General features: G+C 44.8%; 1 long non-coding RNA gene across 1 annotated transcript; it reads left to right on the top strand.

The window, feature by feature from the left end:
• On the top strand, nucleotides 13,026-67,449 carry LOC102162053. Its single transcript, XR_301295.3, has 7 exons — nucleotides 13,026-14,253; nucleotides 26,984-27,054; nucleotides 29,909-30,051; nucleotides 30,268-30,325; nucleotides 54,025-54,087; nucleotides 65,888-65,957; nucleotides 67,085-67,449. It is a non-coding gene; the product is annotated as an uncharacterized LOC102162053 (long non-coding RNA).

Genomic DNA, 72,089 nt, shown 5'->3' with positions numbered 1-72,089 from the left:
GCCCTGGCATCACTCAGATGTGCCATCACCCAGTCGCACTTACCCTTTTCCCAGAGCCGGGATGCATGGCTAGCACAGGCAAACTCAGGTTCAGGGAGAGTACTCCCTGCTCACTGGGGAAAACTGTGCCATTTGTTCTGAGAATGTGCAGAAACAGCATTTGATTGGGAAGAGGCCTTAGGTCATTTATCTCCCACTTTTAAAATGATGAGATTGATGTGTCTCCCCAGTGGGTTGTCCCCCTTCTATTCAGCAACAATACACTACCTCTTTTCAAAGAGAAATATGCTTCCAATAAGGGGGGAGAGAGACAGGGGGTGGTAGCAAAGGGGATCAAGCAGCTTTCATTGAAGGAATCATTTTTGATTTAAATATTTTGTTCTAATCTCCAACTTCCTTTTTAACTTGGCAGAATGACCAAAAGAAAAACAATGTCCCTCCCTAGCCCAGTTTACAGCCTGCCAGAGCAGAGGATCCGGTTACTTCTTCCAAATTGTATACGTTGGGTTGTTCAATATATTAATTTTTTTTCTTTTTAAATCTATTGCTCATACACTTAGGGTTTTCTTTTAATGGCATGTCAAAGTGGACTTTGGTGAAAAACCACATGAGGAAAAAAAAATAGAATGAAAAATATAGATTGAATTTAACCAGCTATTTAATGCTTTTTTTTTTTTTTTCATTCTTTGAGTGTGTTGTGCAAGGAATTCTCTGCAAGTGATACATCCTGTAACTGTAGGCAGATGTAATCCCCTGGCCGTGACACCGGCGAAGATTTCCCTTCACGTTAGAGACATTTGCAGCCATCTTGTTCCCTCCCACAAAGAGGAAGTGTGCAGGGAGGAGATGTCCTGCGCTGAGTGCTCGCCCTATAATGTTCCACGGTTGTGCTTCCAATTCCCAGGGCACCGCGTGAACCTGGCCTTGGATGGGAAAGCATCCCGGAGGTGATGACCTGGGGTTAGAATCCAGGGAGCACCACAGGCCACATTCTCTCCTCAGAAAGCCCATTCTCCTCCTTGCTGCCAAGTTGCCCTACTCATCGCTTTGAACCTCCCTTAAACTCACCTCCTGAGGACCTCGCTGGGGTGGTCTCTGCCCACATGCAGTCTCTTCTCTTTTTAGTGCTCTCTCGAGTGTGTCCTAAGAGGTCATCCTTTGCATTCTCTTTGTTTGGTCTTTTCTCTTTTTCTCTATCAATATATTAAAAATGTATTTTCCTTTTGGTGGGAAGTACTTTATGCAGTGGCAGATAGAAGACAGATTTTACCTGCTCTCCTCGACCCAAAACAGCTTGAGGCTTGTCCTGTTTGGGAACCCCCAGAAGCATACACTGAGACAGTGGTTTGAGTGCGGGTGGCTCACTGGGAGAGGATCCCCAGAGATCTCAGTGAAGCAGTGGGGAGAGGAGGGACAGAGGGAAAGGAAGTCACTGATGGGCCTCATCAAGCTAGTGGCCACTATGGGCAGCAGGGTTGTGATCCTGCCAAGGAAAGTTTCTCAACCTTGGTCCAACTGACATTTCAAGCTGGAAATACCTGGTTGGGAGGGCTCCCCTGGGGACCATAGGGGGTTCAGCAGCATCCCTGGCCTTTACCTACTAGATGCCAGTAGCCACCCTCCACCCAGCCAGGTGTGATGAGCAAAAATATCTTTGAATCCCTTGGCTGTACACTTGAAACTAACACAACATTGAAAATCTACTATACTCCAATGTAAAATAAAAATTAAAGTAATTAAAAAATTTTTAAATGTCTCTAGGCAGTGCCAAAAATCCCCCTGGGTGGGGGCAAAGGGCCTGTGGTTCTGTGAGGAACCCTGGGGAAGGTGCAGGCGTGGCTGTTGCAAATCTGGCTGAGATGGTGAAGCCTGTGGAGTGTTAGAACAGGGAAGGCACTGGAGAGTCTGCTGGACTCTGCTCCTAGAGGCCAAGGAGTGAGGAGAACCGTGTCACTCAGTATTGCTGGCTGACTGCAGGCAAATCCAGGCCTGAGACGAAGCCAGAGGAAACACTATTTTCTGTGACCCTTTCCTCACTCCCCAAGCTCTCCTCACTGGATGTCCTTTCCCCCTTCACCCCCATAAACTCTTCTCTAACAGAATGTTAGCTAAACCCAAATTCTCCTTCCCTGTCTTATAGACACGCTCAGGTCCTGGAGAGACTTGAGCTAAAGGAAGACCCTGTTCCTTGAGTCTAAGGAAGGAGGCAGTTTCCTAGGGGGATTCTCATTTCTTCCTCAGTTCAGCTCAGCACCACAGGTCTCATTCATGTCTGTTACACACAGCCTTTTTTTTTTTTTTTTTTTTTTTGTCTTTTTAGGGCTGCACTCGCAGCATATGGAAGTTCCCAGGCTAGGGGGTGAATCGGAACTGTAGCCACTGGCCTACACCACAGCCACAGGAGCGAGGAATCCAAGCCACGTCTGCAAACTACTCCACAGATCACAGCAACGCCGGATCCTTAACCCACTGAACGAGGCTGGGGATCAAACCTACATCCTCATGAATACGATGCTGTGTTCTTAAACTGCGTCCTCATCAATACTAGTCAGTTTTGTTTCTGCTGAGTCACAGCAGGAACTCCCTACACACAGCTATTGAGGGTAAAGGACAGTTTTGAACTCAGCTCTCCCTGTATCTAAAGTGTATGGATTTTTTATTTTCCAAGTGGTTTGGGACAGGTGAGAGGAGGCAGAATATTTTTGGAAGAGAAACATTTTTCCGGAGCTTCCAACACATGGATGAATGCTGAAAAATACCAAGTGACGAATCATTTGGGGTCCTGAGAGTGGGGCATTGGGGGTTCAAAGGAGTGTGGAGTGTTAGAACAGTGGCCGCTTTCTCTCTACCAAGACCTCAACAGGTAGGCCAGCATCATGACCTCACCCAATCCTAATCACCTCCCAAATACTCCATCTGCTAAAATCATCACATTGTGGGATAGGGTTTTAATATAAATGTTTTGGAAGGATACAAACATTCAGTCCCTAATAAGAGGCATTTCCTTCCTATACCTGTGGGAATATCCTATGGGTAACTTGAACTCAGCAGGTCCCAAACAGAGCCCACTAATCTCCCTCCAGTTACCCTTAAATCTGTCCCCTTCTTGTAATATCTTTCCACCCGGTGATCCCATCTATGAAGCTTCTCAGGGCAGAAATCTGGGAGGATTTCTAAACTTCTCCCTTTTGCCCTGCACTCCTCCATCCATCTGCCAACAATGCCTCCAGCATCTCCCAGTTCTGCCGCCTCCTTGCTCCCTCCCACCACTGCTTCAGTGTAGGTGGCCTCTGTTACTCATCCCTCCAACACTACGATGGCCTCCACACAGATGTGGCTGGGATCTGGCATTGCTGTGGCTTACAGTAGTTTTAATAGCTTTATTGAGATATGATACATGTTTCCTTATATACAGGTTTCCCCACACTCTTCCTCCGCTCCCAGGGGCCTGCGTGAGCTTGCTCTGGTTTCCCCATCTCCAGGGAGCTATCTCTCAGGGTTCTCCTTGACCTCTGGGACTGTGTTGGTGACAGCTCTCTGCTGTGACCAGCTTTTAGGTACCACTACATCCTTTGTTGTTTTTCCTAAAATTAGCCCACATTACGGTAAAAAAAAAAAAAAAATTGTTTATCACTCTCTCCCAGTTACCCAGCTTGAGTGTGCCATGAAAGAGTTAAGTCCAACCCCAGCAATTTGAACCCACAGTTCTCAGCCACTTACACCATGCTTATCTTCTCAGGATAAAGTGATGTCACATCTCTTTCATCTTCTAACTAAACCTGACCTGAGCCCCCTCCATCTTGGGGTGGTGGAAAGCCCGTGTTCTGTTGGGGGCTCTGCATCCTTCTGCATCGCCCATCTCCAGCAGAAATGATCAACAGGTAGAGGAAGATGAAAGGAGGCTCTGGAGAGACCACCCTGGGGCCCGGTCCTGATTTCTTGCTCCAGTTTCCTTAGCATGTGGCCATGGGGCTGTCACTGGGGAAGCTGGCCTTACATGATCAGGATATGGTCATCTGCTGCCACCATTGCTCCTTGGAGCTGTTTCCTGTCACTGAACGAGTGACAGCCCTCTCAGGCTAAAGACACTGCTGGGTTATGTGTGTGCTGCCTCATTTAATGTTCACAAAATCCTTATGAGGTATGAACTTTTCTTTTCACCAGAAATGAGGAAACTGAGGCCTACTGGCCTGCCTTATATACACAAGAGCTTTCCAGTTTTTAAAACAACATGTTTGCTTTTCAAACCTAAAATTTCTGGTGTTAAGATATTCTTGAGAGCCATCTCTGGGCCTCCTTATCAGTGGCCAGCTCATTTATAGACTCGGCCTTTTCCTTGATGGACTGAATGTGTCCTGTGTTTATCCCTTTCTCTTTCCTCCTCTCTGTTCACATCACAAACCCTCTTCCTTAGCTCTCCTTTCCCCCCAGTTACACTTTGAGAGGTAAAATCCAGAGTGAGTGAGCACGTCTCATTAAAACCCTTTTTCATTTCAAACAGACCATGAGTCTTTCCAGATTCCCTCCTCCCAGCACCTCACTCGCCACTCAGCCCATTTAAGCCCACCACTGACAGATGGACTTCCGCTCTTCCTGAATATCCCTCCCTGGCCAAGAATATTCTATGCATACATTGATGCTGGAACGGGAACATTTGCAAAGCTTTAATGTTCTGAGTCTCATATCCGCGGGAGTAATTTTTCTCAGAGTTGTAGCTGGACAGATCCTCGCCGATGGGTGTAACTTCTAAAGATGGTAGAATTTGAGAGCTGGGCAGTCTCTCGGGGCTCTCCAGGCAGGTCCACTAGAGACGGATGAAGAATCTGAGGCTGTAGAGCTCAGGGGACCTGTCCAGAGTCACCCACCAACTGTCCAGACCCTGGACAGGGTCTGGCACCTTTCTGCCCAATCTCACATCTTCCACCTCCCACTTCACGAGAGAGCTTTTGTCAAGGGAGAGTGTCACAGACAGGGTGGGGGAAGCAGGAGAGGCAGGTCTTGGGCAAGTGGGGACAAGTAAGGTCTTGCATCTCAGCTCTGCCACTGACGCCATGCCCTTGGGTGAGTTGCTAAGCTCTCTGAGCCTTGTAGGCTTGTTTTGAGGATGTGAGGATGTAAATAACTTAGCAAGATGTGAGGCGCAGATACAGGTCAAGGAATGACGGCCTCTCTTCTCTCTCCCTCACGCTCCTCTGCCTCTCCAAAAAAGCTGTCTGCCGGTCAGCCTGCCTCCTGAGTGTGGTCCCTCACCATCAACAGTGACAGCAGCTGCTATTTGTCATGAAGGCTGAATCCCCAAATGCTGCACTGTTGGGTCAGAGAGAGAGCGCCTGATGTGAATCTGGCACCTGCTACAGCCTTCAAGATGCTGGCTGCCTCACTGTGGCCGCACTTCTTCATTTTATGAGCTTTTCAGAGTGATGAGTTTCAAGGCACAGTTTCAAAGTTTTTTTCACCAGTCGATTTTTGGGTCCACAGATGAGTGTAAATCTGGACATCCCATCCCCTGGGCACGTTGCCTCTTGTGTCACTGATGCATTCATTTCTTGCCTGTTAGCGCTTTCCTTTTAGTCGCAGGGCTGAGCTGGTCTTTGTCAAGGGGAAGAGGGTTGGCATACGCTCCCTGCACCTGTAGTCTGGCCTGACCCTCTTCTGCCTCCTACAACATGTCTTCCTATTTCTCCTGTTTTTCAAAGTCTGCTCATGAGGCCTTCACATCTCTGGGTATGTGGATGGATGTGGATGTGGTCCTTCTCCGGATCCACATCTGAGACCTGGGTCCTTCCTGAACATCGGAGGTTGGTCCTGATAAAGCTTCACAGATAGCAGCCAGACCGTGGCCAGAAAGGACAAAGGGCTCCTGGAACCACACCCTGATAACCCACTGTCCTGCCACCCTGAGAAAGCAAAGGAGGTGGACACCAAGGGGCTGCTGGGGCTGGGGTCTGTCTGAGAAAGTGATGGTGGGAAATCCTTCCAAGGTGACATTGGATCAGACACCTGAGCGCAGCAGGAAGGGGGCCAGGCAGAGCCCCCCACCCCTGCCCCAGCAGCCAGAGAAGCCAGTGTGAAGGCTCAGATCAGGGAGAGCAAGAAGCCATGTGGAGGGGAGTAAAGTCACGGAAGTGGGGAGCTGGGAGGTGAGGATGAATCAGGGGAGCCTCCTAGGTCACGGTAAGAAATTGGGGTTTTCTTCTGAGGGGGATGGGAACCAAGGGAGGTTTTAAAGAGGGCAAAACAAAATCTGATTTACGTTTTAAAAGGGTCATTCTAGGAGTTCCCACTGTGGCACCAAGGGATCAACAGCATCTTAGGAGCCCTGAGATGAGGGTTCAATCCCCAGCTCGGCAAAGTGGGTTAAGTATCTGGTGTTGCCACAGCTTTGGTGTAGGTGGAGACTGCGGCTGGGGTCTGATCTCTGGCCCAGGAACTCCATATACTATGGGGCGGCCAAAAACAAACAAACAAAAAAAGGGTCAGTCTGGTTGAGAGCTTCTCCTTAGCGGGCGTTGCCATTTTGGGAGGGATAATACTTAGCTGTGAGAGATCGTCCTGAGCATTTAGGATGCTGATCCCAAGCACCAAAGGTGACAAGCATTCCTGTGACAGCCCCCAATGCTCCTGTATTTCCAGACACCCCAGGGTGGGTGGGGCAGGCGGAACCACCTTGGTGGGGAATTGTTGTGGAGAGGAGGCAGTGAGCGGCATGTGTTAATCAGAGACCAGTTAGGAGGATGGCTGCTTGGCCAGATAGGGAAGGTGGAACTTGTGGGAGTTCATGATGAAGTAGACGTTAAAGAAAGATGGGGGCAAGAAGGACCCCTGTCTGCCTTGGTTTTTGAAAATTTGCAGTCTTTCCTCCAGGTTTGTTCATTTGTTGGGAAGAATGGGATAAAATTACATTCTAATTTTGAGATGCTTATAGGAGAGGTTCAGGGGGGACTGGGAGACTGGAGTTCCCAAAGAAGTCAGGAGGCAGAGAGAAATGTGGGGGTCCTCATGGCTATTAAAGCCACATGGCCAGTTGAGCTCACCTGGGAGGGAGTGTAAGTAGAGCGAGGTCCAAAGGCAGAGCCTTAGACCCTGCACATTCAGAGATGAGGCAGCAGAGGAGAAGGAGCAGCCAGTGTGGAAGGAGAAGAACCAGCAGAGGGAGTCTTCTGGAAGCTTGCTGGAGAGTGTGCCAGGCACTGTGGGGGGTCCTTCCAGGTAAATCACCTCATCAGCCCTGCCAGGCTCATAGGATATTGCAGAAAGAAGGCTCTGGTAGAACATAATCCTCCTGCCCCAGCTTTTGGCAAATGAAACATGTAATTTCGCGATGATTATACTAATTCTGCAGCGTGTTGCCCTTGCTTCTTCTCTGCTGAGCACAGCCTTCAAGTAGTGGGAGCCGGGTGTTCCAAGGTGTGATGCGTGTGGGCGGCCTCCATCATTTTCAGGAGCTCAGGAGGAGAGAGGGAGCCCCCACTAGTTCAGGCAGGTTATTCCTGGACATCAGTCAGCTGTTCCTGGATTTTGTGTATGTTTCTAGTAAAATACAATTGATTTCAAACTACCGTGGAATGAAACGATTTCTCTGGTCCTCTTTAAAGTAGCAAATGGTATTGAGTTTTCAGATTTCCTTTTATTTTTAAAAAATTCAAGCATGTGCCCCCTCTCTGCCTAACAGTAGGGGAATGGCACCACTACCTGCTGGAATATTCTGCAGCCATTGAGAAGTAGAAAATAACATGGAAAAGTGTTTATATTTTGACATCAAAAAGGTAGACTATAATGTTATCTATTCAATGGAGCACAACCATGTAATGTAAACGAAACAAAAGAAACAGATGTGCAGAAAAAGGAAAACGTGGTAAAGAATCTGCCAAGATATTAATTGTGGTTTTCATTGGGTGGTCAGAAAATAAATAATTTATCTTTTTCATGATTTTATGCAATTTCTAAATTTTTGTAATGAGTATACAGACAGACCTCATTTATTGCACTTCACAGATACCGTGGCTTTTACAAATTGAAGGTTTGAGGCAACCCTACATTGTCGGATGATGGTTAGCTTTTTTAACAATTATTTTTTTTTTTCTTTTTAGGACCACACCTGTACCATATGGGAGTTCCCAGACTAGGGTTAAATCAAAGCTGCAGCTGCAGGCCTATGCTACAACCACAGTGATGCCAGATTCGAGCTGCATCTGTGACCTACGCTACAGTTTGCAGCAATGCCAGATCTTTAGTCCACTAAGCAAGACCAGGGATCAAACCTGCATCCTCACAGACACCATGTTGGGTTCTTAACCCACAGAAACTCCAACAGGTAAATATTTTAATTAAAGAATGTACTTTTTTAGATATAATGGTATTTCACACTTAATGTATTGACTACAGTATAGGGTAAACATAAAGTTTATATGCTGTGGGAAAACACAAAATTCCTGTGATTCACCTTATTGTCATATCTGCTTTATTGTGGTAGTTTGGACCCTATCCACAGTATCTCCAAGGTAAGCCTGAGATTATTTTAGAACAATGTTTCTAAAATAGAACTTTCTGCAATGATGGAAAGAGTCCATATTTTTATTGTCAAGTCCATAGGCACTGAGCAATTGAAATGTGATTAGTGTGACTGGGTAACTGGATTTTTAATAGCACCAAATTATTACCAAGTTAAATTAATTAATTAATTAATTAATTTATTTATTTATCTTTTTAAGGCTGCCCCCATGGCATATGGAGGTTCCCAAGCTATAGATTGAATCAGAGCTGTAGTTGCTGGCCTACGCCACAGCCACAGCCACAGCCACAGCCGCTGGGGATCTGAGCTGCATCTGTGACCTACACCACAGCCCACGGCAGCACCAGATCCTTAACCCACTGAGCAAGGCAAGAGATTGAACCTCTGTCCTCATGGATGCTAGTCAGATTTGTTTCTGCTGAGTCGTGATGGAAACTCCCACTAAGTTAAATTTAAACTTTATAGTCATTTGAGGGCAGGGACTACAACACAGCAAAGTTTTAAGGCGCAAAAAACTAACACAGGTATCTCCCACTTTGCAAAAGTTCACTTTTCACCACTTCTCTTTTATGAAGGACTTCTGTTAGTACCCAATTCACTAACTCAAAGAAATCCAAAGAGGATTTTTGCTTTTACAGGAAAAGGCAAAAAGCGAACATAGACTTCAGGGTGGACTTTGCAGTGAGCCATTACAGGGGCAGAAAGTGGCCCCAGCAAATTCCTTCTGGGGAACTATACTCAGCATCAAGCTGCCATAGCTTTGAACTGTGTCTGTGAGCCTCTGTGCTTTAACTCGATTTGTTTCATACATGCATCAGCAAGATGTGTGCTAAGGTAATTGTTTCTCTGCTTTAATGCCACTTTGGCTTATGGAAGCTTTCAGGGAAACATGGTACTTTTGGATAGTGGGGAAACCTGTATATAAGGAAACATGTATCATATCTCAATAAAGCTATTAAAAATACTCTAAGCATTTAGAATTTGTTCACTATACCAAAGTTTGAATTTTATTGCAATGTGGGGTGAGTTTGGATTTCATAATAGAGACTGTGGACAGAGCACAGGAAAACACTGGGGTTTTTATTTAAATAGTTTAGTTTCTAGCTCAATAAAAAGTGATCCAGCATTAAGCTTGGTCATGCCTGAGTCCAGTTTTAAACTGGGAAGAAACAAATGATATCCTGGATGTTATTAGTTGTTCTGCAAACATCGCTGCTATTGTGAATAATATTCTTTTGTGTACATGGCCACATCTGTATGTAAATTCAAAACATGCAATACCTTTAAGGTGGGAACAGAGCTTGTTATCCCCATTTTATAGATGAGGAAAATGAGGATTATGAAGGTTCATTTCCCAGAGTCATAAAACAAGAAGCGAGAGCAAAGCCTTGGAATTCTTGAAGGCCAGAGGATTTTATTATCTTTCACAACATGGACAAAACAATTTCTGATAAACTGTCTTGGGAAGGGGACTTCCCCAAGGAGCTGGAAAGATTTGCTGTTTTTAAGTCCTTTATTGTTATTTTATTTTATTTTATTTATTTATTTATTTTGTCTTTTAGGGCCGCACCTGAGGCATATGGAAGCTCCCAGGCTAGGGGTCCAGTCAGAGTTGTAGCTGCTGGCCTATGCCACAGCCACAGCAACTCAGGATCAGAGCTACGTCTGTGACCTACACCACAGCTCACGGCAACGCCAGATCCTCAACCCGCTGAGCAAGGCCAGGGATTGAACCCGCACCCTCATGGCTGCTAGTCAGGTTCATTAACCGCTGAGCCACGACGGGAACTCCTGTTTTTAAGTCTTTTAAATGAAAGGTTTGTTTTTTGTTTTGGCTTTTAGAGCTGTCCTGAGATTAGTTCTCTGAAGGTGGTTGCCCTTTATTCGGTTGGATCTGTGTCTTGGTGCTTTCCTTGGGAAACCCAAGTGAAAAACCCTTATGCTTTCATGTGCATTTACCCTAGACCCCCAGCCCTGCAATTCGATGGAATTGAATCCCCTCCTTCCACCACGCACAGCCCCTCTTGCCAGGTAGAGAGTGAGCCAACTGTAGTTCCACATCTGGCAATTTAGAAAGATTTAGAAAGATGCTGAGCTCTCCAGGGATCATGTTCCCTGGACCATGGAGACACAGTGGACATAATATTCAAGAGATGACCTCAGTTGGACAGACCACTCCCCTCCCTGTGCTCCCTTCATCTGGGTGGCCTTGAGTGTTTGCTAAGAACAGCAGGCAGCGGTGCTGTTTAACGCAAATGAATACACTGAATGTTTTCAAACCGAAAGTCTTAATCCTTTTTGGTTCAAGTTCTAGGGAAAGGTTGGAGCCAGTTGTGATTGAAAAAAATAAAAAATATAAAATTGGTTCACCCGTCTGTCAGTACCGCCAAGAAATGTTCACATGAGTAGGACTATCCAAAAAAATGAAGAGTAGCTCTTTTCCAAGACAGATCTCTGGAACTCTCTCCCTCCCTTGCTCAGAACCACTTCCTCTCCTCAAATCTCACTTTAAAACCTTCCTGTTTGCTTTAGCCTATGACTGACTCAGGCCCCATTCATCTTTCTTTCCTCTCTCCCCATGACCACATCCTTCCACTCTCCCCTCACCGGCCACCGTGAGAACACTCGCCTGCCTCTTCCTCCCTCCATTTCTCAGCCCCTTGCCTGTTACCCTGCAGCGACAGCCTGGCATGTGGGGTTCCTTGCTGGCCTGAGGGAGTCACCCTCACCTGGTCCAGACATGTTTGTAAGGTGAGGGCCTTCTCCACCTAGGTGCCTGCGCCCCTGGTCCTCAGAGGTGGAGGATGCCATGAATTTCAGCAGTACTTCTGCCTAGAGAGGTGCTTTGCAAGTTGAATTTTACAAGTTATAGACTCAGAAACTTGAGAAGCAGAAGATGAAAGACCTTGTCATAGACCCACAAAGATACCAACTCCCAGGCCTATTTCCCTTGGGAGACTTCTGGTAGAACCTGAATGAGAAATGGGACGAAAACACAGGCCAAACCAGAGCTGTTGTTTCACCTCCAGAATAGAGTTATGATTGTCTCAACTGTGCTTCTTATTTGTCTCAAGTAGCAAGGAAAGGAAATTCCTCAGCAGAGTTCCAAGGTAGGATTGGCCCTGGGAAAAACCATCTCAGAGGAAGCCCAGGTGTTTCAATCCTTGTCAGGGTATACACACAGTACTTCCTAAAGAGTGTGGTTTCAAGTCAGCTGATTGGGCAGTGGGCAAGCTGTGGACTTTCCCACAATGCATCACTCTCCTCCATCCCTAGATGCAGCTGCTTCACTCAAACACCGAGGAAGGTCAGGCCATTCCTGTCTCCACAGTGGCCTCCCTGCTGGTTCTGAAGGAAGTGCTTCCAGAATCCAGCACCCCAGATTTTGTCACATGAAATGCACGCTCCTCTCACTTTTGCCCTTATCATAATAACAACAGCTGCCATTTAAAAAAAACACATTATTGTTTCCAGAGCACATTCATGTTTGCTGTACGAAAGACCTAAGGCACCTATTAATATTCCTGTTTACATTTCAAGGACTAAGGTCGATGAGACTTGACTAAGGTCACAGAAGTGGTGAGTGGTAGTGTTGGAACCCACATCAGTCTTCTGTGGAAACCATGGCCCAACTGCCAACATTCCCAGATGAGCACATCAGCATCCAGAGAGGACTTCCACATGGTGGATGTTGCAAACAGTGCTTAGAGTTGGCTTTCCAGTGGATTGTGGGAGTTATGTTTGATTTTTGGTCACAGATCTTTTTTATCATGTGCTTCATTTAAAAACCGACGAGTGAGTCAGTGTTACCCAAGCTTACCCAACAGGTGGCAGAGTGATGGGGTTCTGAATTATACTTGTGGTTAGGCCAACCTAGGATTATTAAGTCTGGAGCAGTTAATTCTGCTGTGTGAAAGACAAATCATAAAAAACGCATTTTAAAAAACCGCGCATGGATTTCCCGTTGTGGCACAGTGGTTAACGAATACGACTAGGAACCATGAGGTTGCGGGTTTGGTCCCTGCCCTTGCTCGGTGGGTTAACGCTCAGGCATTGCCGTGAGCTGTGGTGTAGGTTGCAGACGCGGCCCGGATCCTGTGTTGCTGTGGCTCTGGCGTAGGCTGGTGGCTGCATCTCCGATTCGACCCCTAGCCTGGGAACCTCCATATGCCGAGGGAGCGGCCCAAGAAATAGCCAAAAAAAAAAAAAAACCACTGCGCAAAGAAACTTAAAAAACACCGAAGTGCCCAACCTAACTTTTGAAAGATGAATAACATAGAATTTCTGTATAGTTGTGTATTGGTCTTCCTCCTTCTAGGATCTTCTCACTTTTATTTCCTTTTTACAGCTGCAGCATGGCATATGGAAGTTCCTGGGCCAGGGGTTGTATCAGAGCTGCAGCTGCAACTTATGCCACAGCCACAGGCACACCGGATCCTTAACCCACTGAGATTGAACCCATATCCTTATAGACACAATGTTGGGTCCTTAACCCACTGAGCCACAATGGGAACACCTAGGATCTTCTTTAATATCCAGTAGTTTCTCTGAAGGAGAGTGGCTTGCCCTGCACTCAGATGGCAATTCATGTCCAGTTTGTGAGATCTTAGACAGATGTGATAGATAATTTGGGGAAGGGGATAAGGGGGAAAAAAAAAAAAGAGGCTGGACACTAGACCTTTGAGAGTCATTTCTAAGTAGAGGTGGGGAAAAAGGGAGCGATGGCCATGAGGGTGCTTGCACGGTGCCTCCCCGCCACACCTGGGAACAGGGACTTGAGAAGTGGCTGACGTGTTTATTTGGTGTGAGGTCAGCTACAGCTCTGAGGGCAATAATATGATTCCCATAAAACAGAACTCCCAGGCTGGGCCACCGGCCTGCTTGCTGCCAAAGAAAGGTGGTGGCCTAGTAAATGAGACATTGCTGTCAGCTCTCCATAAATGGAGGATTCCTTCACTTTGTGAATTATGCAGGCTCTTCCTTGCCCTCCCATGTCCATCCTGCCTATTGCTTTTTAACTCCTTGTTTTGTGTGGCTTCTTTCAGATGGAAAAGAAAGGAAAAGAGATTTGATTTCTGTGGCTGAGAACCACTCCAACAGAAGATTTTGTGAAGAATGAGGTTGAAGCTATTAGTACAAGTTAGAAAAAAAAATCTAGTTCTAAGACCTGCAGAAGAAAGACCTGAACTTCAGAGGGGACCACAAATGAATATGAATTAAGAACGGGGTTCTCTTTTCAAAAGCCAACACAAAATGAGGACATGTTTTATGTAAAAGCAGCTCTTCTTGCCAGTGGGCTTCCACGTGTCCTTCTTTCATATATCACAGCCAGACCTAGGAAATTCCCTGGGAAGTGCGCTCCACCACAGTGCCTGCAGTTTCTCCATTTGACTGGGATTCTGTTGCACCTTGAGAGATTTTTTTTTTTTTTTTTGATGTTTGGGAAGCTGTTACCACAAAAAAGCCCTTCCTGCAGTGAGGAAATAGCATGGTACCCAGAAAGACGAAGGGAGTGGACTGGGAAATGGGAATCTGGGTCCATTTCCCTCCTACCAGTACCATTTCCCTCCTACCAGTACCATTTCCCTCCTACCAGTACTGTGTGTTTTTCCTGGCCTCAGTGGCTTCATCTGTAAAATGGAACAGTGTGGACATGAAAGTGAAAACATCTGCCATTGTGACTATAAATGTTTAAGAAACGAGTCCTGCGTACCTGCCTCCTTCAGTTTTCCATCTGTAAGGTAAGGAATTGAACTAAAAGATCTCTGAGGCCCTGTGCACTCTAACATGTTGAGACTCTGTTGGCAGTACCTTAAGAAATCTCCGTCTAATGCTCGAGTGAGTCTTAGTCTATTAGATTCCATCCAGTCATGATGGTAATGTGATTTTGACTTTGTATTGTGATTTTTATTTTCCCTTATCCTGATTTATAATTTATATTTTCTATTTTATGGCTTTTACATTACACAGTTGTCCCAAATCCTTTGGTGAATAAGAAATATAACTTTAACAAGCTGGATGAAAGAATGCATTAACGGAAAGCCAGGAAATGATGCTAATACAAACACTGATACTAATAAATTGCTTTTACTGACCACTTACCATGTAGGAGGAACTATGCTAAGCACTTTATAAACTCTAGGTCACTTAACTTTCACAACAACCCTGTGAAGCCATAATTATTATTCCTACTTTATAGATGAGGAAACTGAGTCTGAGATACCAAGCAGATTATCCAAGGTCACAGTTAGTGAGTGGCAAAGTGGAAGCACACATCTAAGTCTGGCTAAATCAGAGCAGTGATGTACTGACAAACAGGCTTCCAAAAAATAAAAGCAAAACAAAACCTTCCATCCATCATGTAAATACTCCTACCAAGGGCAATTTTAACTTACCACTAGTTTAAAATCAGCTCAGATTCCAGAATACTTAACAATCTGCTCTTGCAAGCCAACAGGAGCCAACCCCCAAACACTCCAGAAGAAGCCTGTATTGTCACCACTGAAATACACTGCCTCCCTGGATTATAGGCTGGGGTTGTTGATAATAGAAAAGAGAAAAGAAAGGGAAGATGGTCATGAAAGAAAGTAATGTGATGACAAATTCAATCACTCATTCATTCATTCATTCTGAAAGGCTTATTGAGGACCAGCTAAAGACAAAGTCTTGTGATATGACCTTTGGATTTGGGCATGAGCAAGATAAGCATGGTACCCAAGTCTGAAAGATAGAATGTGTTCAAGAGACACATAAACAAACAACTGAACACATTATGTAGTAGAAGTATATATGTAGAAGTATGAGCCTATAAGAGCCCAGGTGAGGAAGGAATGAATTCTGTCCAATGGGCCTGAAGGATGGAGTTAGCCACATATATGTGGAGACTCCTAGGTAACACAAATTTTGCTTCTTTTCCAACTGGTGGAGAGGCCTGCCTCACTAGAGAGTTGTGCTCAACTTAGCTCTCTGCATTTCACAACGTGGAGTACTAACCACTATACGATCATGGCCAGCTCTCTGCATTTCAGACTAAATAGAGACACCAAAGATGGGATTAAGAAAGGGACAGTGATGCAGAAAGGGAGCTCCTTGAGTTAGGGATATTGTCTGATTTACCCCTACATTCCGGACTTTGAGCACTGTACTGGCCACATGGTAAGCACTCAGTAAATATTTGTTGACTAGATGAACCGTTGATGAATAATACTATGAGCTTCAAAGAAAGTCATTTGAGGCAAAGAGGACTAATAATAGGTAAAAAGTAAGCAATCTAAGTAGTGATTCCTAAGCCTATAAAGGATCATGTAGAATAGAATAGGTGGGATCAGGACATAGGCAGGGATTCCAGATGTCCAGGGTGATGGTAAAGGACCCAGAAGAATATGTGTCATATGATGCTGTCACCTGTTGTGCTAGCTGACCTCTCTGAGGATGATCTGAAGATAGGGCCGATCTTTGGCTTCCACTCTAAGAAGCAAGACATCCTGTCAAAAGCCTACAGTCGTATTTGGTGGTCCTGGGAAGGCCAGGAATGATATCATTCCTTGTTTTGGCTTCAAAGTTCAGTATGGGAGAAGCTAACAAGTAATTGGTACAGTAAAGTTTGGAGATTTTAGTGGATTTCCTTTATATTGGCTTGTTCTTCTCTTCCTCTGATTATTTGAATGAAGGCTGCTGTTATGGAAAACCAGGTAGTTTGAATATTCTTTCTTGGGACCTAGGACTGGATTTGGAAGAAGTGGGCATGCATGTGTATTTTGTAGATTATTTTCGTCATAACAACACCTTCTATTTGTAGACAGTTCCTAGTTTCAAAGGCCTTTCCCAAAATTACTTTTGATGCTTCTTCAAGACAATCCCATGAGGACATTAGAAAAGATGCAAATGTCTTCATTTTACTGAAGGAGAAAGTACGACTCAAAGAAATTATTCACAGTCACACAACTAAATTCTAACCTGCCTGAGATCCGTCATTCCAGACAGTGAAACCTTCGTGTCCTCTGTGTTCCCCTCAAGATAATGCCTGCCTCCCAGAGGAGGCAAGTCCCGGCTGGGACCTACCAGCAGCTAGAAATGGTCCTACTGAAGAACTTTTTTCTCTGGAGTGAAAACTTGAACCTGCCTGCCCCAGTTTCCCAGCCACCTCATGATTCGACGAGCAATTGCTTTAACTCTGACAAAATGAGGCCACCTCCGACCTAAATGGAGCCCGTTTTCAGAGTGAGACCCTGCGTGGAGAAAGCTCTTGCCTGGAAGGATAACAAAAGCCTGCTTTTGTGTGTATTTCACTTGATGGAAAGGAATCCCCAGTGAGGCCATGTTTTCCCCCTGAATTCTCCGCAGTCCAGAATGTATCCAAGTTTCCGAGGTAATCTCAGAAGAGCCATCCATCTATGAAGATGGCCAAATTGCCTTCCAGCTCAGTAGAGAGGGTCTCTGTGAGAGAGGTGGTGAGGGGGTGAAGAGAGGATGAAGGAGACTGAGAGCAAAGGAGCGAGTAAGACATAGGAGGAGAAAGCGTGTGCTGACAAACGCTGGTTGGAAATGTCTAGAAACCAAGGGGCTGGCCCTGACTCTGGGGTCCCATCTGCTGGGGACATTTTCAGCTGATTCTTCTTAGGACCTGTCACGGTCTGCCTGGCGAGCTGTCACTTCTCATCACTTGGCTCTCACTGAGGATTTTTGTGTCATCACTGTCATGAGGAGACCAGGCAACTGGTGAAGGATTTCCTGGGGCACTACCTGATACACCACTATTTGCCTCTTATCATCTTAGCAGAGCAGTTACGCCGCTGTCAGAGGTAATGGAGGCCATGCCACTAAGAAAATTGGCCGTAATTTATTTATCAATTGTTTCTGCATACCACAAAAACGGCCTCCTACTCTACAACTGGGTCTAAGGTATTTGCGAGCCCCCGAAGTTCATGGTTTTCCGGTATTCTAAGTTCTACTTATGGCCTTTCCTGTATATGACACACAACACCACCCTTGTGGCTTGCAGGCTGTTTTCTTCTTTGCTTTCTTTAGTCACAAATCATCCTGAGGCATCCCTTAAGTGCATTTGTATTGTTAAGTGCACCGGCTTGATTTGGTGTTAATTCAATTTGAGTGCCCTTAATATCTTGTGGGGGTGATGCAATGCAGGCCGCCTGTACCTTGTAAAATCGGGTCCCAGGTCTGCCTGGGAGCAGAGCACCTTTCCCTCAGCCATTTACCAAAGTTGCTGATAAAATTTTCATAAGGGAACCTTTTTAGTCTGACCCTATTGTGTTATTCTACCATTAAGTCTCAGAGAACTGAGCTGGCTTCTAGTGACAGCTTATCACATTCTCCATTATTGCTGGCTGCCCGAAGAGCTTACAGGCTGGGCGTAGTGCAAACGCCCCTCCTCCCTCCCACTTCTGGTCCGTTCTGGGAAAAGCTTATGGGCCAGCACCTAGGGGCTAATGTGTGATTGTCTCTCTGTGGGTGCCAGGGCACTGTGCTCTCTTCCTGATGAACTTGGGAAGACTTGAGAGGCCCTGAAGGAAGTTGTGGAGCCTGCGTGACAAGAGGGAGAGACGGATGGGCTGAAACAGACTGAGAGTTGCAGAGCGCTTTGCTTAAAAATCAACCCCCAAAGCAGTCATGATAATGTCAACACCCCTTTGACACATTACTGAAGTGGGCCAGGGGTTTGTCTTTACGTTATTGACATTCGAATTCTGACAATGTGATTCACTCCAAAAGAACTCCAAAACCTGGGGCTCAGACATACCTGGGTTTACGTCCAAGCTCACTGGCTTCCCTGCTTTGTGGTCTCGATGAAGTTATTTCATTTTGGAGCTTCAGGGTTCCCCTCCGTGCAATGGGAACATCAAGGTCAACTCCCGGTGATTTTTGTGGTGATAAAGCGAGACAGTACTTGTGAAGAGCCTGTAGTGGCTGGCAATTACGCAGCATCTCGTAGGGTTGCCTTAGAATCCAGGAGGCCCGCAGAGGTCACAAGGTGAGAAAGCTGGTTCAGGTGGTGAAGAGATGATCTGGCTACCACAAAATGAACAGGAGAAAAAGCCTAGAAACCTGGTCTCCAGACCCCATCCAGGTCTCTTTCCATCATTCCCGCTGTCTCCCTGATGCTTCCACAGTCATCAGGAGCTCAGGTAGATTTGGGGTACAGGAGGCGATGTTCCCCTACTCTAACAATGATATTTCTTAACAGTAGACTAAACTGCTTCTTGGCCATTCTGCCTTGTTTGGGGCTGCACCTGAGGAATGGATTGAGCCTGCCTGTGAGCCTTGGCCCTGCTTCTCTCTGGTGGGAAAGCTCTCCTATTACGAGAAACAGAAATAGGAGCTGCTTGTTCAAAATAGCATTTAAAAATTATTCTTATAAAAGCAATCCAAGGGACCAGCTATAATGGAAAGAGTAAAAATCATTATAAAGTCAAAAAAATTAAAATTCCAACTTTAGATGTGAAAACAAAGTGGCTAATTTTCTTTCTCTGTTAGCTCACTGAAATTCCTTAAAAAAACAAATAAATAAAAACAATCTGTGAGATTTCCCTGGTGGCCTAGTGCATTAAGGATCGGCCATTGTCACTGCTGTGGCCCAGGTCACCTCTGTGACGCAGGTTCAATCCATAGCCTGGGAATTTCCACATGCCATGGGCATGGCCAAAAATAAAAAATAAAATCAATCCACATTCACTGTGGAAATGAGAAACTAGGTGAAATATGGCAGGAAAGAAACCATCTGTCATCCTACCACCCTAACCCTGGGGTACTACGCTGCGCTTTCTGCCAGGCTCCTTTTCACGCCCACACACGCACTCCCTTGCTCAAGTCCTTGCTCGCTGCAGTATATTGTAGGTGTTAAAAGCACAGTCTGGCTCCACCGCTCAGAGCCAGCTACCCAACTTCTCCACTATTGTTTCTTCATCTCTAAACTAGGGCTTTGTGATAGCACCTTCCTCAGAGGGTGGTTCAGAGAAGCCAATGAGCAAATCCATGTGGAACACAGTGTGAGGCACGCAGGAAGCCCTACAGAAGTTTTCCTTTAGGATTATCAGTAATGTTCAGCAGAAACCTCAGGTAACAGTGTGTTCTGCCAGAAGTGCAGTTCTCATGGTGGCCGTTTCGTCTTTGCTTGCTCACCCAGACAGGGTCTCAGGGTCAGGCTGAGCCCCAACCTATCCTGGCTGAATGGTGACAACCATGTGTTCATCTTCCAAAGGGCTAACACAGGAATTCCCACAGGTGGACTCTTGGTGGGTTTTTTAGACCCACTTTATAGGAGGGAGAATTAAGACTGAGCAGGTATCAAAGCGACCATACGGGGAGTTCCCGTTGTGGCTCAGTGGTTAACAAATCCGACTAGTAACCATGAGGTTGCGGGCTCGATCCTTGGCCTTGCTCAGTGGGTTAAGGATCCGGTGTTGCCGTGAGCTGTGGGGTAGGTTGCCTGAGAGTCTCCTTGATGTGTATTTGTATGCATATGTGTGTGTTATCTTTTTGGTGTTTTTAAGCATCCTTTTGTGGGCTTCAAACATTCTGAGAGTGAAAAATGAAAATTTTAAGCCAGGCTGGGCAAGATAGGGTCATAAATAAGGAAGGATGATGAGGATCTGGCTTTCTATATGTCCTTATGTGTCCATGTGTGTGCATGTATGTATGTGTGTGTGTGTGTGTGTGCGTGTGTAGCACATGCACAAAGAAGATACCAGTATGTGAGCCTCTTGGGGGTGAGTGGGAGGAGCAGACGCAGGCCTGCATAAGGGAGCTGGTTTTGATGAAATATTGGCTAATGCTCGGGGCACTGAAGGAGAGAAGGCTCTGGTCAGGGAACAGTGCTGCATTAGAATTTATAATAGATTAGCTTATCTGCCCCTTGATCTTCAAGGGTATTTGGGTTGCTGAGGATGAGGCATTTCTGCTTGATTTTCACAGCGAGAGGAAAGCTCTGGAACAGTATTCCCAGCCTCTCCCTCTGCACAGCCCAAGGCGGTGAGAGCTTGCTATTCACACCCCCACTCGGGTCATTTGGAGGAGGCTGACAGTGCCCAGGAATGCTGACACGCTTCAAAACCTCACACAAGAAAGAGCCCACTCAGATTCCTAAGGGGAGCCGCTGTTGATGCATCCCGGGCCAGAGTGTGGCGCTGAAAGTGATGGCCAGGCTCCCCCTCCCACCACCCAAGTCCAAAATCCATATTCATCCTTCCTGTGCACAGGACGCCATTCTCCCTGTCCATCTGTCTGTCTGTCTGTCTGCCTCACTCTCTGAGGTAAAGGGTGCTCACTTTCATGAAAAGGGGAGCATGCCAGGATGTTCCAGATGAGCTGCTGCCAGCGACGTTGCTTTAAACGCCAATGAGCTGAAGCAGCCAGGAAAGAAAGAGCGAGGGGTGAAGTGTGGTTTGATGTCTCGGTGCGCCGGGGAGATGATTCATATAACATGAGCCCCTCGGTGTCCGTGGTTAAACCCCAGCCTAGTACCCCCCGGCTGAACCGGGACTCTGAAGTCCAGCCAAGGAGCGTTGCTGGTCCTACCTCGCCAAACAATGGGTGGGGGTGGATCAGAGGCAAAAGCCAGAGGAGGGGTGATGCTCTCACTGGAAAAATTACCTGCCGGGAAAGAAGGAATCGTGTGATGTGTGTGGTGAGAAGTCCAGCCAGGAAGGACCTGGGTCTCATGTTACAAGGCTGCTTTCTGAAGCCAGAGGGACTTTTTATGGCCTGAGAGGCCTGCAGGCCCCAGCCAAAGTGGCTGCAGCATGTCTCTGGAAGGACATGGTGAGGGGTGGGGGGAGCTGCACACACCGGGGCTCTGGATGCCAGGTTGGGGGACGAGGGGGAAGGAAAGCTGAGGATGGTGCTTCACTGTCCTCAGACTCGCTCTCCTAAGGCAGGAGGAAGATGTAGGAGGAGAGAGGAGCTGGCCTGTTTCCCATGTAGCCAAGTGCAGCCTCCATAGCCCCTGCATTAGTCTTCATAGGATGTTTCCGGTGTCTGGCCACCCAATCTCCACCCCAGGCTGCTTCATACCTTCCCCTCTCTCACTGGGCCCTCTCTCTGCCTCTCTGGGAGCATTTCTTCTCTTCTACTGTGGAAGCTGCATGACCATCTTTCATTTAGGGCAGCCCTCTCCCCCAGTGCTTAGTTCATATAGGTATGGGTGCAGAGACTTTGAGACACCTGGCCCGGGTCTGGCCAGGTTTGGTCCTGGGAGCCCAGGTGGTCCAATCACAACTGCAACTTCTGCTGGAAACTTTTGTTGGAATTTGGGGGCGGAAGACATTCTCTTTCATCTTGGTTGATGTGATGAGAGGATAAAAGTCAAGTGCTTCCAAGGGGCCATCATGAGGAGAAAACCTGTCAGAAAGTAAGGCTACCAGAAAGGGAAGAAGAGTGAAGAGCATGGATTTCTAATGGCATCATTTGAGCACCAGGATCTAATCATACCTGCAGTCAGAGTCTACACCTGGATTCTCAGCCAATAAATTCCCTCCCTTCCTCCTTACTCATTTGAATTCATTCCTGCTTCTTGTAATTGACAGTTATGTCTGCATGTCAGGTAGATATGCCTGTCTCTCCTTCCTGCTTGGAGGCCCCCCTCTCCTTTTTGTCGCCTCGTCTATGTGTCTGTGACTCCCAAAGTCAAGTCTTCAGCCTTCTGCACTTTCTTCTTCCCCTTCCTCCCTCAGGCTTTCCATTCACTCAGGTGCTGTCAACTCTGACCCTGTGAGAACGATCCCCACTCCCACGTTTGTGTTTCTGCCTTAGATCTTGTGCCCTGTGTGCAGCCATCTCTAACACATTTCCACATGTGCAGCCCGCACACCGGCCTGCACAGCTGCCTGAAGTCGATATGTTACTCCTGATCTTCGGGAAGGATGAGGGCCCCCCTTCTCCACTTCCATCTTTGCAGCTCTGCATCTGGTTCCTCTAGTTCAAAGTCAGGATTATCTTTGATTCCTTCATCTCCTCCTTCCTGCCTCTTATTGCATCATCCATCAAGTCTTCAAAAATTTCTCTTGTGTATGTCGTTTTTTCTTTCATCCACTGCCATCCTCTGGTCTGAGATCTCATCATGATTATCTCAGAAGCCTCCCACCTGGTTTTCTAACACCTATTTCAAACTGTCCCACCTACGTAGCACCCTCCAGCTTATTTAACTTCCTCAAATACCTCTTTCACTTCCCGGCCTACCTGAAGAAATTGGATTTCCCACTGGTGGGCATCTCCATGCCCCTCAGATATTGGCATTCGTGAGGCATGAGAAGTCACAGAAGCTGGAAAGGTAAGAAGGACCGTGTAATGCAGGGTCTCGCAATCCCTGATGTTGAACTTTATCCTGAGGAAGTAGGAAGCCATCACATACTCTAAGGACAGGGTGCTTTTCTGTGTGTGTGTGGGGGGGTGTTGCCTTGTTTCCTTTTTCTCCCAGTTTTATCATTGTTACTTTATATATATTGAACCCATATTGTGAAGTTCAAATATCCCAATGATGGTTATATGGCTCTTGCTTTATTGTTTTTCATATTATTTTTGTCTTGAATTCCATTGTCAGATAGTGAAACTGATGCTCTGAGCCTCTTTGATTCCTGCTTTCCCTGATTATTTTTTCATCCTTTCACCTCTTTTCATTTTTCTCATAGGCCGCATATTGATATATATATGCTAAAATTTCAGCTAATCTGAGGGTCTCAGTTTCTCCTTACACTTACTCTATAGCTATCACCGATCTACCTGTGTTCTGCCCATCTGTCATCTATCTATTATTGATCATGATCATCAAGCTATAATCTTACCATGAACAAGTTGGAAATGTTAGCACATTCTCATGTCTCTTTGTATCCTTCCCTTGTTGATATTGTTTGAAACTTTTGTTCTGTATTATTATGAATACATTTATTTATTTTGCTTTGTTTTTTAATTTTTTGGACAGCAAAAATTCCACTAATTATTTGAATCCTTTTATTTCCCATATTTCTTACAGCGGTTTTCTGAATTTACTTCCTACCTGAGTTGTCTAAATAGTTCTTATGTGGCAAGCCTGCTAAAGCCTTGCATTATGGAAAATGTATCTATTGAGCCCCTAGATTATCATAATTTGCCTGAATATAACCTTCTATATAAAAAATATTTTTCCTTTAGTAAAAGTAGCCATGTCTGTACTTGTGTTGGTGGATGGGTTCCAGACTGATGGAGCTCCTAGAAGAGTGGCAGAAGTGAGCTCCAAGGCAGAGTATCTAAGTCTATTAGAACTAGAGCCCATCACCTCAATTATTTGCCCCTTCATTCTGCTGCAGCTTTGGTCAGGATCCTCTCTTAATGCTCTGAGAAAGTAACTTGGGAAGGAAATAATTGCTATGGGCAAGTTTTTCAAACTCTGAGTGACAACCCATTAAGGGGTCATGATCAATTTAGTGAGCCAGCCAGTATGGGAGTGGGGGAGGAGAAGGGGAGAGAGAGGAGGAAGAGGAAGAAGGAGGAAGAGGAGGAAGAGCAGATAGAGGAGGAGGAGGAAAAAGAAGGGGAGAGAGAAGAAGGGAAGGTAGGAGAGGGGAGGGAGAAAAAATGGAACGGAATGGATTGGAATGGATAGAATAGGTGGAAAAGGTAAAGGACATCTCAACAGTAAAAACCTTCTTTTGTGAAACTCTCTTTTATTTGTACAGGGCTATATGTGTACTGAGCAGTCACCACATAAAATGTGTTTTCTCATTGTGGGTGGAAGTCACAAGCACTTTGAATAACACAACTTTTGATTGTGATCCACCAACCCAGAGGTGAGAGAGCATGGAGGTGGTAGAGGAATGAAATGCTCAGGACCCAGCTGGCCAGTCTGTACTTTTCTGTCAGTTTGTCATGGCTCAGGGTGTTGACCTTGTCCTGCCTTCACCCTTGTCGCACCTACCACCTGGCTGAGCCACTGCCTTCTTCTCCACAGTGGGGCATGTGACTACTTTCCAAAGGAAATGGCAAGAGCAGCACTTGGGAGCTTCCTCTGATACCTGCTGCATCAAGTTGATCCCCACCCATGTTCAGTCTACCAAGGGGTCCCCACATCCAATTTTGCTTCTTTTTTCTGTGGTTTTTCCAGGTTGGTTGTGTGGGAGGGAGCCAGCATGTTAGGCTTGTTTTCATGCTGTCAGGAAGCAAGAACCTGTCTTGCAGTCTAAACTTAAGCTGCCGCGGTCTCACCCCCTCCTCTTCAGAATCCTCTCCTCTGGCGGTCTTCGCCCCCTCTCCATGTCACCCCAGGTGCCCCCACCTCAGGGAATCCTCATGCTAGGTCCTCTCCTTTCCCCTGTGCACTGTCTATTTTGACTTCTGCCTTTGCCTGTGATTATTGGAAACCTCAGGCCCCAGCCAGCAGGGAAATTTATAGCGAAGCAATTACATTGTTGAAACCCTGACAAGTCCACCCTGGTTAATGGCTCTGAAAATATGGAAGAGGTGTGAGTGACTAAACCTGTGAGGTGCCATGGTGTGGGCCTGCAAAGACATACTTGTAGGACCTATTTACTTTCATGGGAATTTTTTATTTTCCATTTCTCGTAACATTATTGTTCCAAATGCTAGTCTCACTCAGTATGGATACATTACCTGGAGAATGGCTTGGATATTTGGGTAATCATCATCTAAACCGTTTCTTTTTTCCCTCTCCTATTGATTTTTGGAACTTGGCCAACAACAATGCAACAGGCAAGCAACAGACTGAGGGAAAAAGCCAACAGAGCTGGGTCACATTAGTAAATTATCATATATTAGATGCAGGTGGGATTTCTCAACTTCCCAGCCTGGCAGAAAGCTTTTAATAAGACAGCATGAGAAGGGATGAGCTGCTTTTGAAATGGTAGTGTCATGGAGTTGGGGGAGGGTGGTGGTGGAGGGAAAGGAGAAGGTGGGGTAGCTCAATGGTCAAAGCCAGAACTCTGAGCTGCTGGAAGGGCAGGTACCTAGGGGCCAAGCCATCAAGGACAACCTGAAGAATCAGGCCCTTTGCCTTTACCAGGGCGACTGCACGATTGGTCTGATCTTCCAGCCCTCGAGCAGTGCTAACACCTGCACACCTTTCACATGGCATTATGGTGGGTGGGAGGTACTTCCCCACACTTTGACCTTAGAGTTGGCCAAGTGATTTTCTTTGGCCATTAGGGAGTTTGTGGATGTGATGTGAGCATGTGTTTGACATACACTTGTGAGATTGGACTTGCCCTTAGAGCTCCTGCTTTTTGCCATGGAAAAGACATGCCACAGGAAAATGCTCTTCCAGGGAAAATGAGAGACGTGGGGGAGCTCTAAACTCAATCCACAGTTTGGGACCAAGCCCAGCCACGCTCAGCCTACATCACCAGCCCAACCTCTGACAGCTCATAGATCGGTGAGCAAAAAATAAGAGCTTTTTGCTGAGAATACTGAGATTTTTGTGGTTGTCTCTTATGCAGCACAGCTCACAGATTCAGTCACTTAACAAGGCTGCCCTTGGACACGGGGAAGGTACACTCTGCTCTTTGCTGAGTTGGTTTGAGAAGTTTAAGTGGAGGTGGTTTTATAACCCAAGCAAATTCTAAGTTATTCTTACTTTCTGCAGCAAGATGACCAATCCCAGTGGTAGTGCCATTTTCTCCAAGGTATGAGTCTGGAAGGGAAAGCAGAGACATAGTCCCCAGAACTTGCCGAGGTACAGAGAGAATTGAGAGCAGGAGAGCAGTGTTTCAAAATGTTGCTTGTAGTGGGAAGTTGGAGTGAAGTCCACTGAGTGATGTGCATATAGTTGTGCCAAGACAAAAAAAAAAAAAAAAAGTGTCGGAAGAACTTAGTTAAGAGTAAGCAAGGAGTTCCTGTCGTGGCTCAGCGGAAAGGAATTTGACTAGTATCCATGAGGATACAGGTTTGATCCCTGGCCTTGCTCAGTGGGTTAAGGATCCAGCATTGCCATGAACTGTGGCGTAGGTCGCAGACATGGCGTGGATCCCAAGTTTCTGTGGCTGTGGTGTATGCTGCCTGCTGCAGCTCCAATTTGACTCCGAGCCTGGAAACTCCCATATGTCATGCGGGTGTGGCCCTGAAAAGACAAAAGAACAACAAAAAAAAAAAAAAAAAAAAAAAAGAGTAAGTAGGAATCCACTTTGTCTCCACTGATGTGGCTTCCAATTCAGTGCTGGAAGTTTCAGTGATTTAATCTGACTGATACCTAGTCTCAATCTTCAATACTTAGCACAATCCTAAAAACAAATAGGAGATGCTCAGTAAATTGACTTGTAGTAGATAATCAGGAAACTTAAACCTAATCAACAGCACTGCCATTAATTAATTACATGACCCCAGACTAAAAGCTTAACCTCTCAGTTCACTCTTGCAGGAATGAACATGAAGCTGTTTGATGTCCATGGTCACCCTAATTGTTGGGAGAATAAAATGAGATGAAAATGGAACAGGTCTACAGTGCTCCAGAAGTAATAGAATATCATTTCCTCATAGGTACCACTTATTGGGTGCTTGCTATTTGTGGAGCAAAAAGAATGCTGAAGCAAGAAGGCAGCCTCGAAGGGGTAGGCAAGAGATATTTCCTTCTGCTGTTTCTATAGGAAAATGAATAAAGGATGTAAAAGTAGTGTTGCCCTGTCTTTTGCCACTGTAATTTGTGAGGCCAAGTCAGGTCTCTGAGTTGAGAAATCAAGCTTTTTATTGCACCTTAAATTGCATGCTGCTGGTCCTGATTTGACCTATAATTGTTTTTTAAAAGCATGTCCTCAATCAGCTGCACTGGAGGATTAACTCAGCAACATCTCTGATTGTAGGCCCTCTGGCCTCTTTTTAAAGATCCCCCCCCCTTTTTTGGTATTGAGCTGCAGGAGGCATTTATAAATTTTGGAGATTAATCCTTTGTCAGTCGATTAATTTGCAAATATTTTCTCCCATTTTGTGGGTTATCTTTTCATTTTGTTTAGGGTTTCCTTTGCTGTGCAGAAACTTTTAAGTCCTGTTTTTTTTATTTTTGTTTTTACTATCATTACTCTAAGAGGTGGATCTGAGAAAATGTTGCTGTCATTTATATCAGAGAATGTTTGGCCTATGTTTTCCTCTAAGAGTTTTAGAGTGTCTGGTCTTCTATATAGGTCTTTAATCCATTTGGAGTTTATTTTTGTGTATGGTGTTAGGGAGTGTTCTACTTTCATTCTTTTCCATGTGGCTGTCCAGTTTTCCCAGCACCACTTATTGAAGGGGCTGTCTTTTCTCCATTGTGTATTCTTGACTCCTTTGTCATAGATTAGTTGACTGTGGGTACGTGGGTTTAATTCTGGGCTTTCTATCTTGTTCCATTGATCTATATGTCTGTCTTTGTGCCAGTACCATACAGTTTTGATGACTATTGCTTTGTAGTATAGTCTGAGGTCTGGGAGCCCGATTCATCCAGCTCCATTTTTCTTTTTCAGGATGTCTTTGGCTATTCTGGGTCTTTTGTGCTTTCCAACAATCTTTAAAATATTTTGTTTGAGTTCTGTGAAAAATGTCCTTGGTAATTTGATAGGGATTGTATTGAATCTGTAGACTGCCTTGGGTGGTATAGTTGTTTTGATAATATTGACTCTTCCAATCCAAGAGCATGATATCTTTTTTTTTTTAGAAGTTATATTACAATAATGATCACATATTAAACTTGTGGTCAACTGACAGACCCAATCAAAACTCACAGCTGTTAAGCAGCTGTCATCCCATCTACATAGTTGATTCTTTCAATCAAAGTAATGGACTTTGCTTTCGTACCTGATCATTTTTTTCTTTTTGTCTTTTTAGGGCTGCACCCATGGTATATGGAGGTTCCCAGGCTAGGGATCAAATCAGAGCTGTAGCCACTGGCCTACACTACAGATATAGCAATGCCAGATCTGAGCAGCATTTGGGACCTACACCACAGATCACAGCAACTTCAGATTCTCAACCCACTGAGCAGGGGCAGGGATCTAGCCTGCAACTTCGTGGACACTAGTCAGATTTATTTTTGCTGAGCCACAATGGGAATTCCCCCTGATCATTTTTTTAAACATTTTAGACTATCAGAATGATTAAACCCTTAATTCTACATTTCATAGCCAATTATCATATAGTGGATTTCCTTGTTGGGGTATGTTATGGGCAGCTAGTCTTCTGGGATGTTCTATCATTTCTACCTAATCCAAGATGACTTAGCCAAGTAGTTTCTTCATTCTGAATGATGTAGAAATTTCAGGCAATAGTTCATGTGTGGGGTGTGTTTATGTTGGTGTACACTTACAATCCAGTTTTAAAATTTTGGTTTGCCATAGTTTTCTTTGATTTTCTTAAAGCTCCTTAATTGTTCCCAACCTCTTTTTCTCTAGCATAAAATAGCAACATTGAAGCATCTGTTTGGTTTTCTTCTCTGTGACTTTCCTATGGTGATGCAGCAAGTCAGGAAATCCATTCTGCTCACATTTGGGCCATTCTTGGAAGATCCTCTTCTATGAGAAATGTTATTTTCTAGCCCAGGCGTGAAAGCCGTGCTAAGCAAGTCTTCTTAGCAGTTAGCCAAGAGCTCTGGAATTGCCTTCACCTTTTCAGCTTCAAGCCCTTATCTAATAGACATACAAATAGAAATCCCAAAACCACCCAAGTCTCCTTTTCCTTGGTAGGTGACTTTTGTCTTCTTGAAGGCATTTGGGCTTTTATGCTATCTTGGTGCATTTCTCCATTCTGTTGCTTGCTATCCTAAATCAGTAGCTGCTATTTCTGTTTTTGCTGACTGGGGGATGTCTTTGTTACCACTGATTTTATAACTCTTATAACAGGCTCTGATAAAGTTTCCTCAGTCTATTTAAACTTCTTTGCAGTCCTCTCTCTTAAGGAACCTAGAATCTATTTTCCTGAGGCAAGGTGGAAGCATATGGATTTGCCATTAGAAAAACCCCCTTCTTATTGACAGTGAACTACTGTTCCACATAAATTCCAGACACACCATCAGAGGTGAAATTCTTCTCACCACTCTGGTAAGCCCCTTGAGCTCTAAGATGGACATTGTCAATTGATTACTAGCATCTATTCTCTCTTTCTTCTTTCCCAACAAAACCTTGATTTTCTTCCTGGTGTTCAATCTCTGCACTCAGTGCAGCCCAATAACTCAAGAGAGGTTCATTCAATCTCTGGTTTAAGGGACGAGTCTTGATTGGTCCAAGCCAGTCATTACCTCCTTTGTTGGTCATTACCTTTGGAACTAGTGATTAGGGCAGTTCATGCTTGATGGTCCCCTGGCAACTCTTGATCCAGGGGACTGCCATGGAACTTTAAGTTGGCCAAATAAGACTCAAGGGAAGGATTTTTATTCCATACTTGGGAGGGGGTTTTTGTCTCTTGCTCACTGAACATGAATAAGGAAAAATCTACCCCTAGGTGCTGTTCAGAGCCAATTTACAATTATGAAGGAAGCCAGATTGAAGAAAATGCCAAAAAGTACAAAAGGGAAGGCCAAACTGAAAGAATTTCAGAACATCAGAGTCTGGGCCATGATGCACCCAGGCTTCATGATATATGAGGTAATGCTTTTCCTACTTGTTTATACTTCTTATAGTCAAGCACATTGTAATTCATGCAGCTCCTTAAGAAAATGGGAATCTGTGTGGTGTGGTAGAACTGCTGAGGTGGGTCTTCATGGGGGGAACCCAGATTTTAAATGGTGAAATGTTTATATAATGCAACTAAAAATATTTGCTTCTTATTGATTAGCTTTTTTTTTTTTTAACACAAAACAGAGATGTTCACTGTGACCTCAAGTGGATTCTTCTCCACCAATCCAAAATTTTATCCCAGGTATTACATTTATCTTAATTATAACATAGTGATGATCACTTGATGAGCTGGTCATGTATGATACAGCTGGTTGTGCTGGTCATAAATGATACATAACTATATGAACCTTAAAAATCCTCAAAAATATGATGTTGAGTTTATAAAGCTGTCTAAATTATGTTGGAAAAGGGGGACATTTAGTCCATATGACTGAGAAAAAAGAATTCATTATGACAGTTCAGTTCATTTCAAGATGGCTGCTCTTAGGAAAAGTATTTGTTGTCTTTCTAGAAAAAATGTAAATATTCTTCACAGTGTGTCATATCTCTGGTGGCTTGAAGAATTGGAGAGTGAAGGGGTTTATGCTATAAAATGATTATTTTCAGCATTTCTATCAAATAGATTATAAGGAAGTGAATTACATATGGTCCAAACTGGTTTGAAGCAGAATAAATTCATTCATATCTTCATGCTAGAAATGATGGGTTTTAAAATTTTAGACATTTAGTCTCTTTTCTTTCACGATGGCCTCACTTTAATGCCTCAGGTTTCCTGAATACCAGGCTCTCTTTGGCTCCTGTAAATGTTCATCAATGTTTCTGACCTGAAGGGGGGGTAATTTGCTTTTTTTAGGGCAAAGATGTACCTAGTTTCATTTCAAGTAACCTGTGACTTCTAGTGTTTCTTTCAGTTGAATTTATGTATGTGTGGTGTATGTGTATGTGGGTGTATGTATCTGTGTATGTGTCCTGAGTGTGTGTGTGTGTGTGTGTGCTTATGTACACACATGCCTGAGCTTTTTATAAACCAGTAGCAAACAACTTAAGAGATGTGGTCACACAGAATGGCCTGTGCACCCTTTTCTTGAGTGAGAGATAATAAATCATTCTTCTCAGGTGGCATCTTTTATTTATGCTTTGGGATTCCATTTTATTGAGAAAGCTTTGGTTTTCCTTTTTGGCTTTGTATAAGCTGTACTTGAGTAAGTAATTCAAATCAAGCTGACATTTATTAGTGAGGACATGGTCCACTCCAATCTCATACTCATAGCTTTTTATAAACTGTTGCCATAACAACTTTGCTATGGACTTTCCTACTTGTAAGTATGTGTGTGTGATGGCAGTGCTGTGTGGTTGCAGATTTACTGTTTGTTAAGTCAGTGGAATAAAATCAATATTGACTTCCATTCCATAGGAATTGGTTATTGAGGGTGGTTTTTTTTTGTCATTAAAAATGTGATAACTTAAAATCTGAGCAAATTAGATAGGGTTACTATAATCAGGAATACAAGATTTTAGTAATGGATTATATGCAGAGACTATTCCTATTTTCTAAGACATTTCACACTCATCATTTTATCCTCATATAATCATGGGCGGTAAGGAGCATACATGGGTACATGCCATTATCATTGTTTTCTAGCTGAAGAAACTCAAGTCAAAGAAAAGGGATTTTTCCCAAGGCTACTACTCAGTTAAAAAGTGGCTAGTCCAGGGGTTCAAACTTCTAAATTCTACTCTCTTTTCACCACAGGAAGGAACAAAGGTTGAAACAGTACTCAGAGATCCTTCCAAAATATTGCCTGTATTGTTGTTGACATTGATTTTTTGAGATATTCCAAGATTTTCAGTAACTCCCTTTGTTGGAAAACGGAACCATTTATTTGGGTACTCTGACTGGCGTGCCAGTTAAATCCTTTCTGTGTTGTTAAATACTTCTTAGGGCAGGGTCGGGGTGGTTCTAGAAAGACAGAGCTTCACATTCCTTTCTTTCTTAGAGGTCCAGATATTCATTCTTGGGAGACGGAACCTCTTTAGCTTCAGGTTTTAAAAGGACCTTCTGACTTTGTTAGCTCCTCCATGGAATAATTGAAAATTTCAGTGCTCTTTCTGCAACCAAGAGATACTGTTTTGTCCTGATAAACACACCTCCTGGAATTCTCTCTGTAATTTCAAAAACTCATTCAGTGAATTTTTTGAGTGTCTATATATGCTGGCAGTGCTCAGCCCCTCCCTTTAGCCATCTTACCATGTTTTCTGGTTCAGAGGAACTGTTTTCAGAAGCAAACAGTTGATTTTGCTGAGATTAGTGGTAGACTAAAGAGACCGAAACATTGTTTTTCTACTTGAGTTACTCTGCTCTTACAGAATATTCCATTGAGCGAATGTTGGACACAGGTGGTTCCTTTTAAACCTGAATCAATATGTCCTAGAAGTTGTGCTATTAACGTTTGAAATCTGTAAAGCAGGATACTTAGAGTAAAGGCTGTTTAAGTCAGGGATAGAGATCTTTGGGGCCTGGGCACCATTTTTGTTTAACCCTAAGGAATCAGAGGTGGTCTTGGGTCCCAGGAATGACCCCACCGAGGGCAGCCTGTCAGACAGGGAGACACAGGGGAAGGAAGGTGGTAGCTTATCTGCTTCCTTGTCCCTTCTCTGTTTCCACTCCCTCCCAAAGTGATTTCATCCAGTTCCAATGGCTTACTGAATTTTTCAGAGCTTGTTCAGGGAAATAGAAGCCATCCTAAGTATTATAAACAGTAATGGCTTCAATTCAAAGAATTAGAGGCTTACCAAACTGTTGGAAGGGCTGGGGAGCTAAGGTCAGGGAAACTGCCATTTCTGAGCTCAACTGCCTGCAGCACTGGAATGAGTAATTCTCAAAAGCTTGCCCAGAAGTCACCATGAATTTCAAGTCTCCAGGAAGCTGATACCACTGGCCTACAGCTCCAGAGAAGGTGATTCTCTGCTGCTTGCCTGGAAACCCCCACATCTGCTGACTGACCACATGTCTGCCTGGAAATCTCGCTGGAGAACTCTGGCTTCCAAATTTTGTGAGGGCCTTTCAGAGGCTGGGTCTAACCCACAATCATACAGGGGAAGACTTTTGAGAAACGTATTTTTAGGCTTTTCCCCTGTAATGCAGTGGAGAATGTAGCAGGAGCTGGTGTTGATGCTAGGTTATCAGCTGACAGCCAAAGATGTTGCCTGTAACCATTTTGAAGACTTTTTTCAGTCCTCGCCAAGTGAAAAACACGTGACCCAATGAGAATGCATGAGTCCAAGCCTCCATGATGATCAAAAATATGAATGAATTTGGTAGTCTTTATCCTTTTAAAAAATTAGTCTTTTAGCGGAAAGGTGGGGGAAGAAAAGGAAAGGAGAAGGAAACCAGTGATGGCCTCGCTTTGACCTACCTTTCTGTTCCCAGAGCAAACAACTTCACTCACCAGTGAAGATAAGTTAAACAAAAAAGTTCTGATGAATTATTCCAATTACTCCCCGAGTCTTTACCAATTCCAAATGAGTTTCAAATATTGGCTAAGAGTTGTCTAACAAAAGAAGAGAGACTCCTCAATCAACAGTTTCCAAAAATGCCTGGTGCAGGGAAGAATTTCTATGGTATTAATACAATGAGGGAAAACACCTTTCCTTTCAAAAGGAAAAGAGGACAATCAGGGCAACAGAAATAATCATTCTTGTACAGGAGAGACTCATCTCCTGGCTCTTCCTTCCATCTGTTTCTTTTTCTTTTTTTCTCATCTCATACTTTCTGTCTAATCCCTCTTTCTCTCCTCACACCAACTGTGCCATTAGCTCTTCCTTTTCTTTGTTTTTCCAAGGAGACTTGGCCGTAGCCAGGGATGGTCATCCCCCACCTCATGAACACTGATTGTGTGAATATAAATCATTTGCGGAGAACATGACTGCTCGGGCCAGTAGGTCTTGGAATGTGTTCTCCTGCCAGATCCCCTCCTCCCTCCCACAGGCACTTTCATCACTGGATTTCAAAGATAGATTATGCACAAGAAAGACTAAGAGCCTTCCCCCTCACCCCCCCACATACCTTCCTCCCACCAAAACTCATCCTGGTACCCAAATGGGGAAGAAATGAGACAATTAGGATTTTTTTTTTTCCTTAGAAAATTTGCAAGACAAAGCCCAAGAGATAGCGTGTACCAGATGTTGTGGAGAGCATGACCACTTGGTCCCTTTGGCCACATGTGCTGAAGTCAGGAAGTCAGGAAACCTGACTCAGGAGTCGCCGTCCAGTGTGCGGGCTGACAAAGCACCAAATGGTCTGGGACAACTGGTAACCCAGCCAATGCCCAGCACACGGGCCTGGTCTGAGGGTGTTATTGGGCAGGGATCAGTGGGAGGGAGACTGGAGGCTTGAAGCGACTTCAGCACATTCTGGGAAACCCTGAAAAGTCAGATCAGTTCCAGGGTTGGATAAACTGTGGACCTGGTGTCCTTGCAGTTGTGAGGGAGGTCCCATCCTTGCTGATGATTGATGCCAAGGACCAGGAGTCTACCCTGAGTCATGGTACCGGGCCTTTGATGCACATGCCCACGACAAACAAGATAGGATATCCTATAGGTTTAAATGAGAGAAAGTGATGAAGCACATCCTTCCATGTTTTTATATTACAGCTTTATCTTTATTAAAATTACAATGTAAGACAGTCATCACTTCCTGTAAAATGAACAAAAACATAAGTGTGAACAAGGTCTTAAATACAGGCTCCAGGCTCAACTTGCTCCTCCCTGAGCCCAGTTACAGTCAGTTCCTGCTCTGTCATATGCTGTTGTTCCATGTCGAGGTGGCATATTTATAGCAAGCTTGCATGGATTCAGAAGGCTTGAGCACGATGCTCATTGTCTCCAGCCTTGACGCAACTTGGCAAAGCACACAGGATCCTCTTCTTTGGCCCTGCTGATCAGCTTTGGGACCAGCCCTGGCTGCCTCTGACTCCCGGAGACTAGCACCCTTCTGGGTTCACATGGAGAAACATTCCCCATACATGGAGTCCTATCATCAACATGGCCCCATGCTCTGGTTCCCAAATGAGTTTGCAGAAGCTTTACCAGGGAAGCTTGTTGTAGAGGTGGATTCCAGACTGCCAGCCCCAAAGGTCTGGGTGGGCTGCTGCAGACCAGGGCATCTTTTATAAGCTCCCAGGAGCATCTGATGGAGTGGCTGAAAACTGCCGGCCTGCCTGGGGCAGCTGCATTAGAAACTTCTCACAGCACTGCCTCTGTGTGCCTCCTCCAGTCCCCCTGCCCAGACAGGTGCAGACATTTACTCTTTGCTGTACATCGTGGGAGCATTTTACAGCTAGTTTTCTGCAGAACAGTAAAAAAAAAACAAGAGTTCAACTTAAACATAGCCAAATGACTTTTCATGGCACAGTAAAGTGATTTCCTCCCTGATTCTGCTCTGAAGTGGATCTGAGAAGCTCTGTTCACTCTTACAAGTTTACGCAGGACCCACTGCAGATTCATCCAGCAAGGGACCTGGACCACCTGGCCCAAGGTCCATCACATGGCCATATTTCAGGCCTGTGTCCCCCAGGGGTGGGTGTGAGCTGGCTGAGGCCTCAGGCCAGCTGGGTAGTGGAGTCTCGTGCCCACGCTGCCTGGTGGCCTTCCGAGCTCCGCAAGGTGGGTGGTCCGTGTGCTGGCAGAGCTCAAGTCTGCAGGAGTTCACAGCCCCCTCTGGGGGACATGACGAATGGCTGCGCTGACAAACCGTGGTCTGCTTTCCATCTCCAAGCCATGCACGGTTTCGCTTTCAAAGCGGGAAAACAAACCACGGGAACTAGACACAACACATGCAGGCCACAAAGGATATAGCCGTTTTCTCCTCTCGAGTAAGGGACCCACAAAGGTAAAAGAAAATAGCTCTGTTAGAGTTCTTTGATGAAAGGTGAATACAGAAAACTCCACCAGGACTTGTCCTGGGACCTCCTGTGCTCTCCCTTGCCAGACCTTGCCCTAATCAGGCGGAGATTCAGTCCTCTCTGGTGGGCATACCTATCTGATATTGGTCTTTTCTGGGGCTTTCCAAGTTGTGCTCCAGCCCTGAAGCTTCCAGGCCACTGTGGAGGAGCCATGCAGTGGACCATCCAGTCCATGTCTATCAGGTAGATTCATACAATGCCGCTAAAATCTGCTGAAGAAAAGACTCTGCAGGAGTTCTCATCATGGCTCAGTGGTTAAGGAACCCAGCTAGCAACCATGAGGATGCAGGTTTGAACCCTAGCCTCACTCAGTGGGTTAAGGATCCGGCATTGCCGTGAGCTGTGGTGTAGGTCGCTGATGCGACTCAGATCCTGAGTTGCTGTGGCTGTGGTGTAGGCCAGCAGCAACAGTTCCAATCCGACCCCTAGCCTGGAACCTCCATATGCTGTGGGTGTGGCCCTGAAATGACAAAAGACAAACAAACAAACAAACAAAAACCCAAGACTCTGCAGGTAAAAGACATTCAGAATATTCTAGTCTACGCTCATCCCATCTTCATTTTAATGAATGGGTCCAATGAGGAAAGGAGAAGAGAAGAACAGTTTTAGGAGAAGTGCATTGGTTTCTGTGACTCACCTCTTTCTGATATTGTCCCTCCACCCCCATTTCCCTCTTTCATCTTCTATTCCTTTCTTTAGGGTATACAAGGTAATTTAAGGTTATCAGGAAGTAAAAAGAACTAGCAAAGAATTATGTCTCTGTAGATTGTGAATGCCAAGAAAAGCATGCTAGCTAACCAATACAGTAAGTCCCCTGCTTCAGCCTCTCCCACTGGCAGCCAGGTCTCTGAGATGCCTGGATCCTATCTGCCACACAAGTTCATGGACATCAAGCCTGTACTCTCTCTGTTCCTACAGCAACATAGGAAATATTACAGATCACTTGGGGTGGCTGCCTGTTAATAATGGTTCGTCCTTCCATGGCCATGCTCTACAAATGAGTACTCCCCCGTGGCCATGTATATAAGAAATAGCTTTGTTCCCCTCGCCATAGCTAACCAAGCCAAACTGGGCCAATGAACTCCTCTAGCTAGCGCAGTGGTAAGAGCATGGACTCATGTTCATGCAGGAGGTGCTGTAAGAAGTACAGCCATAAACACTGGGGGAGATATGACACTCTGAGCAGAGTAGGGGGAAATGAATGAATAAAGCGTGCAGGTAGGCTGGAGGGGGCACTGGAAAAGAGGGGCAGGGTTAAAGTATCTGGAATATTCTCTTAGTTGGCAGCCATTAAGAGGTACCTTAAATAAGGGAGTGAAAAGACCAGATCAAAGGATGACAAGGTCAACTCTCGTGGCTCAGTAGAACACAGATAGGGAGTGGAGAGGTCATAAGGACAGTCTCTCTCAAATGGCTCATTTGTTCAGTCATTCAGAAAAAACTGATACGGGGTGCTCATTGGCTATCACAGGAGAACGGATAAGAGCTTCAAACTATGGTGGTCATTGTGAAGAAGAAGGGGGATGAGATTCAGGACACAGATCAAACAAGGCTTGGTGACTGATTCGCTGTCCGTACCAGGGAGGGGCAGGACTCAAGGCTTATGGAGACCTCAAAGGGACCAACAGGGGACATGGAGGAAGAGGAGCTCTTTAGGATGGGATGGGGAGGGGTAAGGATGTCTGTGGAGAGGTGTTTCCTCCCTAAGCAGTGAGACTAGCCTGATATTAGAGGGCTTTCCAGGGTTTTAGCATCAATCCACACCTTCTACAAAACTCATGTGAGAGCAAAGAAGTGTATTTTATTTATTTATTTTTTTTTGGCCACCCCTTGGCATATGGAGTTCCCAGGCAATATAAGCCACATTTGCAACCTGTGGTGCAGCTGTGGCAATGCCACATCCTTTTTGACCCGTTGTGCTAGGCCAAGAATTGAACCTGCGTTCTGGTAATCCAGAGACACTGCCAGTTCCATTGCACCACAGCAGGAACTCCCAAAGAAGCATATGATGATACGAAACAATCAGAATGTGCTCACAGAGTGGTCATGAAGGAAACATATTGTTAGAAGAGTGTGACCCCAATACTGATCTGAAAGCCCTTCCAGAAGCAGTCGTGCCTCATGCAGATGTACAGCAGGTCTAGGACACAGCTGCCTTCAGTCAGGGTGGGCTTCTTTGGAGAGAAACATTTGGGCCCATGAAAAACTTTTACCTGAACTTCTTTTGAGAAACGATGCTGAGGGGAGTGAGGTTAGAGCCTCAGATTCTATTTTCTGACAGTTTTCTCTCCTTCTTCACTCCCATTCTTTTAGAACGTTCCCCAGACATGGTCTCCCAAGCTCCTCTGAAATCCACACTTGCCCCCCACTTTCCACACACCCACCCACCCCCATGCACATGTGTATTGAAATATGGACAATGCTGACTTACTGAATATTTTTTCTGCATCACCTACTTCCCCACAGAAGTGTTAGAAAGATAGAGTAGGGGGAAACAGTAGAAAGAGCCAGCCTTTGATGCCAGACAAAGCTGGTGTTGAAATCTACCTGATGTGACCATGAGCTTGACACTGAGCTTCTTTGGAACTCTGTTTCTTTACAACTTCATAGGACTGTTTCAGTATTGGAGGTGACATCTCTGCCAATATCTAGTGCTTAGTAAGCATTTGATAACCATGAGAATGAAGTTGGTTCTCTGTGACCCATATACTCTGAGGTTTTCCTGTTTCATTGTTCATCATAGTAAATAATGGTGCCAGCATATCCGCCAACAGGTAAAATTCTCTAGAAACAAAACTTTAGCAAATATCAGTGTGGAATTTATTCATGTTTTATTTAATTACTTGGGGCATTTAATGAAAGAATGAATTATTAAGTGAGAACATTGATTGTTCCCTGTGTATGGCAAGAAGATCTCCTGTGTATGCTTAAAATAGCTCCATAAAATGTAGAGCAGGCCACAGTAAATTAAAGAAAGGAAGGGAAATGGCATGAGCATGGAAAACACAATTTAGCCTGTAAGTCTGCCTCACATGGCAACCACACCCTGATTACTCTCACACCCCACACACCCAGGACTGCCAGCTCTCTGGGATGCTGTGAGCACTGGGTTCCTGAGCCAGAATGAGGCTTACTGTCTTTGGTGTCTGTGTCCCTCCAGACCCTCTATCCTTATTCACACTGCTCTAGGCCCTGGAAGCATTGCTTTTTGGCTTTTCATTGGGTTTGTCCAATGGGAAGCCCTTGTAGGATATGGGAAGGAGGGAGGAGAGAAGCTTTGAGGAATTTATCCCCTTGATTCTTTCTACTGAGGTTCTTATTCCTCTCCAAAGGCGCTCTCTCTCCTCTCTCCCTCTGTCTCTCTCTCTCTCTCTCATGCTCTCCTTTCGGATTCTAGAAGTTCCAGGTTCCTTCCTCTTACCCCTTTGGGCCTTGAGGTGGTAACAGCTCCCTTGTCTTTAGACCCAGGGTGCTGCACCCTCCCTCGTGTGGTGCCCTCTGTGCACACTTTGCAAATAGTCCTTTCATTAAGCCTTTCTAGAATCCTTTGGATTTGACTGTGCTGTATGTTTCCTGCTAGGCAGTTAGCAATGATACCAGTCAAATCTCACTGGTGCTAAAGGCTGAGCAAACTGGAGGGAAGGAGGCAAAAGGGGAAAAGAGAAAATCAGAAAGAAGTGAGGGTGTGAGGGCAACGGAGAGTCCTCACTGGAGGACAGAGGGGTAGAAAAGGCCAGAAATAAATTTGGGTCACTCCAACAGAGCAGAAAAGTGATGCATGGGGCAAAGAGATGAAACACCAACCTGGAAATCTGGGACCACCCATTATGTTTGGACTCACCAGCCCTTGAGAACCTCCTATCTGTCAAGGGAAAGGCACACAGGATGGTCCACACAGGTGGGCTGGAGTGCTCAGTGCAAGGGTAAATTAAGTCACATTTAAGGCTTAGCCTCTGAGCGCTCCACTCTAAGATGCAGTCTGGGAGTTGATGGTTAAATTTTATATAACCCAGCATTTTGACATAAATCTACTTTATATTCCATATATTCCAAAAGGAAAAGCAATATTTGCTGAGGACCTGCTCCTTGCCTGAACAGGTGTGTTTTAATCCTCAAAGCAGCTGAAAGTAGAATGGCATTATCCCCATTTTATAGGTGAGGAAGGACCTTCGGTGATGTTAAGTAACTGGCCTGAAGCTACACAGCTAGTGTGTTTCAGAGGTGGGAGCTGAACAGAGCTTTTGTGATTTCACTGAGCAACCACACTATCTCAAAAATAAGGAATCCTTATCCAGAGTGATCCATAAACATTTCCAGCAGTGGAGGCATGTTTATACACTTCCGTGCTCTGCTAGAGACTCATGGAAGTAAGTGAGTGAATCTCTCTCAGTGGCACTGATCTATGTTTTCAGTAAGAAGCCAGAAGTAGGACAAGGTTGAGTCTCAGATGTAACTATTAGGAAGAGTGAGAGACAGACAGACTCAGAGACAGAGAAGCTTACATTTTCCCTCCTTTTTACTCTATGCATTGTGCTCCAAGTGGTCAGCCCTAGGTTGGTCTTAGTCGGTTGCCCACTAGGACATGTTCTATGTTCTATGTCCTATGGAATTGCCTCCTATGAGAAATGAGTAGAAAGAAGGTCTGAGATTTAAAGGGAAAGAAACACAATCAGCCTAGGCTTTCTAACCAAGCATTCTCTTCAGTGCAATCCAGCAGTTACTGGAAGCACACAGAGCCCAGTTCAAATGAGAGCATGGCTATCTTTTAGCTGTGTGACTTTGGACTAGTTAATCAACATCTCTGAGCCTTTTCTTTCCTAATTAAAAAGCAAGGCTAATATTATTCTTCTAATTTATAGGGTCATTTTGAAGGTTAAATTAGCATTTTGGGAGTTCAAGTGTGGTTCAGCAGGTTAGGAACTCGACTAGTATCCATAAGGATGCAGGTTTGATCTCTGGCCTTGCTCAGTGAGTTAAGGATCTGGTGTTGCCATGACCTGTGGAGTAGGTCACAGACCAGCTTGTGGCATAGGCCAGCAACTCAGCTCCAATTCGACTCCTAGCCTGGGAAATTCCATATGCCATGGGTCCGGCCCTAAAACAAAATCCAAAATCATTTAAGCATAAAATACAGTGGTTTAAATGCAGTGGATTAAAATAACTAATCCTGTTGTCATTATCTCCGTTATCAAGGACTTCAAAGCCTTGTTGGAAGGATATGCGACTAAGAGTTGATTTTTAGGAAAAAAATATGTTCATTCTGAACAGTGTTTCTCAAAAGGAGAACAGCAAGAGAGCCAGCTTTGGTCCCTCTCCTTGAGTGTTGGGGCCAGCCCCCTAATTTTTCCTAGCCTCAATTTTGGCATATGTAGGATAGGGCTAATAATGTACCAGCTCCCCAGAATATTGCATTAATGTCATAGATAAAATGGAACATGGCACCTCAGATCATGGCATTTGCCAGGAAGTAAGAATTCCTTACATGTAACAGCACTCATCCAGTTTCGGCCACCTTTGATTGGCATCTGAGTGGTGTGCATTGCAGGACCAATGTTTTAAAGATCTCCTGCGGTTTCCAGAAGCAATTTCTTGATTCATTTTCCTTTCTAATTGCCCCCCTTGGAAGAAATGGACTTGCATTCGTTATCCAGAGACAGTGTGTGAACTGGGGTTGGGAGCAATCGTGGACGAGGTGCTGTGCTCACGTGTGCACATGTTATGTTTCCAGGGAAACTGAGGTTGCTCTGCAAAGTCCCAGCTTCAAGCACTGGGGTAGGGTGGCTCATTTTATAGCTCTGACACAGGATTGTTGCTAAGGATATAATGATAAACCCTTATTGGGGAAAGCTTTCCTTTGTGGAAGGTTTGTTTTGTTTTTTAATAATTTCTCGTAAAACAGGAGTTCCCATTGTGGCTTAGCAGAAATGAATCCAACTAGTATCCATGAGGATTCGGATTCAATCCCTGGGCTTGCTCAGTGGGTCGGGGATCTGGCATTGCTGTGAGCTGTAGTGTAGGTCGCAGACATGGCTTGGATCCCGTGTTGCTGTGGCTGTGGTGTAGGCCAGCAGCTGTAGCTCCAATTCAACCCCTAGCCTGGGAACTTTCATATGCCATGGGTGCAGCCTTGAAAAGCAAAGAAAAAAAATTTTTTCCCCTTAAAACAGAAGTTGATTCCACAGCACTTGAGTGAGTGACTGTTACATGTCATACTCTGGGTTTGGAAGCCCCACTTCTTTAATACTTATTGAGATATCAGTTTCTGCTAAAATTAATAGAACAATGCACCACCAGGCTTCTGGCCACCCCCAGGGGGGTTAATATCCAAATGCCTCTTAGGAGCAGCTGCACATGCCAATGGGACTACACTCTGTTCTCCTAAGTTTATTCTCCTATTTCATTTTCAGAGGAAAGACAAAAAGGAATAGAAATCCCCAGGCAAAAAGTACAGATATCAAAAGCCATTGCATGGAGCTCTAAGAAGGCTGATGGGCAGATGGGCAAAGATGCAAGAGTAAAGATGTGGTGGGTAAAAAAGAGGGAGGGCGAAGTGAGTGTGATTGAACTTGAAGCTAAGTCAGCTCTTTCTGACTTCCTGTTGCAGACTAATCTCTAAGCATTTCTGTGCTGTCCTTTTCATAAGAAAAATATCTTCGGCTTCCCTAGTGACTTCTTCTGCAAGAGATTTCAGAAAAGCAGGTAGTGGAAGGAATGTTTACATGAGGCACATGAAAAGGTTAATTAAAGAGAGCATCTAAACCCTAGGGAATATACCCTAGATACTTGCATTCATGGGCTTCTGATTGGTGTTTCCAGCCTGCACTAGCTTGGCAATGGGATACTACTGACAATAGATTGTATTAATAAGTATGAGGATGAAGGAGAAGACTCAAATAGATCCTCTTCTGCAGGCAGTCAGGAAACTCAGAGCAGACATGAAGCAAGTTTGTGTTTGTTGGCCAAATAGGAGGATGGAAAGAGAGAATGATTATAAAACTACCTACCCACTCTTTCAGTGGCCATTACTTTGCCGTGGAAAAGGCAACATCCAACAAACCATGGACTCTAAGAACCAACACTGTAGGGAGATATCTTTCGGGTCAAAAAAATTCTCACTAATCCCTGCTTTGCAGAACATCAGTGAGTACATGTAATATTCGCAAAACCCGAGCTTTCAATAAATCAGAACACAATGGAGGCATTGTCTGAACTCGACAAACAGTCCTCTGCTCCCACCACGCAGAACACTCCAGTCTGTGTGCAGCCGAAACTCAGCCCAATCTTATCGAACTCAGTTGATTTATGAGAGGAAAAACCTAGAAAGGGAAGCAGCGAAATAATGATATTAATTCTAATAACGCACTGACTAGTGCCCATATAAATCACTCTCCCCACTCAGATTGATTTCATGAGAGTAAGAATTCCGTGCATAAACTCATCTCCAGCTGCCCAGGCAGCCGCCCAGGGCCTCCTCGTGCAGATAGAGCTCTGGAAGAAGGGCCACTGGAGGGTCTGCTGGAAGTTCATAGACGTTTTGCCTGAGAAAGGCCTGTGGGATCAGCCCCAGAGGTACCGATGTAATTGGCCACACACACAAATGTTGCCGCATCCGAACATTTTTGGCAACTCATGAAAGCTTCATTCCTAGAGGCCACTTGAGTGTCCAAATAAAAGGGGATTTTTGTTAGTGAAAACTGGAAAGAATAACCCATCCTAGGATCAGGCTAATAGGGCCTGGCCTGTTAAAATGTAACACTGGGCCGGCCAGAGTTTGAAGTGTTGCTGGCAGGGATTTGGAGTAGCCGTGAGAAGAGCCAAGCAGCTCTCACAAGGAAAACTCTGCTGGTGAGAAGAGCTTTCCACAGCCCAGAGAGTCTCTATGGCCCACCTCGAGGGTGAGAGCTTCTTCGAGGGCAGGGATCTTCCATTCAGGGCAGAAGGGAGAGAGCCTGGGGTTGCTTTTGCCTCCCTCACCCCTACCCCAAGCTCCCCTCCCAATTCCCTACCCCTCCCACTAGGCTGTGTGATTCTAGGCAAGGGAGACTCTGTGGCTGACCTTCAGGGCCACTTCTGCACATGGCCTGGGAACAGCCGTTGCTCTCCGTGTGTTTGCAGGGTGTTGACAGCCCTGGGCTGAGGGAGCTGGGGGAGGGAAGCAGAAAAAGTGATGCTGTAGAAATAAGGCCACAGAGGCCTTCTCTTATCACCAAAGGGCCCCCAACTGAAGAAAGTTCTACTACTGCCTGTTTCACAAAGGAAATGCCTTCTTCTACTGGAGGCCAATCCAAACCAATTGACTTAGACGTGGAGCCAAGGCCCTGAGGTTCTGCCTCGAGCATTGCCAGATAAAATCCTAGATGCCCGGTTAAATTTGAATTTCAGATAAATAATGAATAATATTTAAATCTAAGTATCCCAAATATTGTATGGGACATAATTGAACTAAAAAATTATCTGTTGTTTATCTGAAATTCAAATTTAACTGGGCATCCTGGATTTTTGTTTGTGGTGTTAGGTAGAATTCTTAGATACCACCAATGACTCTCACCTTTGAATAACCTCCTCCCCTGGAGTGTGGGTAACACCAGTGACTACATGAGACATCACTTCTGTGATTGTCTTAGATTACGAGGCAAAAGGGAGTTTTGCAAATGTAATTAAGGTTACTAATCAGCCAAGTTTGAGCTAGTCAAAAAGGAGATTATCTGTATGGTATAGACCTAACCATTCAAATGCTTTATATCTAGATCTAGAGGCCAGAGACAGAAGTCCATGATTCAAAGCAGGAGAGAAGGAGTGTTGAAGGAGAATACTCTTGTGTTGCAGAAAAGGCCTTGTGCAGGACACAGCAGTTGGCCTCTAGGAACTAAGAACAGCCTCCAGTTAATAGCCATTAGGAAAACAGGAACCTCGGCCCTATACCTCAATGATCTGGATTCTGACAACACCCTGAAGGAGCTTGAAGCAGGACCTCAGGGGAGATGGCAGGCTGCCTGATCCTGATTTTAGCTGTGGGAGACCTAGAGCAGAGAACACATCCAGGGACTGTGGGCCCCTGCAACATGTGAGAAGAAAATTTTGTTGTTTTCAGATGCTAAGCTGGTAATGTATTAAGCAGTAATCGTACATTTGCGGAGTTCCCACTATTGCTCAGCTGTAATGAACCCAACTAGTATCCATGAGGATGCAGGTTCGATCCCTGGCCTTTCTCAGTGGGTTAAGGATCCAGTGTTGCCAGGAGCTGTGGTGTAGTTCAAAGATGCTGCTTAGATCCTGCATTGCTGTGGCTGTGGCGTAGGCTGGCAGCTGTCGCTCTAATTTGACCCCTAGCCCAGGAACTTCCATATGCTGCGGGTGTGGCCCTGAAAAAGAAAAAAAAAAGAAAATCGTACATTTGCTAAATCTCACAGCCCTGTCTGTATCCTGTGGTCTCCAAGACACACTTTTAGGGGTTCCTAGTATTGGCAACAAGGATGGAGGATGAATGAAGGGACAAGGGAAACCTAAATGCATCCTCTTGTTAGCAACTTAACAGGAAAGAGCAAAAGCAGGAAGGCAGACCCTAGAATTGTCTGCTCTGGTGCTCGTGTCATGGGAGGAGGGGTGACCTGGCTTCCTAGACCCCACAGCCACCAAATCACAATTTAGACCTATACACACACACACACACACACACACACACACAAACACACACACACACACACACATACACACACACACCCCTATACACCTTCTTTCCTAGGGAGAAATGTGGAAGACAAGCTTATCACTTGTCTCAGAGGTGAATACAGTTGCTAGTTCTGCAGATAAATATGTGGTGTCAACCAGAGCCTATTACTGATCCGAAGCTGTAGAAATGCATGTGTTCCATGTAAGGATAAACTCTGTTTGTTTGTGGGGGGGTGGGGGGGAGGAGGGGTGTGAATATAAACAGAGAAGGCAAGGGCTGTGCCAGTCTAGAACTTTCTCGGGCACCAATTCAGCTTCCATTCAGATCATGTAAACAAGCCCTCAGAGTCTAACAGGAATTTGGCTATCATTTTTAAAAGGGTCAGAGGACTGGTTTCGTGTTTCAATTCTCCAAATGTTCTTTTGCTTATGGATTCCCCTAAATTCCCTTCCCAACAGCTTCTTCTGTCCCTCTGGCCTCATGCTACCCTTGAAAGTGGCCAGAGGAAACTCTTAGGTGTCAGCCAGTCAGCTTGGAGAGATTCTCTTTCATCCCCTGAGTGTCTGGAGATGTGAGTTTAATGAGAGGCATCGACCTTTGAATTATACAAATGGACCTCTTTAGCAATCACTTCCCTCCCCAGTCCATACCCTCCCTCAGCTTTTAATCTTCTCAATTATATTTCCTTTTCATTGATTACTACTTTGCTAACTTTCGGATTGAGCAGGCAGGAAAGCCTCAGCCACACAGGTAATGCAATTGCTTTTTGAGCCTGACGCCGGCCTCTCACCTCCTGAGGGGGCTTTCAGGCCCCCCTCCCACCCTGTTGGGTCTTGGCCAGACCCTTGGCCTTGTATTGATTTTGCAAGAGGGCCCCTTCCATCCAAAGCTCTGTGGAGTCCTGGTTAGGAAGATGGGGTTTCAGTTCTGAGCTTCACTAGCAGAGATGAGGGGGGTGGCAGGTTGCTGCCAGGGGTGTGGGAAGGGCGCTCACAGAGGCTGGCTGTTCCCAGCGAGGCCTGGGAGTGGCAGGTGATGGTCCTGGGAGCAGGGAGCTCTGGGTCCTGTTCCCACCTCTGCTCTGACTTTTTGAGTGACCTTCATTGAACCCCTTAACTTTCTGTGCTTTCCTCTCTGCGCCATCTGTAAGGGGGAGACAATGACACTTGTCTGTGAAAGTGCTTTGAGGGATACTGGCATAAAAGATGCAATGTAAAAGCCAGTGACTGGCCGTGCTTCCCATAAAGAGCCCCTTGTTTGCATCTGCAAGAGGCCCCGTTTTGAGGGCTAAGAAGAAAAATGGAGAAATTTCCTTAATATCGAGGCCAGGCGGAGGACATGGCTGGGGACCAGTTTGCAATCCCTTCTGTGGCTGGGGGCTCCCAAGCTGCTGCCTGGATGTGAGCTCAGCGAGGTGCATGCTGGGACCTGGCTGGCAGCACAAACAGATCCCTGGTCTCTGCACCAAGCAGGACCCAGTGCCATATCAGGATTAGCCAGGGGACCTGCCCAGTGGTGGCGGGGGGCCTGCCTCCTATGATTTACGGGCACTGACGCAGGGACCCGGCAGAGGAGGGGGGAGGCAGGGAACTTTGGGGACATTCTCAAAACTGGAGGTTGTTCAGAGGAAATTACTCAATAAAAACCAGGTTTCTCTAACTGAATAGATCAATTTACAGCTCATAAGGTGGAAAAAGTCTGAGCCTTCAAGATCCTGCTTGGGCGGGTCTCCTGTAAGCTTTCCTCCCTTGGCAGGGCAGCTGTGGCTTTGGCTCTCTCAGGCCGGGCACCCCTTCTGTAGCTTTCAGGGCCAGCATTTTTCTCCCGTCCTGTTTCTCTCTTTCTCTGCTACTTAAATTTTTCTGGTTAAGCTTCCCCCTCTCCTCTCTTACAGGCCCCCCACTTTCACCTCCCTACAGTCCTATTAGAGAAGCCCCTGTTGTTTTTGTTTTCCTGATAAGACAAATTCTTTTTCCGTGGTTCCCCCCACCCCGAGCTGCCTCCCCCGCCCCACGGCTGGTCTCCATTGCCTCTCTTCCCTCTGTTTTCCCTTCAGGTCCTCAAAGCTTCTCCCTTTCTCCTCCAGCGGCCCATGGTTGGTTTTTCTGCACACCTCTCAACCTCTCTATTTCTCCCTCTCTGCCTTTTATCTTCCCAGCCCTTCTCTTTGGTTGCTCTCTTGGCCTTTCTCAGTGGCTACTGCAGTAATTCATCATGAGCGTCCAGTGACACCATCACCTATTGACTGGGCTTCTTTAAGTTTGCACTAAAGCAACAGAGTTCTCAGGGAGGCAGGATCATAGGAAGATGGACAGGGCCCAGATGGAGCTGTATTGGAATTCCATCATCCATCAATCATCATTCATCCATGTACCCATCATCCATCTATCCATTCATCCACCCATCTCCCCATCCACCCATCCATCTATCCAAACTTTAATCATTCCTTGATTTATCCATTCAACAAACATCTGTTGAAACATGCTACTTGTCAGGCACTGGGCTAGGTACTCAAGAAGGGTGATCTAGTGTAGAAATGAGTCTTGAGTTCAGTTAGAGTTAAGGAGAAGTATGTGATACCAAGAGACTATCTCCTCAGAATATGACCTACTTAGGAATGAGGAATTAGGCTGAGATCCGAAGGCTGAGAGGGAAGAACATGCAGGCAGTGAGCATGACTTTTGAGAAAGCTTGCCATTCCTCATCCCTACCAAATCCTTTCCTAATTGCAGGCCAAGGACTCTGGTTCTTTTAGCAGAGATCAGGACTTATTGGGCCATAGACTTGAAGTGCAACACATCTCTGACTTGGGTTCAATGACTTAAATATAAGTCTAAGTGGTAAATGGTCGACATCTATCCTTTCCTGGGAACAGACTTTGTAGGGGGTACAGAAGGCATTTGACACCTGAAGGTGGAAGAGAGTCATCTCTGGAATGTGGATGTGTCCTTAGGATGGTGAGCTCGCTCTATTTGGTGCTGGGGGGACCCTGAGGGTTTGAGGGAATAACCTACATTTCCTCCTCCGCCTGCCCTTCCAGGTGTCAGTTGGCTGGCCCAGCAAGCTGCTCCTTCCTTCTTTGGGGTCTCAGTCCTTCCATAAACTTTGGAGACCAGGCGGTTCTAGAAGCCCAGCACCTCCCTCCTCCTTCTCACTGGCACTGGTCACAAATTCACAGCGGCCCTTGGGTTTCATGCCTTGATGGCCTTGTAATTGTTATTGGAACTTGCCTTGGATAGATTTACGGTAATGAACTCACCAAAATAGCAAACCCGTCCAGGGCCTCTCTGCAGACAGGGTCTTTCCTGAGTGAAGATATTAGAAAACCATTCTGCAAAGGAAAAGCAATACTGACTGGTGACTTCAAGTTTAGGAAAAAATACCACTGTTTGGGTTTTTCTGTTGGCCTCTAACTTTAAACACTTCATTGGCCAGTTGCTAACCAACACAGTTTTTGGCCAAGATCCTGTTTATGTTGGCACCAAATGTATGTATCACAAGCAGTTTGTGTGTTTCTGGGCATGTGTGTATGTGTATATGAGTCTGTATATGTTACAGATTCCAAAACTTTTGAACACAAGGTTTTGTACTTTTTGAGATGGTTCTGGCCAAGAAAGCTAGCAACTAGTAGGAAGGGCATCCATATGCATTAAGGACTAGCTTTTAGGTCACCCTACCCCATCACAGCCACCCACAGGCATGGCTGGCCTGGTATGGAGCTTTCGGACCTCCCCAGTCCCCTGTCCTCCTGAGATATGACTGAGTGGAGTGGCCTCTGCCCAGTGAAAGGGGCCCTGGGGACATGGGCGCATGCTGTGTCACCTCTGTCTGAGGACCAGAGGGCAAATCATCAGGAATGCTTGGGACCAGGAATTTTCTCCTAGCTGGGGCCAGAAAAGCTCCATGTTTTTGTGGCTTGGCATTAAGCAAACAGCTGCTTTTTTGTTCTCTCCTCAAATTATTTGTCCAAACAAAAGGCAACTGTCGTGGAGAGAAACATACAATTTTTTCCAGCGTTTGCCCCTTTCTGTGCCTCCTTTCACAGCATGCTCTCTGACTCTGTGCATTTCCACAGCTCAGTGTCAGATTTCCAGCTGACAGCAAGGCAGGGTTTGCTGCTCTGGAATGTGAAAGCCACCCTCGGCCTCTCTCGGGCCTCCTGACCCAAGGCAACTTCAGGACTAAAGGCAACTTTCACAGGATGGCACCTTCCCTGTCCAAAATCCCCAAGGATTTCCTAAGTCCATAAATCATGAATTGAGAAACATCCCCTCAGAGACTGAAAGTTTGGGAAAATAGTGAATCCTGAAGGAAAGATGGGTTTCCCCTCAAACTCTCATTTCTTTGGAAAGTGTAGAGACTGAATCTTCCATCTAACAAAGGATTGCGATTTAATTGCAAGTCATCCTTTAGGAAAGACTTGGCTTATCAATTTGTATCTCATTAGAATATGGTAAAATATGCTAAACAGCACAACTAAATGATAGAGAATTTAATCTTGCTCTCAGGCTTGTTTGGATTAGGCCCTGTCCTTATCTCCTCAGCACACTCATGACTCTCCTTTAAGACTTGGGGCAAATGTCACCTTTCTGGTGGGGACTTCCCATGTCACCTGACCCAAAGCCACCCTCACCTGCCCTGCAGAATTAGGGTGGCCTTATTCGAGCTCCCATAACTCTCCCAGCACTGGCATGTCACCATGTTTACACTTTTTGCTCCAAAACAATTTCGGATTTGTAGAAAAATTTCAAAAAGAGTATAAAGATTTCCTCTAAATCAGTGTTTCTCAACCTTTCTCTCATTATCGGCCTCCCCTTCTCCCCCAGCCCTTTCTAGGTCGTTTTTTTTTTTTCCTAATTGCCTTCTGCCACAAAATTTTAATACCACAGATCTACTGTAAATATGCTTGTGAACTCCATGAATTTCTTAGCTTTACATGGAAAAAGAGTGAGTTTTTCAGTCCCCAGGAACAATTTTCTTTCCTGGGAGTACCATGTTGCCTCATGGAGAATGCATGCTATGTATCCTTTACCCAGATTCCCCTAATGTTAATATTTCCCCATATTTGCTTTATCATTCTCTCTCTAAATGTGTGTATGTGTATATATGTGATATATATGACATATATACACATAAATATACATCTTTATACATATACACAGGATACATGTGTTTTTTCTGAATTGTTTAAGTTGCAGACATGATGCTAAATGCCTTAGAAAGCATTTCTTGTAAACGAAGACTTTCTCTTTGCATTTTAACAACAAAAAATTTTTTTTAAACATTTCTATCTCCTTCTCATGGCTATAAGTGTCTCAAGGTCTACACCTTGTTTCTTAAGCATCTTTGGAGACTAAGTACCAGGAAATGTCCTGGCATATAGAAGCAACTATTATAAAATAATACATTTCATTAGAATATAGCATATGCCATGCATTTTGATATAATTTCCGTATAGGTTAATTGATATGATTGTTTTTTAATACAAAATATATAAAATATGTCCTATACATGATGGATATATTTTATGTTATATATTTTGTATTAAATAATGATGCAAAAACACATTTTTATTTGCAAATGAATGGAAATCTCAGGGTCATCAATATAAGCATCAGTCACAATGTATTCTATAGTTTCTGAAGCTGAAAGAAATTGGAAAAGCTGAAAGTTTACAGACTTTGGCAGTTGCTCCCAAAACAGTAAATAACAAAAAAAGAAACTGCTCACCTGATGTCAGTTTCACAGAATGGTACTTGGAGTTGGTTGAGCTTCGCACATGCCACTCAGGTCTCCACATTTGTGCTGCTTTTTGGGAGGCAAAAGTGATATAGTAATTTAAACACTGTCCTGTCTTCTTGTGTTCTCTCACAAATATTTATTAGCAACCTTCCATTTGACAAGTGAATATCAGAGTCTCCTGAATTTTGTTTATTTTGTTTTGTTTTGTTTTTCTTTCTTTTCTTTTCTTTTCTTTTTTTTTTTTTGCTTTTTAGGGCTGCACCTGTGGCATATGAGGCATATGGAGGTTTCCAGGCTAGGGGTCTAATCAGAGCTACAGCTTCTGGCCACAGCCACAGCCACAGGAATGCTAGATCCAAGTCGTGTCTGTGACCTACACCACTGCTCACAGCAATGCTGGATTCTTAAACCACTGAGCGAGGGCAGTGATCGAACCTGAAACCTCATGGTTTCTAGTTGGATTTGTTTCTGCTGTGCCACAATGGGAACTCCTATTTTTTTTGTTTTCCATATGCTAAAAAAATTTACCTAGCTCACCTTTGCCTTGATTCCCTTGATTGCAAAATGTAGATCAACACATTGTGCCTTGTGCTGCTCTTAAGTCATTGGTTACCATGGTATGGGGTATGCTGGGCACTGATGCTTCATGGATTCTAGAAAGAGCAAATGTAGAACAAGATTCCAGGGACTAGGATGACCCAAATGGGACTTATTCAAAGAATTTGGCATCAAAAATGTGAAAATACTCAGTATGAATAAATACCCACCCCATGGAACATGTAGATGATGTACAAAACACGTAAAATATGTATGTCACATTAAGTTCTTTTAAGATAAATGATTTTGATGAATTAAATTTTACCAATAAAACATTGACACTCCTAGCATATATGGAAAAGCAGTTGTTAGTACTTGCTATTCTGACCACTATTTAAACATTTTCTTGATCTTCTTGAAGGCTGCCAAATACCACTGTGTCCTTGGGCCTCTTCCATCCCATGCAGCCTGCTCACCAGGTTATCCCAAATATCATGCAAGAGTCCCCAAACTTGGGGGAAAGCTTGGGTTGGAGAAGCTGAGAAAAAGGCCCTGCGATTCAATGGGTACAGAGTGAGAGTACATCAAAGAATAGTCTTCTCCAAATAACAATTCTCACGATTGCTGTTTCCAAACTTTGTGCCTTTTATTTCCTCTGCCACACATGGCCAGGAGAAGCTATTCACATCTTCCAAGCTCTGGGACAAGACAACCAGGGACAGATCACTATGAGGGCTGAAACAAGTTGTGGCAGAAGGTCCCCTATCACTGACGCCTGAGCTGGAAGGACCGCAGAGGAGTGACATCTCACCCTGTAGTTCTCTAGACAAGATAAAGTCCCTTTGAATGGAAGTGACTTGATTAAGGTCACAGAACAAGTTACTGGCAGAGCTAAGACTAAAGTCCAGGTTTGGCCCCTAGTCTGGGCACTGGGATACTTTTTTTTTAAGCTCTGCTGTTGGAAAATTTAAAGATGAATGGATGAGATTATGTTTTGTTTCCACTTCTTCAAAAGAAACAGTCTACATAACTTTAAACACCTTATGTACCATTACTTGAGATGATCAAAGGGCTCAATTAGGTATCATATTAAACTCATTCGACAAAGCAACAGAAAAGGTGTCCTCATCCACTTTTAATTCCCCCATTTTGCAGATGAAAAAAATAGGGTCTAGTTGCAGGCAGGGGTGGCACTGTGAGCTTTTGTTGATCTGGCAGAATTTAAACAAAGGTTTTCTTTGCTAATTCAGGTGCCTGTATCATTTCTATTAGATTACAGAGTTCCTTAATGGCAGGCTAGGTATTTTGGGCAACTGAGGTTTGATTTTACTTCCTTCTCATGTCCCCTTGTGAGTATCTCCTCTCTAAGCCCCTATGTGCACACATTAGGGTATATTCTAGATCCCTTTTCTTCCCCACAACTAGGCTCTCCCTCTCCTACTAACAGTGGTGCTGCACATACTAGATTTTTTCCAAATCCCTTTCTGTATTTAAACATATCTATCCTGGAGTTCCTGCTGTGACACAATGCATTAAGAATTCAACTGCAGTGGCTTGGGCCACTGCAGATGCATGGGTTTTATCTGCAGCCTGGCACAGTGGATTAAAGGATCTGTCATTGCTGCAGCTGTGGCATAGTTTGCAGCTATGTCTTGGATTCCTTGGCTTCCTGGAAACTTCCATGTGCTGCAAGTGCAGCCATTTAAAAAAAATATATATATCCATCTTGCTGTGACTCTCTTGTAGCCCCATTCATCTGCTAGGGCAAAATGGCTTCCAATAGGTTCATCATAAAAATAATCTATACCAATGAATAAAACAAGCAATGTGTTAGTCTATTCCTATAACACAATGCTATAACTAATTAAATGCACATATGGTCTAAAATAATTCCCTCCCTTGTGGTACACTCAACTGTTTTGAAATTTTAAGTGCCTTTCTTTAAAAAAATTATATTTGCAGTAAAAAGGGTAAGATAAAAAGTAACCGGCTGATTAAAAACTCAGAGAATGCAATTCCATTTTGCAGGAGACACCAGCAATCATTTGCAGGAGATATTGATCAACCAGAGAATGCACATTTCTGAACCAGGTAAGTCCAGGGTCAGGGATGGAGGCAGGTTTACCTGAAGTCGTAACAACATCCAGTGGAACGAGAAGCCTAAAACTCTAGGTCACAGTCTTTACATTCAATTCACCGGAAACTCGGTTGTGTTCCCTAGTAGAGAATTTATGTGTCGCTACTCTAGCCTCTGAACTAGCAGAGTTCCAGGAATAAGAAGGGAATGTTTTAAAAGTAAAGCATTGGGTGAAGTTCTGGAGCTTCTTTTCCTACTTCTGTGCTTTGGTTAGTGAAATTTTGTTTGTTTGTTTGTTTTTGTCTTTTTGCCATTTCTAGGGCTGCTTCTGTGGCATATGGAGGTTCCCAGGCTAGCGGTCTAATCAGAGCTGCAGCCAACGGCCTACACCACAGCCACTGCAACGTGGGATCCGAGCCACATCTGCAATCTACACCACAGCTCATGGCAACACCGGATCCTTAACCCACTGAGCAAGGCCAGGGATCGAACCCTCAATCTCATGGATTTGTTAACCACCGAGGCACTACAGGAACTCCTGAAATGTTTTTTGGCTATGGAAGAAACATCATATATGGGTCACTGGTTCACCATATATGTCACATTCTGCAGGACTCACTCAAGACTTGGAGTGTGGTATCTTCCACACAAAGCTAGAACAGACTGTTTACCACCCTGTGAGACTGGCTGCTTCTGGGTGATGGGATAGCACCACATAGCACCACGAATACCATAAGTTTAGTCTGTTGCCTCGCTTCTTTGAAAAATTATTTCCTTAGGCAGGACACAAAAAGCAAACCATTAATTAAAATGTGATGATTGAACTTCAGCAAAGTTAACTCCTACTCTTTGAGAAACTCTATGAAGCAAATGAAAAGGCTGGAGTTCTCATTGTGGCTCAGTACGTTAAGAAACCAACATAGTATCCATGAGGATGTGGGTTCAATCCCTGGCCTTGCATGGAGGGTTAAGTATCCATCATTGCTGTATGGCATAGGCCAGCAGCTGCAGCTCTGATTTGACCCCTAGCCTAGGAACTTGCATATGCCACAGGTGTGGCCATAAAAAGAAAAAAAAAAGAAAATGAAAAGGTAAGCCACAGATTAGAAGAAATGATTCACCGTATATGTAAGCAAAAATAACTTGTTTCCTGACTATGTAGAGAACTTATACAACTTGGTAATTAAAAAAAAAAGAAAGAAAGGGAAAAATATGAACAGACACTCCACAAAAGATATAAAAAACAGTCAATAAGCCTGTTAGAAGATGCTCCACATCACTAGACATCAGGGAATGTAATTTCAAACCATAAAGAAATAGTATACACCCATTAAAATAGCTAAGATAGAAAACATTGACATTACCAAATGTTGGTGAGGATGTCCAGCAACTGGAACTCTCCTGTATTTCTGATGAAATTATAAGATGGTACAATCATTTTTAAAAACAGTTTGTTGGTTTCTTAGAAAGCTAAATATGTACTAACCATATGCCCCCAAATTCCACTCCTTAGGTGTCTATCCAAGGGAAACAAAAACGTATGTCCACATGAATACTCTATAAGAATATTTATAGCAGCTTTATTCAGGAGACTCAAAACCTGGAAACAACCCAAATTTTTATTAAAAGATAAAGAAATAGTGGTATGTCCATACAATGTGTTATCTCTCATTAATAAAAAAGGAAAAAAAATGCTGATACTACCAATAGGTGTGACAGAATTTAAGAATCTCAAAAATATTTATGCTGAATGAAGAAAATCCCAAAAGAGTTCATACACCCTGATTCCATTTATATAAGTCTGTGAAAAGATGCATCTCGAATGACAGAATCAGTGGTTGCCTGGGGCTGGGTTTGGGGTTGGGATGGGGATTTGTGTGAAGGGACACAAGGGTGGATTCTGGTTTGATGAAAATATTCCTCATCTTGATTGTGCCGTGGTTTTTCATGTGTAGAAATTACTGAAAGTCATTGAACTGTATACTAAAATGGGTACATTTTATTGTCTGTGAATTATACCTCAGTAAACTTGGTTTGTTTTTGTTTTTTAATTTTATGGCTACACCTGGAAGTTCCCAGGCCAGGTACTAGATCCGAGCCACAGCCATGATCTACACCACAGCTCCAGCAACACTGTATCCTTTAACCCGCTGCACCAGGCCAGGGATCAAACTTGCACCGACTCCAGCCACAGTAGTCAGGTTCTTAACCTACTGTACCATGGCGGGAACTCCTCTAAACTTGGTTTTTTAAAAGGAATGTATAGTCATATGATGCTGACTCTAATCACCTTGTGATTCCTTTTATATATATATTTAATTGGAGTATAGTTGACTTAGAATGTTGTGTTAGTTTCAGGTGTACAGCAAAGTGAATCAGTTACACATATACATATATCCATTCCTATCAGGTCTGAACTCTCCATGGTGAATCTTTTTTCAAGGCTTGACATGGGTTCCATGGAGCAACCTGAATAGCCACCAACACTTCAAGCTCCATTAGATTCATCAGTCGGAAGACCTATTGGCAGAATAACTTGCGTTGTAGCCTGACTCAGCTTCTCCTGCTTTGGACTCCACTCAAATAAAGAGTAACCTTATGCATTACACTGCAACAGGGTCAGAGGAGTACATCCATACGCTGTATCAGCCCCAAAGAGAGCCCATAAAAGTATTGCTTGTCCTTAGAGGTGAAGAATGTATAGTATGGCAATTTTTCCTTCACATTGGAGAAAATATTCTAATATCATGGAGACATGAACTGCTAGAAATGTCTCTGAGACCCCTGTATTTCCAATGGAAGTATCTTCTGACCTTTGATGCACATGTGTTTCAGTGGGATATCAGTTCCTGCCTGCTCACCTGGTTGATTAGCCTGCCGTCATCTAAACTGTGGTCCAGCAGAATGTTCTCTGGGATAACAAGAATAAAAATCCCTCTGATCTAAATAATAGCATGTAGCAAAAGGATTAACATAACCCTGAGGCCAGAGAGGTGAATATGTACTGTTATTCCTGTCAGATCAAAGCAACTGAGAAAATGTATCCACCTGATCAGTAACCATACAGCAGATCTATAGGATAAAGAAACAATGTCTGGAAGAACAGCTTCAATCGTAGCCATAACCAGTTACACTTAAAATAGCACACATCATTTTCCAAGAGCCATCTGTCTTTAGTGGCAGTCACGTGGGCCAGTTGAATAGAGATGGGATAGGGATTGCCATCTTTACAACTTTAAAGCCCTTGTTGGTGGACTAACCTGTGCTATTCCCCCAGGCATGTGCTATTACCCTTAGTTCATTATTTTGGTACAGAGGGGAGTGCTACAGGTGTTTCAGCTTTGCCGATCCTATTAGAAAAACTCTCAATAAGTCAAAGAACCAACGTGATGATTCTACCAGTTGCTGAGTATATCTAATCAAACCACATTTTCAGGAACTATGGAAATGACCAAAGAATATCTTCATGGGTATAGTGGGCCCACTGAAAGACTGAAGTGACCCCAAAGTCCATTAATCAATGAAATTCTCTAAGCATCCATTTTTACCTATGGGTTATGGAGGTTTTCTGGAACCCTAATGATTAGTATTAGTTCAGAATCAATGTCCATTAATTCCTGAAAGATCCAGATATTTCTCTTTTTCTAATGTGAAATTATCCATAACTTGATTTCTGGTGTTCTTACCACTTCTGTTTGTTTCTTGGGTCTGTTATTCTCCATTTGACCATCCCCTAGAGGCTTTTGAGTTCATAATCCTGCTGTAATCCCATGATCCATCTGGTTAGGGCCAAGGTGTTTTGTAGTTTGCTATTCCTACAATACAGGTTAAATTCAATTCAGCATATTTCCTGGGTAGAGATGGTATCTACACAGCACTCTGTGCAAGGGAAGAGATTCACTAGGCGGTAGCTATGCTTTGGTTACACCCGTGGAACGCCAAATGCTGGGAAGACAGAGGTGAATGCAACCAGGCCCTTTCCCTTAAGGAGCATGGCCTGGGAGGATAATGCAGAACTTACTGGGGCTTATGCTTCTGGGATTGCCTTGAAAAGCCAGCATCCCTGATTGAAAAAAAAAAAGAAAGAAAGAAAAAAAGGTTCCTGTTTGAAGTATGTACAGGCCAGGCAAATTAAGGCTGGGGGTGGAATGCCCAGTGTTCTTTACAGGTCAGAGTTCTGTCCTTTCTCAGATGTGGGGGGTGCCCCACCCCAGCTGACATCCCCCAAAGTAGCACCCACAGAGCAGGTTGCTTGGGGGAGAGAAAGAGTGATCAATGGGGAAACCCCACTCTTCAGTTTAGGCAATAATTATTACCTTATTTTCAATGTGACTTTTTGAGGTGTAGGAATCAGCTGGGTGGGATGTCTTAGGAGAAAACACTCTGGAATGAACCCTACTCTTGTGAGGTGGCCCATGAAATGACCACAGTAAAAATCACTTCCCCAAGTTCACAGACAGAGGAATGGGATTGGTTAGGGGGTGGCAGTGGAGGCCTGTGGCGGAGCTGGGGTGAAAGGGCTCAGGAGGTCCACTGGGGGACGATGAGGATCTGGACATGAGACAAAGGTTTCTGTGACACCACATGCATCCAGAGGGTCCCTGCTGCCACCAAAGGCTTTCCCTGCTCCCAGTGACTTCTCAGGGTCTGTATAGCACTGAGGATAACCTGCTTTTGCTTGATTTCTCTTGTTTTTGTTTTTCTGTTTTTCAAAAATGATCACCAAATTCCCATCATTCTTTATGTGCAACACCCATTAAACCTAAGCGATTCTCCAAGACAAAGAAAACACCATGTCTGGGGACATGTGCCAATAAGAAGTACACGACCTTCTCTTGCTGGGGCACTGGTATTTTTAAAGCAACAAATGCATGATATTGAATATCCCATCCAGGCTCCCTTCCGAGCAGATCCAACAATTGTCCCGGGGAAGAAACAATCTGGGAAATGCCCCCAAACCATTATGGGGTGCCTACAAAAACAGATCATCAAATTCCTCTCCCTCATCAGAAAGGCAGGAGGCAGGGTGTGTGTGTGGCAGAGCGGGGGGCGGTCAGGGCACTTGGGATCTACCGTGTCCCCTTATCAGCACAGGTGAGGATGTTGGACCTTTTCCTCACCCCTGTAAAAACACAAGACGAAACACAACTTCTCTCCAAGAAGGTTTTCCACCCAGAGGTCTTTGCCTTAAGGCAAGAACATCCACTCTTCTGGCCCCTGCACAGGCCTCCCGGCAGCCGAGCGCCCTCCTTTGGCTAAGTAAATGACTGAGGGCCAGGGCTCACGAGCAGGTGGAGCCGAGCCTGTTGGGGTCATCCCTGCCACCCTGGCTCCTCTGCTGGCCAGAACCCCTGCCATAGCCTTGCTTATCCTTTGTTTTCCAGCAGCAAGTGGAGGCTAAGGTGGAAAGGGAAACGTGATCTCCAGTGAATTGCAGTATTTTGCTTTCTCTAATCCTATTCAGGTGGTGACTGTAGCAAAAAAGAAAAACAGGCCAATATACAGGATGGATAAAAACCCCTGATTATTACCTCAATGAATGTGCACTGGCTGAATTGAATTCAGGTCCCAGGGACTCCTTATTAATGGGTCCCAAGTTCTGACAAGGCTCAAAGGTGGGGCTTCTGGGAAGGTGACGGGGGGGGGGGGGGGGCAGCCATGGGAGAGTGTCTGCCCTGGAGAGGAGCTGGGCCCAGAGCAGGCAGCCTCTGAGCCTGGCCCAGACCACAGCTGGCCTGGGGCCGGGCTCCTTCAGGACTGCCTACTGCACACCTGCGGCCCGGCCTCTCTCCTCTCAGAGCTGTGCTGCTGCAATTTATTCCCCCCTGGAGCCTCCCCAAGGCCGGGCTGGGGGAGAGGCTGTGGGGGGACGGCACTCCCTTTCCTCCACCCCGCAGCAAGGAGAGTGAAAAACAGTCTTGCATGAATAATACGCCTTCTCCTTTGCTCTTTTTGAAGAGCTCAGAACACCTAGCAGACAGGACACGCTTCACCCTCAACTGCTCCCTGAGGCTAAATCGGGCTTTGATTCCCCACCCCACACTCACCCTGCCCTTTTTTTTTTTTTTTTTGGAATAGATGAAGAAATGACAGCCCAGAGCAATTGGTCTCTGGGAGTGAGCTGGGTTCTGGTAACAGGAAGCAGACAGGAAAGAGCTAATGTGGTAAGAGTCGTTTATGGAGGCAGAAAGTTGGCTTACTCCATGCTCGGTCCACAGAGGAACACAAAGGAGATCACAGCCATTTAAAATGCCCCGGTCTATAGGATACCTTGCCTCAGAAGCTGGTCAGCTAATAGGTTTTTTTTTTGTCTGTTTTGACTAGCGGGAGCGTTCTCTTCTGAGAGGATGCGTCTAGGTCACATAGAAATACAATCGCTGCTAAGCAATTGCAAAGGCCACAAGGAGGACTGCTTCTTTCAAACTGTTGAGCTCAGGAAATGAAGGCCAAAATTCCCTGTTCCAGATGTTTCTGCCAAATGGATGAAATAAGAGTTCCCATTGTATCTCAGTGGGTTAAGAACCCAAGTAGGATCCACAGAGACATTGGTTGGATCCCCTGGCCCCGCTATGGTGTAGGTCGCAGATGTGGCTTGGATCCCTAGTTGTGGCTGAGGTGTAGGCTGGCAGCTGCAGCTCTGATTTGACTCTATCCTGGGAACTTCCCTATGCTTAAGGTATGGCTCTAAAAAGAAAAAAAGGGAAGAAAAAAAAGAAAAAAAGAAGACGAGAGATCCCAGTATTTCTATACAGTAGATTCACCCTCAGGTGGGTGTGACTAGTTTCTCCTCTTCCATGGGCTTTGTTACTGTGCAGACTCTCGCTTACCATTCTAGCTGCCCCAGTCTTTCCTTTACCATACTACAGCAGGAGTGATCTTTTATAAAACCAAAATTTGATCATGCCCCTCTTATACTTAAAACATTCAGTGGCTTCCCATAGACTTCAACGTAAAATTCAAACTCCTTGGCACAGCAGGACAGACCCATTATCTATCCCGTCAGACTCAGGAAACTGCCTGCCACCTTTAACACTCCGGGCTCATTAATTCACTCATTTCAGAAATTGGACTGTCATTTATTAAAGGGTTAATATTTTCCAGCAGGTTTGCCAGTACTGGTAATGTGCCACACCTGGTAGTGCCTAAACATGATCTGTCCGAGACTCATGGAATCCACCTCTAACCCTAAAACTTACCTCTTTCTCTCCCTGTAACTCCCTCCTCTTCCACCAGTCAGCTCTGTATATTTTCTCCTTCTTCATCTTTCCCTAACGCCACTCTTGAATGTGCTTATAGCACCTGGTACTGTAATTGGGTAATATATCTCCCCCTTTGTGTATGAGATTTTTGAGGACAGGAGCTATGTCTTGTTCCTAGCCCCCAATTCATGGAAGGTGACTCTCATGGTCCTGGGTCCACAGCTACATTGGCTTTGGCCAACACAGGAGAGTGGGGGATCTGGAAGAGAAACCTCTAAACACAACTGTCCCTTGTTTTCTCCTTGGTGTCATATCTGGAAGTGAAATCTAGAATTGCTGCTACCCTCTTGCTCTCCAAGTGACACTAACTTTAGAAAGAAGCCTATGGAGTTCCTGTCGTGGCTCAGCAGTTAACGAACCCAACTAGTATCCACGAGGATCTGGGTTTGATCCGTGGCTTTGCTTAGTGGGTTAAGGATCTGGTGTTGCCATGAGCTGTGGTGGAGGTCCCAGACGCAGCTTGGATCCTGTGTTGCTGTGGCTGTGGTGTAGGCTGGTAGCTGTAGCTCCGATTCAACCCCTATCCTGGGAACTTCCATATGCTGGGGGTGTGGCCCTAAAAAGGCCCCCCCCCCAAAAAAAACCCGTGATGAGGACAGCAGTGGGGCACAGGGTCCCCAGTAGGGAACCTCAGCCTGGGATCCTCCTTCATTAGGACTTGAAGCTATTTGAATAGCAAATTTCTCATGGTTTAAGTCACCTGATTCAAGGTCTTTCCTTCCCTTCTCCTTTTTCTTTTCCCTCCTTCTTGTCTTCCTCTTTTCCTTTAAATTTTTTGCTGCCAAAATCTTCCTAACTATAACTCAATACCAGTTGTTGGTTGGACCTGGCAACTGAGTTCGATTGATGACATCTAGAATTAATTATATTTATTTGTATGTCTTATCTTCCCTGCTAAACAATAGGTTCTTTTATGGGGGAAACATTACCTTGACCCAATTTGTTCTATCATTCTCCTCTCCCAAGTGTCTGCTAATGCCCATTACACAGAAAGGAGTTCCAAAAATGTTGAATCAAAATCAATTGAATTGTCTTAAATCATTCTTTTTCTCATTTTTCTTAACCCTCCATTTATGACTTATCTTTGTACAAGGTAATTTAGTGTTTTATGCTGTACTGTGGTTCTCACATTGTTTCCCACTGAAAGTCTGGCACCCGCCAAGGAGGTGTTAAGGTTCCAGAGAACAGCATCTAAGTCTCATATTTCTTTGGTCTCCCTTATGGTTCCCAGCATTTGTGAAGCTCATCGAGGCATCTAATAACTTCTTAATGAACTTTACACAACATTGCATCCTCTTCTACGTTTATCTCAGTTCCTTGCTGGCAGACATTCTCACCTTCTTCTTCTTTGCCCTATGCCCTGCAGGCATAGAGCTGGCATCAATAAAGCCTTTGTGACTAATGGACAAGAATATTAAAATATTGTCTCCCCACAGATCACAATTCCACCAAGTGATTTTGGTTAACTTAAATCTGTCAAGGACCAGTGTGCTGGAGGTGGAACTAACATTTGAAAGTATCATTTGGGGTGGGGGGCTGTTTTGGAAGTGACACCACACACTGATATCCTTTCTTAACCATTGAGACTACTTTGCTATTTTCTGTGGGTAGTTATGGAGCCTAGTTTTCTTTCTCAGTCTACCAAACATTTCTATTTTTGATGGTCTGGGTCTCTAAAGAAGCCTGAAGTCACAGCTACTGTTTGCTAAAAGAGCACCTGGCACCCTGTTTCCAGTCCTATGAAGATCCTCTGCTAAGATACTCTGGCTGCCTGTGTTTCACATCTTGCCACATGACTGAGATTCAAAAATATATCTCAGCAGTTTAAATTATTTACGCTGCCTCCTAACAAACAAACAACCAGGAAACGGTAAATATAGGAACCTATGCATTCCCATATTTCACCACCACTTTAAACACGGTTTCTCCCATCTCGGTAATGGATTTCGACACTGGTTATAATATGGTATTTCACAGAGAAAACATTTTAAAACTTAAAACCCAAAGAAAGCAGGGATTGAGTAACAATCAACAAATCTGTCCTCATTTTTTCTTTCTTATTTTATATACCTGAGTGGCCTAGCCCTTCTCTCCAAATCTGATGAACAGGTTTTCCCTTTGAAGAATGGTTATGCATTCTTTGCCTTATTTAATTTCCACCCAGGTATGTGAAGGTGGTGGTGAATTACATGTGTGTTTAGGTGCTATGGGCTTCCATAGTATATACAAGGGAATGTGAAAGAGCAGGGCTCTTAAAGGGCCATACAATGAATGAGAATATCCCAACCTAAGGAAACTTTGGACGTGTGCGAACATGTGAGACATTGTGCTTCATGCCCTAGGAGATAAAAGATAGATAAGACATATTTAGACTCTCCAGATACATTATGGGCTATAAGTAATTCCAAAAAGGGGGGGGGAAATGGCTTTTTTTTTTCCCAAAATGGAAAAAAAATTATTACGAAAGTAATTCACTGCCATAAAAAGTAATTTAAAATAGAAATGTATTTAATGGAGAGAGTGAAATTTCTACTTCTCCATCTCTAATTCCAGAGATATATATCATTAAGAATTTTGTTGAGGAGTTCCCACTGTGCCGATGGGATCAGCAGTGTTTTGGGAGCACTGGGACACAGGTTCGATCTGGGCCTGGCACAGTGGGCTGAAGATCCAGTGTTGCCACAGCTGCAGCCCAGGTGGCAGCCAAAAAATAATTTTGTTGAGCCTTTTAGAATATTTATGTAGTGGGATCATACATATGGTTCTTTAACGTGTATCAGTACTTACAGTTATGTGTTTGTTTTACTTCTTACTGGCTGTGTACTATTCCATTGTATGTGTGTAACATAATGTCTCTTACTGACAGTTGAATTCAGTTCTCTGAGTTTTTTTTAAATTGAAGTATTATGATTTACAATGCTATGTTGTTTTTAGGTGTACAACAAATGATTCAATATATTCATAGATAATACTTGACAAAATTTGTTATAAAATAGTAGCTCTATTTCTCTGTGCTGTACAATCTATCCTTGTTTCTTTCTTTGAGATTTTTTTTTTAACTCCATTAGAAACAGTGTTGTAGAGTTCCCACTGTGGCTCAGGGGGTTAAGAACTTGACATAGTATTCATGAGGATGCGGATTCAATCCCTGGCCTCATTCAGTGGTTAGGTTCCGGCATTGCTGCAAGCTGCAGCATAGGTCACAAACGAGGCTCAGATCCCACGTTGCTGTGGCTGTGTTGTAGCTCTGATTAGACCCATAGCCCAGGAACATCCATATGCCATAGGTATGCCCCTAAAAAGAGGGAAAAAAAAAGAGAGAGACAGAGTGTTATAGTGAACATTCTTGTTTATTTATTTTTCTGCACTTGCTGAACAACTTCTTGGGAAGATCATGGAAGTAACAATGGAATTTCAGTAGAGCCTGGAGGATGGAAACTACAAGGTGTACTTGGGGGTCTGTGAATAGACTTCTTAGGGTAAAGTGCAGATTTTGTGGTCTCCATCTTGGGCAATTGACTCAATAAAAAATTAAGACGTGGGGGAAGTTTGCAGGAGAATATTAAGTTATGGCGGTTTAGACATTTTGAGTTTGCAGAGATGCCATGATACCTAAGAAGAAATATCCACATCTTTCTGGGAATGGAGGGTGCTGGGTGGCTGGGAACTACCAGAGGCAAGGAGGCATCAGAGTTTCCAGGAAGCACTGGGAAAGCTCTGACACACAAAAGAGGCATTAGGAAGGATGGGTGCCTGACTGTGAGGGAAGTCAGGAGGAACCACATCCTTATCTAAAAAACTGGGACAACAATTCCACCCCTCAGGGTTAGTATGAGCCCTAAGTGAAATGCAGTTTTCCTATACCGTCATTTCACTGCATTATGAACTTCCTCTGTAGGCCCCGAATCATGGTCATCAAAACAGGGCTCTTGGAGATGTTCGTTTATGGAACGAAGACGGTGGGTTATGAAGACCTTTTCAGGGAGCAACTGTGAAGTAACCGAAGGGGGTTGGCTCTGTTTTCTCAGTGATTCAGTGGAAAATGAAGAGTTACCTCCAAAGATGGGAATCTGGTCTAAAGACTTCAGGGCACTTTCACATCTGTGGTTACTGAGCTGAATTTTCCCTTTTATCTATTTCAACACCCACCCCCACCCCCACCCAATTACAGAGACTTGTTTTTGCTTTTAGAGCAGAAAGGAAGGATGGGACGACACACTCCAAATATTTAGTTAGTTGCAAAAGTATGCAAAAGTGTTATTTCAAAGCACCTTCAAGTACTGGGTTTCTTGAAATAAGAAACTCTATCATCTTGCTCTGCTGTGTTCCCTTTGGCAGGAACAATAACCATCCACTTCAAGGGCAAAACACTCAGCTCTTTGCAGGGAAAGAATAACAGCCGGAGAGTTGGGAGAGGGAAATTGCAGGCTCAGCTCTCCCCATCCAGGTGGGACCACTTCTCTGGGCCTTATGATGCTGATGAGTAAAATGAGAGGGCTGAGCATGAAGCCTTTATGTTTCTTGAGGGTAAGACATCACAACCTCTTGTCCACAGATCCCTGGTGAGGTTGATGGGACAGTAGCAGGAAGCTTGTTTTGTGGATTTGGAAATGAAAACCCAAGAGGTGAGTGACTTGGGAACACTGAACATGATTTCCCCCCTCAGAGATGAGACCAGGACTAATGTCTGCCAGCCGATTTCTAGCAGGAAACACAATCTTCTGAAAGATTCTGAATTTGGTGGGGATGGAGACTTCCAGAAAGTCAAGTGTCTGCTTCCTTCATATGGACCACTGCCTCCCCCTCTGTGGCAGCCCCTGCTATTTCTTCCCTGTCACTCCTTCTTTACACTCTTGTTCCAGCCAGACCAGACTACTCTGAGTTCATCTTACGGCCCCACCTCCCAGTCTTTGCATCAACTAGATATACATACGTGCATGTATGGGTTTTATTTGGGGCTTGGAAAACTCTTTTCCCCATTAGTCCTTTTCTCTAGTTAACTCCTCCTCCTTCAGCCTTTTATTCTCTCTTTTACATCTTTCTGATAGCTTTTCCCAACTCTCCCTCCAAACTGTGATGGAGACCATTTCTCTGGACTTTCTAAATTATTGTGATGATGGTATTTACTCCCATATGATAAGTCCCCATTAATTCATGGAACAGATGAGAAATATACTTGTTGGTTGTCCCAAAATTGCAATGGCTTAAATCAGATAAAATCTTTCCTTTCACGTAATAAGAAATGTAGAGTTATGCTCTCCAGAATTGATGTGATAGCTTTAATGTCAATAAGGACCCAGGTTCTTTAGAACTTTTTGTTTCAGTATCCTTAGTATTGCCTCATGATTCCAAGATGGAAGCTGGAATGCAAGCCATTCTATCAGTAAAGGGGGCAGGAACTAAAAGGAATGTCTCTAAGATGAGTCAGCCCCCTTTATGAAATTTTCCTCTAAGTTCTACCAAAGATACCTCCTTGCCTATCCTTAGCTGGTAAATATAGTTCCTTAGCATCCTAAAACCACTAATGCCCTTGGTAAGGTAGAAGGAGAGAGGAGCTGTTTGGTAGGCATTCGACATCTCTGCCATCTGAGCTACTCAAGATGTGGTAGGCAGCCCATGTCTGTCTGTGAGCAGATAAGTACAGCAGTGTAAGAGTTTACAAACTTTCCTAGCAACTTGACCTTGCCGTGACGGTGGTATCTATCCACAATGGATGGACAGTAAAACAATAACAGCTCATTCTTTTCCGCAGAGTCTGAGAAGCCCTATGTGCCACAAGTCCTCTGTCTGCCCCCGGCCACTGCCAGCATCACGAGGCCAGGTGAGCTTTGTTCTCTATCGTATTCATGGGTTCTGCTACTACGCCTAATGAAGAGGTGCCTCATGAACCTTGAGTCAAAATAAGCAGTGGATGGATATCTTTGTTAACATCTTGTTCTTGCTTAGCTTACCTGCTCTGATGTGTCTGAATTTCTCTCCTCTCCTGTGTCTCTTCATGACCTCCTTTGCTTGCTTCTTTCTTGCCCTACTGTCAGCATCTCTCAGTTCCTTCTTTCTCTCCCAACCCTTGAATGTGTAAACTTCTTAGGCTTCAGCCCTGAGCCCTCTGCCTCTCTCTTTCCACACCCACTCCCCCTGGGCTCACCTACTTCAGCAGCTTTCAGGCTCCTGCGGGAGAACCCCCCCCCCGCCCCCAGATCCTGGCCCCAGGCTGAACCTTCTCCTGGCTCCTGCTATCTTCCAGGTGCTCGCTGGAGTAGGTCCAGAATTGAAGTCTCTCTTCTCCTCAGTCAGGCTGATGGCGGGACTCTCCCCAGAAACCACTGGGATTCAACATAGAGCCCAGAGGGGCCAAGCTTTGAGCACGAATAAATCTGAATAGTCATCTTATAGGAAGTACAAGTAGGGGATGCATGGCGCTCCTGTAAGAAAAGAGGCTCCTCACCCTTGGACCAGACAAAGAGGGGGCTCTGCTGCAGGGCCCTGGGATGGTGGACAAGGCCCTGTTTTGGAAACGAGGGTGTTTTTGTACTGGGGAAGGAGGTGTCATTAAAGATACTTCCTCTCTCAAGGATGAACCTTGGTCACTGTGAGCAACTGCTTTTCCCTAATTAATGCAGGACCCACCTGCAGCGAGCTCACTCCCCAGGTCTATGCAGGATGGCCCTGGCCTTCTCAGCTTGCTTCACAATCGATAGCTCTCCAAAAGAGGCAGCTTTATTCACTGAAATCACAGATCAATGAGACAAGATTTGCATATGAGCTGAGTATATAAATCCTGGGGTGAAGTAATAATTTTTTCCTCTGCTGTCTCCTGATTTTCCCTCCCTTTCTGCTTCCTCAGTTACTTCTCCCTTCTGATCTTTCCTCATTCTCTTCACTGGTAAAGTCCTTTAATGACTCCTTCTTTCCCACCCCCAGAACCCCCAGGGGCAGGGGGTTGTCTGTACTCACCCAGGCCCTGTGTGTGATTCTCTGTGAATCTGCCTCCCTCCAGCCAACCCAGGATCCTATGAGCAACTTGAGGGCAGAGATGATGTTTCCCTCTGGGTCTCCAGAATGACCTGGGTAGGGGGTGTGCACTGCCTCAAGGCCCATACTCAGCACTGTTTATTGAACCCATGAGTCTTTGACAACCTCCTCTATTCCCCTCTTTCTCCCTTCTTCCCTCTTCTCTCTCTCCAAGCCTCCTCTCATTCACCTTCCTTAAGTGGAAGATGCCTACAGGTGCCTTGGCAAGGAGGAGCTAGTGTGTATCAGCACAGTTGGGATTTCCATGTGCCGGTGGCCAAGAGGTCACCAAGAGCAATGAGGAATCTTTTTCTTGCATGGCAGTATGACCTGCTATCCTGTTCCCCCATAGTCTTCCTCCCTCCCAGGGGACTTGAAAGACTTGAAAAATAATGGTGCCCTTCTCTTGATTGAAAGGTCTGAAAGTGTCTCTTGGAGGCAGAGGCCCCATTTGACTAAAATGGTGTTGAGGAAACCCCAGGAACTTGACTGCGATGGGTCTCTTCAAGAGGTTGTACCCATAGGCTTCCTTGGTTTCTATTTTCTCTCGTGACCAAAAAATTGTAATGCATGCCCTGTTTCAAATCAGATACAGATTTGGGGGGTAATTTTGGCAGCTGTATCATGTTTCCAACTCTTATCACTTTCTTTACTTGCTCTGGGATATTGAAAAGTAGCATTGGCCCATCTGGGGGTCCTCTTCTCAATGCAACACTTAGATTTAAAGAGAAGTCCTCTTTGGAATAAAAACTGTGTACTGCCAAGACAACTCTGTACATCATTAGGGGTGGGTCGAGATTGGAAAGGAACCTTGGCTCCCATCTTTTCATGCTGGCTGGTTGAGATCAGAGGCTCCAAAGCTTTGTCCTCACAACTTACAACAGTGGTGGCTGCTGGCGTGTTATGATATGCATAGAATCTTATTTGAGTCTTGTGTCAATGCTCCTGAGGTCAGTTGTAATCATGTACCTCATGGGGAAGATGAGGGTCCAGATGTTATGTAACCTGCCCACAGTTCCATAGCCAGGGAGCACCTCCTAAGGCTCAAACCCACCTTCCAGTGCTAAATACCTTTCTCTTCCCATTGAGCCACATGGCCCAAGTGTGAGCCACACGGCAGAGTGATAATCATCAGAGGAGTGTGCTTGGCTGCCTTGCTGACAATGTAGGAATTACTCTCTGATGAAGCCCACTTTTCCTGGGGCAGAAAGAAAGCAAAGGATCTGTAAAAAGCTGAGCTTCCCTGCTTGGCTTCCAAAAAATGCTACCAGGGCCCACGGACAGGACCACTTTAAAACTGTCTCAGTCTCTCCCCTTCCTGCGCATGTGGCCTCTCAGCACCGCCCTCCTTCTCCCTCAGGCTCTCTGGCCACCCCAGAGCCCATTAATATCTGTTGTCTTGGTCAAAAATATTGTGCAGTTACTCTCCTGTCCCAACCTTTTGCTGAAAAAGAATCTGGTTAATTAACATTGATTACAATCCACCAACTGCAAGTAAAAATCAATGGCTGGGGTCCCTAATTTGAATGCATTTCTCTCTCCTTATCTCTTATGAGAAAGAAAAAGGCAGAAGGGGTGAGAAAGAGAAGAGATGAGAGGACAGAGTGTGTTTTTCAAGCAGACCACTTTCCAGGGCCCTGGTGAGGGACATCAGTGATGCTGCTGGCCTTTAGATCTTGCCCACTCTCCCTCAGCATGGCCATTTTTCAGTGTGACGTCTAATTGCCACAAATAGTCACTGTGCCCATTTGGGCCTTGTTCATAGCTCCCTGCTTTATTGAGAGAGGAGCGATGGTATTGATTCTGGATGGCCGGGGAGAACGCCAGAGAATATTAGTAAGGAGCGGAGAGAACACAGTACATAAACTTTTATGACGCTATGTCAAGCTGGATTGTGAAGATATAAATGAAAAGGACAGCACGGTCTGTAATTACCACAGACGCACATCTTCCATCTGCTAGGGAAGGCGGCCCTGGCTGGCCGGGGGCAAGTTGCAGAGGGGGATGAATGGTCCAGCTCATAGGAACGGTGGCCCGTAGTGGTTGCTCCTCGTTGTTGAGAAAGAATATATGGGACAAAAAAAAAAAAAAAAAAAAAAAAAAAGCCCTTGTTGCTGTTGTGTGTGGCAGTGTGATCCCGAGCAAAGTGTGTGGATTCTAATGTCAGGTCTGTCATCTCCTGTCAGCCATGTGACAATGGGCTAGTCACTTAACCTCTCCGAGCCCCAATTTCCTCCTGGGTGAAACAGGTAATAATAACTACTTTGCAGGGATGGTGTAAGGGCTAAATAAGATCACGCTTGCAAACATTCCACATGGTGCCTGGAAAATAATGGGCTTTCAGCAGATGGTAGATATAATCATTGTTTATTCATTTTTTTTTTTGATTCAATAAATGTTTCTGGAGTATTTGCTCTGTGCCAGCACTGTGCTTAGTGCCAGGGATAGAGGGGCGCCCCAGGTTCATGGAAGACATCAGTCAGTTATTGACCCAAAAAAATGTAAAAATACTCTTACGTTGGGATATGGGAAGGAGACAACAGTGCTATAGAAGGGGATGTCTGTTGTTCCTGCCTCTTCCACAGTTACAGTTATTGGTTGCTTCTCTGTCTCTCTCATTAAGGACAGGGACTTGGTAGCCTTTTGAGTCACTGCTCTGTCTCTATTGCCTAGAATAGTGAATGACACATAGTGGGCACTCAGTTAATATTTACTGAATGAATGAATAGCTATATACCCAGGATATACAGCAAGAATTAATACCTGCCTTTTAAGAGTTTATAGGGAGAATGGAGTACAGAAGGGCATAACATTTAAGACTCTATGGAGTCTTTATCAAGTTTAGCTATCAAATCACAGTTGAACTTATACCTTGAAAACTCTCTTTACCTGGACACTCTTTACCTGGCATCACATACCGGCATGGGTCTGATGTCATATAGTTGGCACTTGGTGGCAAGTAAGGAAGGATGATGGAAAGAGAAGGTAATCGGTTGTGCCTCCCGAGTTTAGTGGCTGGGTTCACACAGAGAGTTTAGTCAGGGTAGGCTGACTTACCTAGCAAACAATATCCAGTCTCAGCTCTGAGCTCAGTAGAGGGACTCAGCTCCAGCAAGTGTTCAGGACACAGGTTCTGCTGGTCAGGTCTTAGGTGCTTCATTGACCTGAGTGCCTCCACATCTAGCTCAAGGGTAAGGGAAAAAATACCTAAAATATCAGGAGGCATCGCCGCTCCTTACTTCATCAGCCTGGAGGTTGCCATGGAGCTGTGGCTCATGTGGCATTGGGGAGACAAGTCACATGGTCTCAGCTTGATACCAGGGAACTGGGGAACTCAGACAAGTGGTGTGTGCAAGAAGCGGGGGGTATAGACAAGTGGTGTGTTCAAGGGGGTGGGGGTTGGTCGGCACCAGGTGTCTACCACAGTGAATTCAGCAAACACTTATGGAGACTCCTCTGTGTGCCAAGCACCAGGATCCAACATGGCCAGACCTTAGAGCCCTCCAAGAGGGCGCCATCTAGTGGGAAAAACATGGAAATAAATCATGAAAGGCAGATCTTAAGTGCTGTAGCTGAGGGACAAGTACAATGAGAATATAGGGGAAGGAAGGATTCATCCTGCATAGAATATGGGACAGTTTCAGTGAGCACAGTCAGATTGGAAAGGAGGGTAAGACTAACCCCTGAGTGGGTGGAGATGGCTAACTGTACACAAGACCTGTGTTCCTCTCTCATGGTATAGACTC

The sequence above is a fragment of the Sus scrofa genome, chromosome 1 (assembly GCF_000003025.6).
Source record: "Sus scrofa isolate TJ Tabasco breed Duroc chromosome 1, Sscrofa11.1, whole genome shotgun sequence".
NCBI classification, from domain to species: Eukaryota; Metazoa; Chordata; class Mammalia; order Artiodactyla; family Suidae; genus Sus; species Sus scrofa.
This window is presented reverse-complemented; position numbering and strand designations above follow the sequence as displayed.